Source organism: Bufo gargarizans, chromosome 3, assembly GCF_014858855.1.
Source record: "Bufo gargarizans isolate SCDJY-AF-19 chromosome 3, ASM1485885v1, whole genome shotgun sequence".
NCBI lineage: Eukaryota > Metazoa > Chordata > Amphibia > Anura > Bufonidae > Bufo > Bufo gargarizans.
Genome location: NC_058082.1, coordinates 466,498,685 through 466,570,773, shown reverse-complemented (window position 1 = coordinate 466,570,773; position 72,089 = coordinate 466,498,685). Strand labels below are relative to the sequence as shown.

Below are 72,089 nucleotides of genomic sequence, written 5' to 3'. Positions count from 1 at the left end.
TCCAGTCTATCCAGATCCCTCTGTAGTAGTTTACTGTCCTCTTCAGTGTTAATTACTTTACACAGTTTAGTGTCATCTGCGAAAATTGATATTTTACTATGCAAACCTTCTACAAGATCATTAATAAATATATTGAAGAGAATAGGGCCCAATACTGACCCCTGAGGTACTCCACTAGTGATAGTGACCCAATCTGAGTGTGTACCACTAATAACCAACCTCTGTTTTCTATCCCTCAGCCAGTTACTTACCCACATACAGACGTTTTCTCCCAGTCCGAGCATTCTCATTTTATATACTAACCTTTTATGTGGTACAGTGACAAATGCTTTGGGGAAGTCCAGATATACGACATCCATTGATTCGCCGCTGTCAAGTCTAGAACTTACCTCCTCATAGAAACTGATTAAATTAGTTTGGCATGGCCGATCCCTCATGAAGCCATGCTGATATGGTGTTATTTGCTTATTTCCGTTGAGATGCTCTAAGATAGCATCTCTCAGAAAACCTTCAAACAGTTTACCCACAACAGATGTTAAACTTACCGGCCTATAGTTTCCAGGCTCTGTTTTTGGACCCTTTTGGAATATTGGCACCACATTTGCTATGCCCCAATCCTGTGGGACATTCCCTGTCAGTATAGAGTCTGCAAATATCAGAAATAAGGGTCTGGCTATGACATTACTTAATTCCCTTAGGATACGGGGGTGTATGCCATCCGGTCCTGGCAATTTGTCTATTTTAATCTTTTTAAGTCGCTGTTGTACTTCTTCCTGGATCAGACAGGACACTTTTAATGGGGAAATTACTTTTCCATTCTCAAAAACACAAATGCAATGGCACTCTGCAACCAGCACTCTGCCCTGCCTCTATGCTGGATGTTGAATGAGGCATTAGTGTAGATTTTGGCCAAAGCGCAATAAGCCACTCACCACATCAAGGTCGCCTCTGAGTGGTCCCTAACACAAAAAAAAAAAAAGGTGAGCGGCTTATTACGCTTATGTGTATTTCGCCATAGCAATGTGCACCTGCATACAGGGTTGTGCTGACTGAACCCCCTACATTTTTTTCTTTGTAGTATATATTGGAGGCATGGCGATCTCCATGCAGTCATGCACACCTGACCAATTAGTCTACCCTGGAGGCTGGTTTTAAAGTCAGTATAAAACTGAGTCTGCTTTTCTAGCGCCTACCAGTAGCCATTTGGCTCCAGGAGAAGTATATAGTGGGCTCAGCATGCATGTTGGCACTTGCATCCCTGGATCCTATGGAAGCTGTTATGGCACCTGACGGGGTTAAAAGCAGAGTGTGCCTGCGCTCCCTGGACTTTGTGTGGCTGTCATGGCCCATAACAGGTAGGAACTAGTGTTAGGGACCACTCATAGAGGCGACCTTGACGTGGTCAGTGGCTTATTACGCTTTGGCCAAAATGTATACTAATGCCTCATTCTACATCCAGCATAGAGGCAGGGCAGAGTGCGGGTTGCAGAGTGCCATTGCATTTGTATGTGTATTTTGCCACATAGTGGGCTCAGCATGCATGTTGGCACTTGCATCCCTGGATCCGATGGAAGCGGTTATGGCACCGGACAGGGTTAAAAGCAGTGTGCCTGGCATGCATGCTGTGCCTGCGCTCCCTGGACTTTGTGTGGCTGTTATGGCCCATAACAGGTACGAACCACTCATAGAGGCTACCTTGACGTGGTGAGTGGCTAATTATGCTTTGGCCAAATTTTTCACTAATGCCTCATTTAGCATCCAGCATAAAGGCAGGGCAGAGTGCTGGTTGCAGAGTGCCATTGCATTTGTGTTTTTGCGTTTGTATGTGTATTTCGCCATAGCAATGTGCACCTGCATACAGGGTTGTGCTGACTGAACCCCCCACATAGTTTATTTTCCTCAGTGAATACATTGAAGAAAAAAAAATATTTAACAGCTTTGCTTTCTCCTCGTCGCTCTCTGCGACTCCCCCCTCATTACTCTTTAAAGGGCCGACACCTTCAGATTTATACTTTTTAACATTTATATAATTGAAGAACATTTTAGGGTTAGTTTTACTCTCTTTGGATATTGATCTCTCATCTAGTCTCTAGTTTGGCCGCTTTTATTTGTTTTTTTACATGTTCTATTTTTTTCCTTATAGTTTTTCAGTGCTTCCGTGCAACCCTCCTGGTTTAGTGATTTATATGCTTTCTTTTTGTAATTTATTGCTTTCTTTACAGTTCTGTTTATCCACATTGGTTTCTTTTTGTTACTTAACCTTTTATTCCCATACGGTATGTACCTCTCACAATAAGATTTTAGGATGCTTTCAAAGATATCCCATTTTGTGGGACCGCAAAACAAAAACGTTCGTGTGCATGAGCCCTAAAGGTTTTGATGGGGGGCGGTCTGAATGCTGAGACCCCCTACCAATCGCTAGAATAAAGGACAAAGAGTGCTCAGAGTACGATCTGTGGAAGTCTCAGCCCACACACTGAGAACGATCAAAACTTTGATATGTCGCTTAAACTTTAGTGAAAGCTCAGTGACCCTTTAATCTTCTTTCGTTACTGGTAATTTCCAACTCAAAACCTAATTCCAGTGGTAACCTGGGGCTTCGGGTTTACGATTCAATCCACCGAAAGCAAGCTATGTACAAACCGGATTCCAAAAAAGTTGGGACACTATACAAATCGTGAATAAAAACTGAATGCAATGATGTGGAGGTGCCAACTTCTAATATTTTATTCAGAATAGAACATAAATCACGGAACAAAAGTTTAAACTGAGAAAATGTACCATTTTAAAAGGGAAAAATATGTTGAATCAGAATTTCATGGTGTCAACAAATCCCCAAAAAGTTGGGACAAGGCCATTTTCACCACTGTGTGGCATCTCCCCTTCTTCTTACAACACTCAACAGACGTCTGGGGACCGAGGAGACCAGTTTCTCAAGTTTAGAAATAGGAATGCTATCCCATTCTTGTCTTATACAGGCCTCTAACTGTTCAATCGTCTTGGGCCTTCTTTGCTGCACCTTCCTCTTTATGATGCGCCAAATGTTCTCTATAGGTGAAAGATCTGGACTGCAGACTGGCCATTTCAGTACCCGGATCCTTCTCCTACGCAGCCATGATGTTGTGATTGATGCAGAATGTGGTCTGGCATTATCTTGTTGAAAAATGCAGGGTCTTCCCTGAAAGAGATGACGTCTGGATGGGAGCATATGTTGTTCTAGAACCTGAATATATTTTTCTGCATTGATGGTGCCTTTCCAGACATGCAAGCTGCCCATGCCACACGCACTCATGCAACCCCCATACCATCAGAGATGCAGGCTTCTGAACTGAGCGTTGATAACAACTTGGGTTGTCCTTGTCCTCTTTGGTCCGGATGACATGGCGTCCCAGATTTCCAAAAAGAACTTTGAATCGTGACTCGTCTGACCATAGAACAGTCTTCCATTTTGCCACACTCCATTTTAAATGATCCCTGGCCCAGTGAAAACGCCTGAGCTTGTGGATCTTGCTTAGAAATGGCTTCTTCTTTGCACTGTAGAGTTTCAGCTGGCAACGGCGGATGGCACGGTGGATTGTGTTCACTGACAATGGTTTCTGGAAGTATTCCTGAGCCCATTCTGTGATTTCCTTTACAGTAGCATTCCTGTTTGTGGTGCAGTGTCGTTTAAGGGCCAGGAGATCACGGGCATCCAGTATGGTTTCACGGCCTTGACCCTTACGCACAGAGATTGTTCCAGATTCTCTGAATCTTCGGATGAGGTTATGCACAGTTGATGATGATAGATGCAAAGTCTTTGCAATTTTTCGCTGGGTAACACCTTTCTGATATTGCTTCACTATCTTTCTGCGCAACATTGTGGGAATTGGTGATCCTCTACCCATCTTGGCTTCTGAGAGACACTGCCACTCTGAGAAGCTCTTTTTATACCCAATCATGTTGCCAATTGACCTAATTAGTGTTAATTGGTCTTCCAGCTCTTCGTTATGCTCAAATTAACTTTTTCCAGCCTCTTATTGCTACTTGTCCCAACTTTTTTGGGATTTGTTGACACCGTTAAAATTTGAATCAACGTATTTTTCCTTTAAAATGATACATTTACTCGGATTAAACGTTTGATCTGTCATCTACGTTCTATTACAAATAAAATATTGACATTTGTCATCTCCACATCATTGCATTCAGTTTTTATTCACAATTTGTTTAGTGTCCCAACTTTTTTGGAATCCGGTTTGTAGTATAATCCGGCAATTTAAAAAAATAATAACAGGGAAAAATAAATCCCCAGAGTCATTTTATACTGCAACAATATGGAAAAGATGTTGGTTTAACTGCAGAGAAATGTTTTATTAACAAGTTATTGAATTAGAACATAATACTGGACAGGATGTACAGACAGTGATGTATATACCTCATGTTACAAACTGAAAGAAAATGCAAAAATTTAAAAAAGTGATATCGCGGCAGCCGAGTGATCCGCGATCAGGGTCGTGAAACGGCACAAACAATAAAACATTTCCTGCATTAAAAGGCCGAGTAACAACATAATAGTGAACGTTCCTGGTCATCAAATCAAACAGAATCATGATTTTTTTTTTTGGCAACTTAAGACTCGTCAGAAGCAATCGGCTACCCAAATGTGTCTCCCTGATTGGATAAACCTAGGAAAAGTAAAAAAAAAAACAAAAAAAAAAAAAAAAACACCACCACACAAAAATTAAAACAAATGTTTTACAGATATGAACTGCTTTTCAATGACTACAACAACTCTGTGTTACTGGCCTTTCAAAAGACTACTAGGGCCTAGTTCACACTCCAGTAATTTCCATCAGTAAGGCTACATGCACACGACCGTATGTGTTTTGCAGTCCACAAAAAAAAAAAAAAAAAAACTGATGACGTTCCGTATGGCATCCTTTTTTTTGCGGATCCATTGTAATGATGCCCATCCTTGTCCGCAAACTAGAAAAATAAAATAGGACATGCACTATATTTTTTGTGGAGCAACGAAACGGACATACTCATGCGGACAGCACACAGTGTGGTGTCCGCGTTTTTTGCGGACCCATTGAAATGAATTGGTCCGCATCCTATCGGCGAAAAAAAACAAAAAACAGAACGGACGCTGAAACAAAATACGTTCGTGTGCATGAGGCCTAATTGTGAGCCAAAACCAGGAGCAGGTCAGAAACACAGAACAGGTGCAGATCTTTCCATGACATCTCTGTGGACTCCTGGTTTCGGCTCACAATCACTGACGTAATTGCTGATCAAATCACCGAAGTGTGAACTAGGCCTAAAGCCAAATCACATGCCGCCATGTAAAAGCACTGGACTCCACTCACAGCAAAATTATGCTGCATACTGTAATTTTATTTTTTGCAGTAATTTTTTCTCCAGACACCAGAGATGCCATGTGTGAAAATGAACACCTGCAATGAATGAGAAACTTTATATTACAGGATCATATCTAACCCATTGAAGAGAATGGAAGTTTTAAAGGGAATGTCTGCCTTTTAAAAACATGTTTAGTGAGGTTCAACATTTTATGCATTGAGTCCTTAATATATTTTAATAATGGTCGGAACGCCAAATCTCCACCATAAAGGGTTAAATGATAAAATTGTGTGTGCCTGAAGCCATCACCAAAAAGCTTACTGTATACGGTTTTATTATTGAACTCAATGGGGCGCATAAAGACTAAAGACTGGCGGTTTCATATACCAGTCTTCAGAAGAAGTCACAGTTGTGTTGGGAATCTGCCAGGCTAATAGCCTGTTCCGGCATAAATGTCGGCTGGACAATTTATGCGGGAACAGATCCCTTTATAATCAATGCGGATCTGGTGGTACACGGTTGCCTGATCCCCTGTCAGATGAGGCTATTGGATTACCAACACACCAGTTTTATGGGCTGCCTTAAATTTCACTTATTAACTCCAGTTTTCTGATGTAGTGTGTCAAGCTGAGATGACCCTGCCAACTAGCCAAGTCCCATCCTTTTTTTGTAAAAGTGCCATGAGCTGCAGATCACTATAAAAAAAAAAAGTTGCAAAATGCAGACTGCAGAAAAATGTCTGGCCTCTGCATGCCAGAATCGGGGCCAAGAGTGTTGACACAGTTGCCCCATGAGATAAGCTCCCTCTAGTGGTGACTGGTGATAATAATGCATTGGCAAAAATTACGTTTTAGGCTACTTTCACACTCGCGTTTGGTGCGGATCAGTCATGGATTTGCACAGATGGATCCGCACCGATAATACATGCATCTTTTCAGAACGGATCCATTTGTATTATCTTTAACATTGCCAAAACGGATCAGTTTTGAACACCATTTAAAGTCAATGGGGGACGGATCAGTTTTCTATTGTGCCATATTGTGTCATTGAAAACAGATCTGTCCCCGTTGACATACATTGTTTGCCTCCGCATCGTCAGGCGGACACCGAAACGCTGCAAGCAGTATTTTGGTGTCCGCCTCCAGAGCGGAATGGAGGCGGAACTGATGCATTCTGAGCGGATCCTTATCTATTCAGAATGCATTAGGGCAAAACTGATCCGTTTTGGACCGCTTGTGAGAGCCCTGAACGGATCTCGCAAACGAAAACCAAAACGCCAGTGTAAAAGTAGCCTTAACCGCTACGACGACATTAACAAACTGATTCTCAAGAGTGGACTTTAGAATTAAAAGAGACCCATATTTTTCCCTCTTTTGACATGGAGTAAATTGACAACATAAAACGTTGCTGGTCTGCGAACCAGCTCATCTCTATAACTCACTGTGCAATATGGCTGCATTTTAGCATCAAGTTATGACCACAAGGACCTGCAGTGCACCTGACCCAAACTTTGCGTTGATCAAAGTTTGGTTCAATAGAACAGTAAGGCTAGGGCTACACAGCGACAATAAGTCACGCTACAAAAAAAGGGTACAACTACACTGCAACATGTGTCGCGTGAAATGTCGCTCAAAATTATTTGTAATGATAGTCACACTGCTAAGCGACAGTCACACAAAAATCCATCCAGGCTGTTGCGTCGCAGTGCAACACCATTGATTATCATTTTTAAAAATGTTGCGCAACATTTCTGCGACGTAGCCCTAGCCTAAGGCCTCTTTTACACAAGCGATATGGATTGTGCCAGGAAAGAAAAAAGTGATGGTTTTTCAAACAGATCTTTCTGCGTTCGGTGTGTACGTCGTTCCCCCCCAAATCTGGATTGCATGCGTTGTTCACGTACTTTAAGAAAAACTGAATAACAATCTACATCCCCTAGCAACAATCGCTGAAAAACACATTACAGCCGGATTCCTTCAGTTTTTCACACAAGTCCCGTTCATTTCTATGGAACCAGAGCTGCGTGAAAAATACACAATATGGAACATGCTGCGATCTTTCCGGAACGCAAAGATGTTGCGTGAAAACCTATGCTCATGTGCACAGACCCATTGAAATGAATGGGTCAGGATTCAGTCTGGCTGCTCAGTGGTCGCACATCGCATCCGGATGGAAAACTTGCTTGTGTGAAAGAGCCCTAAAGGGATACAGGGCGGTGGTGTAATTCAGATGCTATACCATGGTGGGGTGCAGTTTTCAGTCTAAAATAATGGATCTCAGACAAAAATGGCTAAAACATAAATAACCTACATAACAAATGCCTAAAATCCAGGATCCGTTTTTTTCTCTGCTCTTCTGATGGATCAGAAAAATGAAGCAGTAATGTGAACCCTGCCTTAGTCGGTTTTATCATATAGAGCTGCATGAACGAATCTGCTGGTTGATGCTGGAGTGGGTCAACTAGTCTGAGGAGTGACAAACCCCTAACAGTGCAGAGTAAAGACGCCATACTCCACAGCATCCCATACAGGTGTACTCAATAGGGAGAGGGGAATAAGCCACTACTGGCCATAACCGCCACTGATCTGTGTATAGGGACCTCACGACTCTCCTCCAATAGCAAATGGGGAGAAAAGGATGGAACAATTGGATTGTTCAACTGGAGAGGAATAGTTGTCGACCGAACAAGCATTCAGCTGCTATCCGATGTGTATGGCCAATTTCACACAAGAGTATTCGGTCAGTGAAATACGCACTGTGCGGCAGCAGTATTTCCCGAACTGAAATCATGGCCTTAAGCCTCATTCACACGTCCGTGTTCAATTCCGTGAGGTGGTCTGTGATGCCTCCGTGAAGGATCTGTGTTGGGTCCGTGTGTCCATTTTTTTGCTCTCCGTGTGCCATCTGCGTTTTTAAAGCATCTTTTCCTAATGATCTGTGAAACACTGATGGCATCCGTGGCTTTCACGGACCCATAGACTATAATGGGTGTGATGGATCTGTGAACACGGACAAAACAGAACATGCTTCCATGCAAAAGAAAACGGACCCACGGACTATGGCAAAAAAAACAATGTCTGAACACACACATTAAAAAGAACTATGTGAATGAGGCTTTAGAATGATTCACAATGCTGTGTTCCTGCCCCACAGCGGCTGTACTGAACTGTACCCACATAATACACTCAGTACGATTCAGTATAGCCAAGGTCGGGCAGGAACATTCAGCATTATAAATTATTATAATGCTGCGAGTTCGGGTCACACTGAGCGTATTTCATGGACTGTATACACTCGTGTGAAATTGGCCTTGGTATTTCTCAGACATTGGACCAGCACCAAAGACTGCAAAATAAAAAATGCATCTCCGGACTACACACCGACATGGGCGAGCTCAGGCATACCGTATATCTCATATCTACAGCCAGCTTTACTCAGCACAAGATAATGTGTTTCGCTAAAGAAATAATTCTAGTACCACTTCCTAAAAGTATGGGGGATTGAATAAGCCTGCTACACAACAAAAGTGCCACCAAAATGTCACAAATCATGGCACAGACCATATATTTGTGACTTATTGTACTGGCAGAGACTCCCAAAGGAAATTCCAACCTTGATAATTTTCCCCCTATGTTTTTAATACATGATCCAGAATATTCGTCAGTACCCGACACAACTGATAAAAAAAATAAATGTATCTACACATATACGGTAATGTATAAAATTAATACATTGCGAGAATCTTGCAATGAGCAGAATCAATGTGGAGACTCTTGAAGAGATGAACAGCAAATATCTTATATGTCACTGTATTTCTTCCATCTTCCATATGGAAGGCTAAACCCTGAACCCCTAATTATAGCCACCATAGTCTTCTATGTGTTATATTGTTTTAAAGAGGTTGTCCAGCCCTTTTATATTAACCATGTATTCTCAGGATAGGCCCCCAATATATGACAAGCAGTGGTCTGATAACTACACCCTCGCCAATCAGCTGTTCTGTGGTAGTTCCATCCATTGTATTGTGGATGGAGTCTTTTACTGCAGCACTGCTCCCATTCTCATCAATGGGAGCAGTGCTGCAGTAAGCAGGTCCGTCCACTACACAATGGATAGCGCGGTGTAGTACCAGTGCAAGAACTACTGCAGAACTGCTGATCGTGGGAGTGCGGGACGTAAGGCTACTTTACACTTGCGTTTAGTGCGGTTCCGTCATAGATCTGCAAAAACACATCTGTTCAGATAATACAACCGCATGCATCCGTTCAGAACGGATCAGTTTGTATTATTTTTAACATAGCCAAAATGGATCAGTCTTGAACACCATTGAAAGTCAATGGGGGGGCGGATCCGTTTTCTATTGTGCCATATTGTGTCAGTGAAAACGGATCCGTCCCCATTGACTTACATTGTGTGCCAGGACGGATCTGTTTGGCTCAGTTTCATCAGATGGACACCAAAACTCTGCAAGCAGCGTTTGGGTGTCTGCCTCCGAAGCGGAATGGAGGCGGAACGGAGCCAAACTGATGCATTCTGAGCGGATCCTTATCCATTCAGAATGCATTAAGGGCAAAACTGAACAGATCTCACAACCAGAAAACAAAACGCCAGTGTGAAAGTAGACCAAGAACCAGACCAAGCCTACAGTCAGAGAATATAAAAACCTGTGAACATGCTTTCCAGCTGTGAGATGAGGACTGTCCCAAAAACAGTAATAGTACAATTCAAAAAAGAACAAAACTACACTGTGCGATTGGGTTTCTAAAAACAACATTTTTCAAAAAGACACATCATGTGTTTTAGGTTCAGTGACTGTCAATTAAAATTAACCCAAATCTGAACTCGAACGCCCATCTATGAAAAAGTATTAGGGGGTATTCTAGTTGTAAGTATTTATAACTATTAGATCGAGGGGGTCCGCTCAACTGGGATCCAAAAATGAATGGAACAGCTGGTCCAGCATGCACACTGCCGCTCCTTTCATCCCTATGGAACTGCAGGAAATAGTTGAGCGACTGTAACGTGTTACAACTGGAATAGCCTTTTAATGTAAGGCTGGTCACACAAAAACAATCTCTCCTGCGCCCAACATACAAAACTGCACGGTTCAGAATGTACATGTCCTCAACAACGAGAGTCAAGTAAAATTTTGCCAGATAACACTGGCAGCACATTATCTCCAAAGAACAAAACGATTGGGCATATTTAAGCACAACATACCCGATCCTCCTCTTTCACCATATCTGGGAGAGTCAGGAGGCCCCATACACATTAGGTGGTCGGCCTGAAATCTGCAGAATACGAAGAATAATCCAATGTACATGGCCAGCAAGATTGGGCTACAGTTGTCGAAATCAAAAGTTAACAACCTATTCTAAAAAGGGGTGAACAAAGAAAAATTTCCATTGCAGACTGAACTTTTAGATCTGGGTGGAATTTCCCCATCAGGTTGGCCTTCATGTGCGCAGGTATGTTGCAACATTCTTGTCTATATTTTCTGACTTCAATGGGGAAAAAAATCTGCAGCATAGACAACCTCACGTACTAACAATTTACAGGTTATAGGGCAATTTGATTTTGGATCCAGGAAATTCTTTAAAAAATAAATTAAAAAAATTTGCACAAAACTATAGTAAAGCCACATGGACACAGCTCATTGCTCTACAGATACACGTGAACGTACCCCTATCTTGTTCACAGAACAGCGGTGACGGGCTGAGGCCTGAATGCCCTGCATCAAGAGTTGCACATGAAGACAGACAAAACCCAGGCCAGGTTTACACATTACGTTTCATAAGTTTTAAAATAATATATATATATATATATTTATTAACTTTTTGAGAACCGGGTCAAATTTTCCTTTCTGCTTTGTGGGGTGAAAGTGGAAAAAGAAAATGCAATTACATCAAGGTCTTTTAGACTTTTTTTACAATTAAGTTCACAGTATGCTAAAAATGACATGACAACCGTAATCTGTGGGTCAGTACGATTACAGCGATACCAAATTTATATAGTTTTTATTAAGTTTTACTATTTTTAAAAAATATATAAACCCTTAAATTCTGTGCAATTTTTATTATATTTCTGTATACAGAGCTGTGTAACAGCTTGTTTTTTGCAGAACAAGCTGCAGTTTTTATTGATACAATTTTTTGGGTTTATTCAAATCACTTTTTAACTTTTTTTTTTGTTCTCACACCCCAAAAAAAGTAAGGCAAATCAGCCTTTTTTTTTTTTTACAGTGTTCACAAGTGAAATATTTCTATATTTTATTAATTTGGACATATTCAGATGCGGTGATACCAATCGTATATTTTTACTAGTAATTTTCATGTGTAAATTTGGGGAAAGGGTGTATAAAATTTTATATATTTTTGGTAGTTTTAAAAACTTTTTACTGTCATTTTTCTGTCCCATCAGGGGACTTGAATATAAAAACTTTTGCTCACTTTTCCCACAGATTGCAATAGACTACTATTACAGTCTATGGGGTTTTGACAGGCTTCCTATTAAGCCTTGCTGTAGGCAGGTCTTAATAGGCAGATTGCTATGGCAGGCTACGGTGTCTTCACAAGGTCCAGGCACGGGAAAGGGTTCATTTCAAACTAACATAGAAGATCGCAAAGAGGAGGGGAATAGAGTTTCCACAAAAAAAAAAAGTCTCAAAAGGAGTAAAAATTAAAAAAAATAAGCCATACTCACCCTCACTGATCCCTGCTTCTGGCATTTTGATGCAGGTCCAGTCCCTGCTGCTGGTCCCTTTTCTGACATTTCTGGTGTGTCAAGCCAAGACCAGGAAGTGAAGAGCAGCATGGACTGCACCTGCAGCTGGGGAATCAGTAAGGACAAATATGCTTTTTTTTTTTTTTTTTAAAGGGGCCACAAAGGGTTAAAAAAAAATAAGAAAAATAAAGCATTTTCCCAATATACCCTTTCAAATGGGTGCCCCCAATAACATAAAAGACTTGCAGCGGGATCCTACTGCTATAAAAAATAAAATAAACTTAAACTATCTTAAAATCACCTCCCCGATGCCCCGCCACCGCTATTTTAACAGAGCGGTGGGTCCCCACTGTGCTCCACTTTCTGCTCCTGTCCCAACACAGCGGGAAATGGCTGAGAATGCTGCTCAGTCAATCATTGGATAAAGAGATGACCCACCTCATCGAGCGATAGGCTAAGCGGTATTCCTGTGAGCAGGAAGTGGAGCGCGGCGGGGACCTGGGCACCGTAGGGACTCTGCCCACTTCTGTTTTTGTAACCAAATACACACAAGTGAATATATGCAATGTGTAAACCTAGTCTTCACATTGTATTCATATTCTATCATAGCGTGAGACAAATACACAGAGCGCACAGCCAATAGGACACAACCGGTGATGCCTTTTATATGACAGTACTAGCGTTTGTATGTTGCTGAATGAAGACATTAAGGCTAGGGCCACACAAAGACTTTTTGTAGCGCTACTCACTGATTTTAATCAGGTGACGGCGGCGGGCCACAAGACTGCATTTAACACCACGAATTGCTTTGAACAGCAGCTGTAGCACTACTGAAAAAAAAATCTCCATGTAGCCATTAACAGTGCATATACCTTGCCACTAAAGACAGTCCTATACATGACATACCTTATGGTCAAACACTCATTTGACCAACAGCTCTCTCCCCACAACCCTTCGCTACACACGCATGCACGGATCATGTATTGTGAATTGGAGAGGTGAGAAAGCCACCAGCCAGTAGAGTCTGTCAGGGGCTAAGGGTGGGTTCACATCACGTTTTATGCCTCCGTTTGACGTATATGTTCCAGTAAAAGAAAAGGATACAAAAACGCAGCACACCACGTTGCTGTATCCTTTTTTTAAAATTTACAATGGAACTCTATGGTGAACGAATGCCACTGTATGACACCAGTCTGAAGCATCCGTTTAACGTATACGTTAAAAAGGATGGGAAAAATGTGATGCGAACCCACCCTAATTTACGCAAGAACAAAAGGATCAGGCATGTAATGGGCATCTGTCAGCAGGTTTGTACCTATGACACTGGCTGACCTGTTACATGTGCCCTTGGCAGCTGAAGGAATCTGTGTTGGTCCCATGTTCATATGTGCCCGCATTGCTGTAAACGTCATCACACAAAGAGCAGAGGGCGAGGCAGTTGCAGAGAGAGCAGAGCCTCTAGGTGTAATTGTAACCCGATGCTCCTAGAGGCCAAATTGTATATATTACCCCCAATTTTCATTTTTGATTTTCATCTCCCCACGTTCCAATAGCCATAGCTTTTTAAATTTTCTGTTCACATAGCCATATGAGGGCTTATTTTTTGTGGGACAAGATGTGTTTTTTTAATGCCAGCATTTAAAGGGGTTGTCCAGGTTCAGAGCTGAACCCGGACATACCCATAATTTCACCCAGGCAGCCCACCTGATGTTAGCATTGGAGCATCTCATGCTCCGATGTGCTCCCTTGCCCTGCGCTAGATCGGGCAGGGCAAGGGCTCTTTTGTTTACAATAACACTGCCTAGCGGACGTCACCGGCTCTGATGGGTGTGCTTTAGCACTGTCCTAGCCATTTTACTGGCTAGGGCAGCGTTAAAGCCCGCCCATCAGGAAAGAAAATTCTTTGTGGGGTAAAATTGAAAAAAAAAAAAAATTCGGTAAAGTGGGTTTTGACATTACGGCATACACTGTGCCATTTTCTGACATATTTTGTGTACAAACCTGTACCAGGGCTTGTGTTTTGCGAAACAAACTAGTTTTTGTTGGTACAATTTTTGCGGCATGTACAACTATTTGATCAGTTATTAAATTTTTAGGGGCAAACAAGATGACAAAAAAAAAGACAAATCGCGCTTTTCATTTTTTCCCCCCCATTATGGTGCTCACCACACAGGAATTTATTTTTAAATATTTTAATAGTTCAGCCATTTTTGGATGCTGCGATACAGAATGTTTTTTTTTTATTGTTTATATATTTTATATGTAAAATTGGGAAAAAAAGGGGTGATGTAAACTTAATATTTTGTTGTTTTTTATTTTTAAACTTATACTTTTTATTTAATAACTATTAGAACCTGGGATCTTTTGATCCCTTCTCCTAGTCACTCTAAGGCCTCTTTCACATGGGCGAGATTTCCGCACGGGTGCAATGCGTGAGGTAAACGCATTGTACCCGCACTGAATACGGAAACATTCATTTCTATGGGGCTGTGCACGAGTGGCCATTTTCATGCATCACTTGTGAGTTGCGTGAAAATCGCAGCATGCTCTATATTGTGCATTTTTCAAGCAACGCAGGCCCTATAGAAGTGAATGGGGCTGCGTGAAAATCGCAAGCAAGTGCGGATGCGGTTTGATTTTAACGCATGGTTGCTAGGAGACGATCGGGATGCGGACCCGATCATTATTATTTTACCTTACAACATGGTTATAATGGAAAATACTACATGGTCCGTCATATGATCCAGATGGACCATGTGATGAGCGCAGTGACGTCAACACAGGTCCTTTTCCTCCTGGGCATCAAAGAAGAAGACAGAAGAGAAGCCGAGCTGCGTGAACAAGTGGATGAGGCGAGTTAAAAAAAAATTTAACCCCTCCATCCCTATTTTTACTAAGCATTCTGTATTAAGAATGCTAATATTTTCCCTTATAACCATGTTATAAAGGGAAAATAATAAAATCTACACAACACCTAACCCAAACCTGAACTTCTGTGTAGTAGTCCAGGTTCGTGTTTGGGTACCAAACATGCCGATTTTTCTCATGCGCGTGCAAAACGCATTAAAATGCTTTGCACTCATGTGGAAAAATCGTGCATTTTCCCTCGACGCACCCGCTTCCTATCTGGCCCTCACACGCGCCGCCCGTGTGAAAGAGGCCTAAGAGATCTATTAGGGTGAATAGGATGCCGACACTGTCCCTGCTGAGCTGTGCCTCATGCACAGTACAGCACAGAGCTTACCATGGAAGGCTTCAGAAGCGTTCACTGCGTGGGCTCCAATCGGAAGGCAGAAGAAACTGCATCCCTCTATCTTACCTCACTGATGCCACAATCAGTGTTGAATGCGGCATCTGAGGGGGTTAAATGACGAGGTTCCCCTGTCATTGAGACACATACGGAGCAGGCTCAACTCAGCAGTCGACTCCATACACAGGCGGGCACATAATAGTGTACATGTATGGCATTATGTTAAGGGGTTAAAACTAAATTTTTTCAGCAATGGGGGCACATATTAACATGGGACCAACACAGATGCCTTCAGCTGCAAAGCGCACATGTCAGGCTACTTTCACACTAGCGTTCGATCGGATCCGTTCTGAACGGATCCGCTCATATTAATGCAGACGGTGGCTCCGTTCAGAACGGATCCGTTTGCATTACCATGAACAAAAAAAAAAAAAAAAAAAAAAAAAAAAAAAATTTTTTTTTTTTGTTGTTGTTCATGATAGTGCAAACGGATCCGTTTTGACTTTACATTGAAAGTCAATGGGGGACGGATCCGTTTGAAAATTGAGCCATACTGTGTCAACTTCAAACGGATCCGTCCCCATTGACTTACATTGTAAGTCTGGACGGATCCGTTTGCCTCCGCACAGCCAGGCGGACACCCGAACGGTGCCAGACTGATGCATTCTGAGCGGATCCGTATCCACTCAGAATGCATTAGGGCTGGACGGATCCGTTCGGTGCCGCTTGTGAGAGCCTTCAAACGGAACTCACAAGCGGAGCCCCGAACGCAAGTGTGAAAGTAGCCTCACAGGTCAGCCAGTGTCATAGGGACAAATTTTGCTAACAGATGCCCTTTAAACCCAACACGCCTGGCCCTTCTCTTCCCCAGGACATCTGCTGATGGTCAGCGAGTTGGGATGACATACATCCAATGTGTATGGCCAGCTTAATATAAAGTCTCACTTCACATCTAAATGACATTTTAGGGAACCTAAACTGTTGGCTCTTGGTTTTCTGGTAATGCATCCACAGAAGAAATAACCATACAGCATAAAAAACAAAAAAAACACAACACTGTGGAGGAATCCACATTAACAAACCATATGGTTATCAACTATGTAGCATTTTGTGCATATTTCCTGCAGTAAAATAAATAATTCCAAGCGATAATGAGTTGATATGTACTATTCAAACTCATCTACAAAAATAATAATAATCTGCCGACAAGACATTATCCAAGCAGTCTTTCTACTGAAATGTTTTTGATCATATACATAAGCTCAGTCTGCTCGTTGACCTTGACAGCAACAAATGGTTAAATGAGGTCTAGACCTGGGATGAGATGGAGGGGACGTCTAGCAACTTAGAGATTAACCCCTCCAAACAATGGAGGGGCCCGCAACATAAAAACAAGATAAAACAGGATATTCTAAATATATATATGTATAGCACCATTTGAGTCTGAATAGCATTTGCTTTGTGGCAGAGGCACTCTCAGCTACAGCCTGAAGCCCAACGGGGTGTGCTCTGCATGAGTGATATAAGGGAGAAAGCAAACGAGCATGGAGGACATTGCTTGAAGACAAAGCGACAGTGAGCAACTGAGGAGTGGCACTCCCAACATGTGCATATTGTGCAACATATCCCCCCACTAGCACCCAATGCATTGCAGGCCACTCGCTTAAATAGAAAGGGTCAATACCTTTATTGCTAAAGTCCTGCTTCCAGTAATGTCCTTCATACAGAAAAGGGCACACAAAATAAAAAAAATAAAAAATATATATGTAATCAGACCCAGTCAGAGTCATGGAGGTTTTCAGCATGATGTTCATGTGCGATTGGGTTGATACTCCATTCAACACAAGTAGGGGAAAAGCAGAGAACCAAAAAAAGGACAGCTATTAGCGACACACAGGGAGATGATGCAGCCAGGGTCTCGAACAGCCTTGCGCATCTTGCTCCCCTTTCATACAATGACATCAAACAGGGAACAGATTTGCCTCTTTCTATATAGATATTTTTTAAATATATTAAATGCCTAAATAGATTAATTTCTTTTGCGTTTTACTATTTTTTTTTATAGTTTTTCTTTTTGTCCTTTGTTCTTTCATTAATAGTCTCTAAATGGGACGCATACTCCAATGGTCAAAATTAAGAAACCTGTTTGTCCGAATTTTTCCAGAATTGAAAAAAGTGCATCTGTCTCCAGTTCCAAAAAAAAAGTGAAATATTAAGACAGCCTGCGTTATTTTTTTTGTTTTTTTCTGTGTGTGTGTGTGTCTTTCCTTTGTAAGTCCCAAAAGAAAACAGAAAAAAAGCCATAATAATAATAATAATAATAAAAAAAAAAAAAGTATAAACTGTTATTTCTTAAAAATGTGTTCATTGTTTCAGCCGGGATGAGTGTTGTATGCAGAAGCCATGTGAAACACTAAAAATACAAGGGAGAGGGGGTAAGACTGGGACGGGCTGGGCAATCCCAAAAATAATACAATGTGCTCTCTCGTGGTTGGCAATGTAAGTACACAAGCACGTCTCTTCGTCACGTAGCAGGGTCGTGCCTCCGAGGATTCTGTACTCAATTTACTCAAGCACTTTAGTCTTATGTAATGATGACAAAAGGAGGGGGGGAAAAAATTGGGAATTTAAACAAAAAAATTAAAATAAAAAAGTACCAGTAATTAAACTTTCTTTTCCTGGGAAAGGTTAGGTCCTGACTGGATCAACATGGTTTCCATAATATTTTCATTTTTAAATTTGTTTAAATAACTATATATTTGTATATATTTATAGATAGAATTTTCTATACATAGTTATCTAAACAAAATATATATATATATACGTATATGTATATTTATATAATTATATATCAGAGGATTTGATTCTGTTATGTTCTTGTTTTCTCCTCCGTTTCTTGCACGGTTTTCTATTTTTTTTCTTCTTTTTTCAAAGGCGCATGACAGCCAGACAATGTCTCTCATGCACTGATGAAATGACTTCGGAAAGGAAAAAGCCAGCAGTCCTCTGGCAGCAATCTCAGAGATCAGGGCGGTCCATGGCTTCATTGTAAGAGATTATCCTACTGGGATCTGAAAAACAAAGTACAAGGCAAAAAGTTTTAAAAAGGTGAAGTTATAGTTCTGATGTCAATGGGGAAAAAAAAGTTACTAAAGGGGTGGTCTCACTCCAGAAATTGGCATTTATTATGTAGATAAAGTTACTACACAGCACTTACTAATGCACTGCGATTGTCCATATTGCCTCCTTTGCTGGCTCGATATTTTTCCATCACATTATACACTGCTTGTATCCAGGGGTTACGACCACCCTCCAATCCAGCAGCGGTGGTCGTGCTTGCACAATAAGAAAAAGCGCCGGCCTCTCTGGTGTCCAGGTCCGTGGAAGTGCGCACAGGTACCAACGCACTGCAGCGGCGGCCATAACCCCTGGATACAGTGTATAATGTGATGGAAGCTTTGTATTAGCCACATGATAAATGCCCTTTGCTGAAGTGAGACAACCCCTTTAATAGAATGACTATGTGAAGGCACACGGGCCATTGTACCAGTGATAGCAGGACGTTCTGCAGCGCAGTAGGACAGTCTAGTTGTCCCATCCACAATACATGGATCCAGGGCAGCAACTACTGATGAACACATTGCGACTAGGTGCACCGAAATGAAAATTCTGGTCCGAAACCGAAAATTCAGGATGCCCTTGACCGAAACTGCCTTTTTGCCCAAATACTTTTTTTTAATGATATTTATAACAGTGCCATCCAATGACCCCCACCCACCCCATAACAGTGCCATCCACAGACCCCCACCCACCCCCCACATTGCCGCTCCAGTACAGACTAGTTATAAAATGTGTACAATTAATAAGGATTCTATTCATGAGGCCCCCTCTGCAGTAGAACATTCAATATAGCCACATCCTACTCACAGGGCTGTTATCTTAATGCTGGCCGGCCGGGCAGACGAGCGGCAGCGTCACGACTGACGTCATGTGCCCGGCCTACTTTCTGAATGAAGGAGGCGGCGCAGGCATGTGACGTCAGTCGTGACGCTGCCGCTCGTCTGCCCGGCCGGCCAGCATTAAGATAACAGCCCTGTGAGTAGGATGTGGCTATATTGAATGTTCTACTGCAGAGGGGGCCTCATGAATAGAATCCTTATTAATTGTACACATTTTATAACTACTGGAGCTGGGGGCCGGAGCACAGTGAACGCACCGGCCCCCAGCTCCTCCTCCCAGTCCCTCCCCGCTGATACATCGCAGCCTGCGATGCTGGAGCATGGCAGGCTGCGATGTCAAAAGGTGGCGGAACGCCGTTCCGGTGCGTTCCGCCAGAAAAAAAGCCCTGTATATAACCAACCATATTTTCTGCCGATATGTACCAATATCGGCCGAAATGGATTAGGCCCATTTTCGGCCGCCGGAATTTCGGTGCACCCCTAATTGCGACCAGTCACCCACTTGGATATGTCATACAAGTCTGACCTACATAAGACAAATGCAGGCAGATACATTGATCTTTAAACTCGTACTTCAGCCTCCATTGCCATTTACGTAACAGATGCATAAAGTGAACTGGGGTTGAGGTGAATTTTCGGTGACTGGGTCATCTCTAGCACTGATGCAGCAATGTTAAGAAACGGGCACATTGCATAATGGCACCAGACAATGCCATGCAATGATAACTAATGATTGTGATATATTGTCCTGCGGAGAAGTAGAAGCTCAATACACTGTGTAGTTGCTGCCGCCCTGAAGCTCCTATTCATTTGAATGGGATCTTAGATGCATAACCATGGCACAGGCAGTACATAGTGTAGGGAGCAGTCTACTTCCAGCACCGTACACTAGACAGTTTTTGGTGCCACAGTTGCCCAAAACAGCTGCCAGGTGTCAAACCAGAAGATAGATCATCAATACCTGTAGCCTGGAGAATCCCTTCAAAATCCACACTGAATGTTAAAATAACCGGGTGGATTTCTTCAAATTCACATTGCTGGTACTACCCGCCACATTTATGTCTGGACCACATGCAGCAGCCGGCAGGCTGGGAAGATGTGGACGTGACCCAAAATCATGCATACATGCAAGCAGCAGCTGTTTTCTATAGAATGCAAAAAAATGATGGGCAATTGTTTGCTGACTGTTTATATTGATGACCAATCATCAGGATAAGTCATGTAGGCGGGGGTCCGACTCCCGGCACCCCCACCGATCAGCTGTTGGAAGAGGCTGCAGTGTTCATACGAGTGCTCGCTTTCATAACGGCAGCGATGAGTAGTGTAATTACAACCATGGCGCCCCCATTCACTTCAATGGGACGGCTCCTTTCTATCCACTTAAACAGGAAGGAGCCGTCCCATCCTCTGGCTCCCCACTCCTTCTCTTCCTTTGCTGGGCCTTGTTGCTGTAAACACCCAGTATGACGTTGCCTGCAGACAATCACCGGCTGCGGCAATGACCGGATCCCCTTGTGTCATGTGACCATCTGTCATGACCTAGGGGGAGCCAGTCAACAGCGCGGCCAGCGATTGTCTGCAAGCAGCGAGGGAGCCCAGGAGAGTATCTGGGGCTGGGGGAAGGAGGAGGAGAGGGGAGCCAAAGTAGGGATGCAGGTTCCCTTAAAGGGGTTGCCTCACTTTAGAGGAAGTTAATACAAGACATGCCACTTACTAATGTTCTGTAATCACCCATATTGCTTCCTTTGCTGGCTGGATTCATTTTTCCATCACATTATACAATGCTCGGTATCCACGATTCCACAACCCCTTTTAAATATGCTTGTGCGCTACCCAACCAGACATTGGTGCTCCCTCCCAAAACCAGTGCAGATATGAAACGGAGGTGGTGACCATAAGAACTACTTTCTATGGCTGCTTATACTATAAAAAGTAGTTCCAGTCTATTTAACCATAACGGAAAGCTAACAACTCTGAACAGCAGGGGGCGCCGTGTGGCCCTCCAAACAACGGCCGTCTTTTAGAAACTAGTTCTGCGAGAAGGCTACGACCAAGTTAATAATTACAAGAACATAAAAACACACAGATAAGGCATTCTGTTTAACCAGGGTAAGCAAATGTAAGCCCTTCACCTTTATGGCCAAACTTACCTTGTTTTTGCAAGTTCAAAATAGATTCCATTTCTGTTAATAAAGAGGAAAGAGAGAAGACGTTAAGATCATGGAGAATAAAGAGGGTAAAAAAAATTTAATTGTCTGACCACGCAGAAAACTCTCATACAGTACTGTGTCCCAGAGAAGCTTGCTGGTGGGAGGTTCACGTGTGGATACCGTGGGTGAAAAGGTCTGACATGTATATCTTGCATACATTACAGTTGAAGGAGTCATGCATCTTTCTCTCTGCTCACCAAGGACAGCGCCGTACATTGTATAGTGGCTGTGCTTGGTATTGCTTTCGGTACCCTATCTATGCTGACGACACCCAACTATACACTTCATCCCCCCGACATCAGCCCTGCTTTACTCCAAAACACCAGTTTTTCTCTGTTCCTCATATTCAATCCCTTACACGCTCTTGTCGTCTGCACCTCAAGAATATCGCCAGAATCTGCCCTTATCTTACAGTGGAAACGGCAAAAACTCTTGTTGTTGCGTTGATTCATTCTCGTCTTGACTACTGCAACGCACTACTAATCGGTCTCCCCTCACTAAACTCTCCCCCCTTCAGTCTGTTCTAAATGCTGCAGCCAGGCTCATCTATCCATCCACCCGCTACACTGATGCTACTAGTCTGTGCCGTCACTTCACTGGTTGCCCATCCACCACAGAATACAGTTCAAACTTCTCGCCCTCACCCACAAAGCTCTCCACAGTGCTGCACCTCCATACATCTCCATCTACCACCCTACTCGTGCTCTCCGTTCTGTTAGCGACCTAAGACTAATAACCTCCATAATTCGTACCTCTCACTCCCATCTTCAAGACTTTTCTCGAGCTGCACCTACTCTCTGGAATACTCTGCCCCGGAATACTAGGTCAATCTACAACTTCTCCACCTTCAAACATGCTTAAAAAAAAACACATCTTTTCAGGCTTAGGCTGATCAAGCTACCTAAAATAACTTCTCCCCGACTGAACCTTTCCCCCACCAACTCCTCTGGCCTAAACTCGATCCTCTAGCAGTCCTAAACACGAAGCCGATCGGCTGGCACCACTCCCGTCAGTTCAATAATGGCTCAAATCCTACTTATCACAATCAACTACCTTATGTGTCACCCCCAATTCCTCATAGATTGTAAGCTCTGGGGAGCAGGGCCCTGACTCCTAGCGTTTCAGTTGCATATTAGCCAGTTACTTTTGTTTCGTACATGAACCCTATGAATTTGTAAAGCGCTGCAGAATATGGTGGCGCTATATAAATTTAATGATATATTATTATTCAATGGGGTTGAGCTGCGCCTAGGCTACGTGACTGATGAATGTAGGGTTGTTGCGGGTATCGAAATTTCGATACTTTTGTCCCGGTATCGATACGATACCGGGATTTCCATTTTTTCGATACTGGGCTGCGCTTCTGTGCAGTCTAGTATCTCTGAACATGAGTGCGCTGCTGTCAGCGCGCTCATGTTCCCTTAGCAGCACAGAGGAGAAGGAAGCAGTGTCTACCCCCCCCCCCCCCCCCCCGTGCTGCCGCTGCCACCAATGAACGGGGAGAGGGGCGAAGGAGGGGCGGGCGCACTGCGCCACCAATGATACGACTTTTCCTACACAGAGCGATGCCCCAGCACTTACCATTAGTCCTAGGCGCCTCTCCGTTCGCCTGCAGTGCCCCATTACTGTCTCCTCTCCTGCTCCACATGCTGATTACTATCGGAGCGATGGGGAGGAGACATCAGCTTCACTAGTGGGCGTTCCATCTCCCTGCGCTGCGATTGGACAGCTCTACAGCCAGGGAGAAGGAACGCCCACTAGAGAAGCTGATCGGAGCCCCAGCTGCGTAATCGTGGGGCGCAGATCGGTTACCATGGCAGCCAGGACGCTACTGAAGCCCTGGCTGCCATGGTAACATCCCTGATGCTGTGTGCACAGAGCAGCAGAGACAGTGTGAAGTCCTATTCACCCACCAAAATATTAAGTATGAATCACCCCCTTGTCCCAATTTCACATATAAAATGTATAAATAATAAACATATTACATATCGCCACGTCAGAAAATTTAAAATATTATTAAAATATAAAAATAAAAATAAATCTATGCGGTGAACACCGGAACAGAAAAAATAAATAAAAACTGCGCGATTCGACATTTTTTCAAATGCGGAATGCACGTGGCTTTTTTGGTTTATTTTTTTCGCGTGGTATCGTATATCGCAATACATTTTCATGGTATCGAAACAGAATCAAAAATTTGGTACCGCAACAACTCTAGATGAACGAGAGGTCACATGGCCTAGACTAGGCTGACACACTACTGCGAGCCCCGGTACCTTCTCAAACAGCTGATCGGCAGGCGTCCCACCGATCAGAGGATAGGTCATTAGTATAAATGTCTTGGAAAAGCCCTTCAAGCAACTATTAACCTGGGCAATTTTTGGGCCAGTTCATATAAACGCTTGTGCCTGGTAAGTGGCCCCTAGAATCGTGCCACCAATCAGCTGATAAACACGCAAACACTTGTTTTTCGGCAGATTTCATTCAGAAAGACAGAGGCACGACTCTCAGGAGCACACCCATCTGTATAATCAGGAATGTCGATAATCAGAGATGGGGGAGGAACGACTCAGATGGCATACACATTGCATCGGCCTGGACAACAAACGAGTGCCGATCCATGCGTTTATCGTCTGTTCTCATCCTGCCCAAACATCAGGCCATATTCAGTCTGCAAGATACGCTTCGTGTGACAGAAGTATTTCCAGGACTCAACATTGCATAATTATGATTTAAAATCCTGTTTGTTCCTGCCTGACTGCAGCTATACTGAACTGTACTCACATAATGCTGTCAGTAAAATTCAGTACAGCCGCACTTGGGCAGGAACACGCAGCGCTATAAATCATTATAATGCCGTGAGTTGGTGTCACAAGAGCAACACACAGAGCATATTTCACTGACTGAATATACTCGTGTGTGAACCTGGGCTAGTAGGGGCCTAATAAGCAATTAAAGGTTTTAGGCTACATTCACACACAGCAGTTTAATAGCAGAAACTTTGGCAACCGAAAATCAGTTCTGTGCATCTGAATGGGGTTGTTCCTGCAGCATAAGCATGGATTTCTGCAACTTCACCCTTAGGGATTATGCATACGGCCATAAAGTGTTTTGTAGTCCGCAAAACATGGATCACGGCTGAGTTCAAGGCACATTATATTTTTTTGCTTCTGTAAAAACGTTCCATTCTTGTCTGCAAAATAGGAAAGAATAGGACATGTTCTATTTTTTTTTTTGTGGAGCCGTGGAACAGACGTGTGGATAGCACATGCTGTGATGTCCGCATCTTTTGCAGCCCCACTGAGATGAATGGGTCCGCACACCATCCGCAAAATACACAGTTTGGATCCGGACCGAAACTACGGCCGTGTGCATGAGCCCTTCAGTTTCACCCCATCTTAAAGAGTAACTACTACTCAAATAGGCATTCAAAGTCCCGGGGGCCATTGTGTCAAAATCATTACCTTAGTACAGAGCTGACTTGGGGGCCGCAGGGAATGCTGCACAGGCCGGAGCACAGCTCGCTGCCTCTGCTTCCCTCAAGCCTGGCGGCTACATTCTGGCACAGCACACCGGTACCCTGTGAAGGTGTGCTATGCCAGGATTTAGCAGAGCGGAGTCCTCCCCGAGCCTGCTCCTCAAGGCGCTCTATAGCGCATTGGTACAGGCTTAGCAATATGCTAGAGCAGGGATGCTCAACCTGCGGCCCTCCAGCTGTTGCAAAACTACAACTCCCAACATGCCTGGACAGCCTACAGATATTGGAGCATGCTGGGAGTTGTAGCTTTGCAACAGCTGGAGGGCCGCAGGTTGGGCATCCCTGTGCTATAGAGATCCTTGGGGTGAGCAGAGTGGGCGCCTACAGGTGCAGAATCCTGGCATCGCTTACCTTCACAGGGTACCCATGTGCTGTGCCAGAATTTAGCCAAAACTTGGCATACCACACCTTTACGTGTCCATCTGAACTCAGAAAATGGGCAGACTGCATTTCATGGTGGCAGGTTCTGGGTTTAGTGAAGAATGGTCTATTGCACCAATTCTGAGTTCTCCGTTATCTTCTAGTAGTCTAGTCCCAAGCTTATCAAGACATGTGCAGGAAACCCCTCTCTTCACGGGCATATCTTTGGTGCAGGTGATCAGAACTGCTGCAGGTGACAGGAGCGGTCGGCGAGAAGACAAGTCATCTCAGAATAGCGGAAAGAGAGCAATTCCTTCCTGCTTATGAGGGCAGCATGAAGTAGTGATTTTAGGGTTGGGACACCTACACTCACCTAAAGAATTATTAGGAACACCTGTTCTATTTCTCATTAATGCGATTATCTAGTCAACCAATCACATGGCAGTGGCTTCGATGCATGTAGGGTTGTGGTCCTGGTCAAGACAATCTCCTGAACTCCAAACTGAATGTCAGAATGGGAAAGAAAGGTGATTTAAGCAATTTTGAGCGTGGCATTGTTGTTGGTGCCAGACGGGCCGGTCTGAGTATTTCACAATCTGCTCAGTTACTGGGATTTTCACGCACAACCATTTCTAGGGTTTACAAAGAATGGTGTGAAAAGGGAAAAACATCCAGTATGCGGCAGTCCTGTGGGCGAAAATGCCTTGTTGATGCTAGAGGTCAGAGGAGAATGAGCCGACTGATTCAAGCTGATAGAAGAGCAACGTTGACTGAAATAACCACTCGTTACAACCGAGGTATGCAGCAAAGCATTTGTGAAGCCACAACACGCACATCCTTGAGGTGGATGGGCTACAACAGCAGAAGTCCCCACCGGGTACCACTCATCTCCACTACAAATAGGAAAAAGAGGCTACAATTAGCACAAGCTCACCAAAATTGGACTGTTGAAGACTGGAAAAATGTTGCCTGGTCTGATGAGTCTCGATTTCTGTTGAGACATTCGGTAGAGTCTGAATTTGGCGTAAACAGAATGAGAACATGTATCCATCATGCCTTGTTACCACTGCGCAGGCTGGTGGTGTAATGGTGTGGGGGATGTTTTCTGGGCACACTTTAGGCGCCTTAGAGCCAATTGGCCATCGTTTAAATGCCACGGGCTACCTGAGCATTGTTTCTGACCATGTCCATCCCTTCATGACCACCATGTACCCATCCTCTGATGGCTACTTCCAGCAGGATAATGCACCATGTCACAAAGCTCGAATCATTTCAAATTGGTTTCTTGAACATGACAATGAGTTCACTGGACTAAAATGGCCCCACAGTCACCAGATCTCAACCCAATAGAGCATCTTTGGGATGTGGTGGAACGGGAGCTTCGTGCCCTGGATGTGCATCCCTCAAATCTCCATCAACTGCAAGATGCTATCCTATCAATAGGGGCCAACATTTCTAAAGAATGCTATCAGCACCTTGTTGAATCAATGCCACTTAGAATTAAGGCAGTTCTGAAGGCAAAAGGGGGTCCAACACTGTATTAGTATGGTGTTCCTAATAATTCTTTAGGTGAGTGTATGTGTGAAGAGGTTTTGGTTTAGTAGAACTTGGTTTATTCATTAGTGTTCTGAGCTGCGGGTTCCCTCTGCCCTCCCATTGCTGACCGCTTTCTGCCGACACAATAATAGGGAAAAGGCTGTCAATCAGCAGATTCCACAGATCATGAATACATTGGACTCCTAGTTCATGGTGCTCGCTTCCTGCCACAACTGACAAGTTCTAAAAAACTAACAACTTCACAGTCTGTAAAGACTTCATTACATTAGAGGACTGGGTTATGAGAAAACCTGCAACTCTGCGGCCTGTACTCCCATGAGGCTAGGCCGCTCCGGCAGAGAATTCACCGCATCTGGCACTGCCGGATGCAGACGGGACGTCTGCCAGACCCCATTATGCTGCTGTTTGTGCCCGGCCGATTCCCGGCATTGTCTGCCGGAATTGTGAAACTAGCCTAAAGCTTCTCTTGTAGTATGACTTTCCGACATTAAGGCTACACGACGTGTCAAACTACACTGCAACATATGTCGCACGACAATTTTTTATAACGGTAGTCTATCCATCTTGGATGGATTTTTTGTTACTGTCACGTCGCAGCATGTTGCAATGCGACACCATAGACAATCATTATAAAAATTATCGCAGGACACATGTCGTCGTGTAGCCCTAGCCTAAGGCTTATTGCACACAAACGTGTGCGCTCCGTGGCCATATTACAGACCGCATCTGCGGATCCGCAATACACGGGCACCGTTCCATGTAGGGCTGCAACGATTAATCGATGTAATCGATTATATTCGATAACTGGATTCGTTGTCGACGAATCCAGTTATCGAATAATCGCCGATTCGTTGCTATGCGGGCGGGCGGTCCCTGCATCTTTATTTTACCTTTTTACAATGACGCTCCTGTAACAGCCAGGCAGAGCGGACGGCGGCGTAACGTCACTCACTCACTCACGTGACACGCCTGCTCCGCCTCCTTCATTCATGAGGTGGGCGGAGCAGGTGCGTCACGTGAGTGACGTTACGCCGCCGTCCGCTCTGCCTGGCTGTTACAGGAGCGTCATTGTAAAAAGGTAAAATAAAGATGCAGACGTGATTAGTCCGACTTATAAGCATCGGGGCCGGGGCTGTTATGGGGAGGGGGGGTCTGTGTATGGCACTGCTATGGGGAGGGGGATCTGTGCACTGTTATGAGGAAAGGGATCTGTGCACTGTTATGCCCATAACAGCGCCGCCCACAGATCCCCCTCTCCATTACAGCGCCGCCCACAGATCCCCCTCTCCATTACAGCGCCGCCCACAGATCCCCCTCTCCATTACAGCGCCGCCCACAGATCCCCCTCTCCATTACAGCGCCGCCCACAGATCCCCCTCTCCATAACAGCGCCGCCCACAGATCCCCCTCTCCATAACAGCGCCGCCCACAGATCCCCCTCTCCATAACAGCGCCGCCCACAGATCCCCCTCTCCATAACTGCGCCGCCCACAGATCCCCCTCTCCATAACTGCGCCGCCCACAGATCCCCCTCTCCATAACTGCGCCGCCCACAGATCCCCCTCTCCATAACTGCGCCGCCCACAGATCCCCCTCTCCATAACTGCGCCGCCCACAGATCCCCCTCTCCATAACTGCGCCGCCCACAGATCCCCCTCTCCATAACTGCGCCGCCCACAGATCCCCCTCTCCATAACTGCGCCGCCCACAGATCCCCCTCTCCATAACTGCGCCGCCCACAGATCCCCCTCTCCATAACTGCGCCGCCCACAGATCCCCCTCTCCATAACTGCGCCGCCCACAGATCCCCCTCTCCATAACTGCGCCGCCCACAGATCCCCCTCTCCATAACTGCGCCGCCCACAGATCCCCCTCTCCATAACTGCGCCGCCCACAGATCCCCCTCTCCATAACTGCGCCGCCCACAGATCCCCCTCTCCATAACTGCGCCGCCCACAGATCCCCCTCTCCATAACTGCGCCGCCCACAGATCCCCCTCTCCATAACTGCGCCGCCCACAGATCCCCCTCTCCATAACTGCGCCGCCCACAGATCCCCCTCTCCATAACTGCGCCGCCCACAGATCCCCTCTCCATAACTGCGCCGCCCACAGATCCCCCTCTCCATAACTGCGCCGCCCACAGATCCCCCTCTCCATAACTGCGCCGCCCACAGATCCCCCTCTCCATAACTGCGCCGCCCACAGATCCCCCTCTCCATAACTGCGCCGCCCACAGATCCCCCTCTCCATAACTGCGCCGCCCACAGATCCCCCTCTCCATAACTGCGCCGCCCACAGATCCCCCTCTCCATAACTGCGCCGCCCACAGATCCCCCTCTCCATAACTGCGCCGCCCACAGATCCCCCTCTCCATAACTGCGCCGCCCACAGATCCCCCTCTCCATAACTGCGCCGCCCACAGATCCCCCTCTCCATAACTGCGCCGCCCACAGATCCCCCTCTCCATAACTGCGCCGCCCACAGATCCCCCTCTCCATAACTGCGCCGCCCACAGATCCCCCTCTCCATAACTGCGCCGCCCACAGATCCCCCTCTCCATAACTGCGCCGCCCACAGATCCCCCTCTCCATAACTGCGCCGCCCACAGATCCCCTCTCCATAACTGCGCCGCCCACAGATCCCCCTCTCCATAACTGCGCCGCCCACAGATCCCCCTCTCCATAACTGCGCCGCCCACAGATCCCCCTCTCCATAACTGCGCCGCCCACAGATCCCCCTCTCCATAACTGCGCCGCCCACAGATCCCCCTCTCCATAACTGCGCAGTCCACAGATCCCCCATAATAGTGTCGTCCACAGATCCCCCATAATAGTGTCGTCCACAGATCCCCCATAATAGTGTCGTCCACAGATCCCCCATAATAGTGTCGTCCACAGATCCCCCATAACAGTCTCGTCCACAGATCCCCCATAATAGTGTCGTCCACAATTTGTTTTAATATGGCCTTTGAACATATTTTTTCAAGTAAGATCATATAAACCTCTGTTTTGTAATTTTGTCGTTTTTGCCGATTAATCGTAGAAATTAATCGGCAACTAATCGATTATTCAAATAATCGTTAGCTGCAGCCCTAGTTCCATGTGCATTCCGCATCACAGACGCGGACCCATTTACTTCAATGGGTTCGCAAATACAGAGATGCGGAATGGTGCTGAACGGAAGCACAGAACAAGTTCTATCTTTTTGCGGAACAGGCGGATCGCGGACCCACTAAAGTGAATGGGTCCGCGATCCGCTGCGGCTGCCCCACGGTGGGTGTTCGTGCATTGCGGCCCGCAGCATGGCCATGGGGCGCACACGTTCGTGTGCAAGAGGCCTAAAAGACAGGGTCACCCGGCAAGTCACTGATAAACCAGGAAGGATGTCTTGTAGGACGAGCTCAGCTGAATGTAATGATACCATTCACTTACTCATCTGTTGCTTCAGTCTGGAGAAAGAGTCATTTTAATCCATATGCAAATGAGCAGCAGTTAAGTGCACTGAGGGCGGAGCCACTCTAAGCTTTCTTGATACCAATCAGAACAGGTGAAGTTACTTAAAATGGGTTGTCCGGGATGAACCAGAATTAGGGCAGAGGTCGAAAGTGCCATAAATCAAAAGGAAAATCACTCACCTATTAGATCCCCTGACGCAGGACTGACATCAAGGTACTTATGTAATTGGCTGCAGCAGTCACATGTGAAGTCACTCCTGCAGCACAGCAGGGGGCGCTAGAGTGGCAGGGGATCCGTTAGGTAAGTAATGTTGCTTATATTAGTGTATGGCGTTTCCCACCATACCATTTGGATTGCTCCCAGAGAACCATCTGCCTTCAACTATATTAGTGTAGGACCACTCCTCGTAAACTATTCTAACAGACATACAAATATTTGTATTTTAACAAGGTTTTCTTCAATCGCTTTCTTCCGTCTTACGGCCTATAAAAAGCATCTTGCTAGTAAACAAGTTCCTGTGCTCCAGCAAAGTGAAAAGACATCTGTCAGCAGATTTTACCTATGACACTGGCTGACCTGTTACTTGAGCGCTTGGCAGCTGAAGACATCTGTGTTGGTCCCATGTTCATATGTGCCCCCACTGCTGAGAAAGATGTTTTAATATATGCAAATGAGCCTCTAGGGGCAACAGGGGCATTGCCGTTACACCTAGAGGCTCTGCTCTCTCTGCAACTGCCGCACCCTCTGCTTATAATCATCATCACACCTGGCCATGTCAATCAAAGTGCAGAGGTCGCGGCAGTTGGCAAAAGAACCTCTAGGTGTAACGCAACACCCCCGTTGCTCTTAGAGGCTCATTTAAAAAAATCAATTTGGGCACATATCAACATGGCACCAACACAGATGTCTCCAGCTGCCAAGCGCTCATTTAACAGGGCAGCCAGGTACAAATCTGCAGACAGATGCCCTTTAACTCAGGTTGAGGATCGTAAAGTCAAAGGGGTGTCCCACTACCACAACGTATCCCCTATACTGCGAATAGAGGATAAATGTTTGGCAGGAGTCCAGATGCTGGAGCACTCACCGATCACGTGAATGGTGGGTCTGCGCTCCCCATTGGAATGGAGCAGCAGATGTGCATGCATGTCCGCTTTTCCGTTCAACTCTATGGGACTGTAGGAGCAAGCCAAATTCAAGCGCTTGGCTATCTCCTACAGCACCACAAAGAAGAATGGAGTAGCAGTGCGCATGTGTGACCACCGACCCATTCAAACAGGGAAAAAACGGCCACCATACGCATGACTGGTGGACACCCCTGCCGACCAGACACTTGTCCTCTTACCCTGTGGATAGAGCATATGTTGTCTCAATGGGACAACCCCTTTAATGGGGCATACCAACCTTAGACACTCATGGTATAGCTACAGGATATCTATCTTCCCATATAGGTGGGAGCCAGGACCAGCCAGGTGGCCTCTGCAGGGAAAATGTAGTACAACATGGCAGCCATACAGATAGATGGAATCCACGTACTACAAGGACAGCTTGCGTCCACCAGAAGAGGAGCTGGTGCTACAGTTCTGGCTCATAGGTGGGGGGCTGGCAGCAGACCTCCGGCTCAGAGTTCCATATACACTAATAAAATATATGGAATGAGGGTGTCTTCAAGAGACAACTTATTTAAAAGGTCACTGAGTTCTCACAAAATGTTTGATATGTCAGACATATGATCAGTGGGCTAGAACGAGGAGAGTGAAGCACTCGCATATTGCGCTCTCTGATCTCACCGCAGGAGCGGAAGCGAGTCAGACCCCACAGAAGGTCTATGGGCCCATTTGGCTTCCATCTCCTGCGACTGCTTCTCTCTTCTTGTTCAATCCCCCCCCAATGAAAACTTTTGACAAGTCTCTGACAGATCAAAAGCTTTATGACCCCTTTCAAGAGACGCCCTCTATCCATATATTGTATTACTCTCCTTGTTGTAGGTATCAGTGAGGGTTTCATCAATCACACCCCCACTGATCAAAACCTTCAATGTCTCTGCGACAGTAAGTTTTATGAAAACTCAGTGACCATTTAAGACTGGAATCCACACCCTTCTTTAGCTCAACAGACACAAAACCTGCATGTGCGATTCCAGTCTAAGGGTGCTCATAGACAGCAGACCAATGTTCATGGGGTATCCCAATGCAGGGCAGACTTCATATGATTGGGAAATGAACAGTCTGGTATGCTGGATTTCCCATTAAAAGCACAAGTCAGCTCAGCCAAGTATGAGGGCGGGATACCTGTCGGCAGTGTGGAAGGGTAGCTCATGAATCACTCAAGGCAGTGTTCCTCAACTCCGGTCCTCATGGCCCACCTGCCGGTCATGTTTTCCTTAGCATTAAGCAGATGATATACCGGTAATTAGTGTCAGTGTATCAGGACTTATCACAGGTATAAATTATGACCGGTAGAGGTGGGCCCTGAGGCCTGGAGTTGGGGGAACGCTGACCTAAGCCCTACTAAATACTCGAGCAAGACATCCGTTTCCAAACTGCACAGTACGTCACTATTGACAGGTTGAGTACATCATATACCTTGATAACAAAATTTAAGCAGACCCATACCCATCTTGCTCTGGAGAAGTTAGACTGGCTATAAGTACATTACATCAACTGAAAATGCCAGTCTGCCACCCTTGTATGTGCCCGCTGCAGACTACAGAACTTTTTCTCACAAATGGCACAAGCCCGGCACAATCTTTACCTTTAGTGTGATAGAGTATAGCAGCGCTCATTTCAAAAGAACCCCAGCTATCTTTGCAACCAAGATCTCCGTGGTACCTCTTATCTTTGGCGGAGGCCTGTAAAGTGTTTTTCAGAGAGGTCTGAGGAATTTCTTCGTTTTCACAGACCTTGGCCTGAAACACTAATAAACCCTGGCTAGCAGCTTCCGGCTTTTGCAGCTCCCCTCTCAGCAGAGTCTCTAAGGATGATGCAACCCCATCTCCCCCAGAACCAAGAGCTGCTTTTAGTGTGGCACCGTCTGGAACTTGAGGGCTAGTCCGTTTCTCGAGCTCATAGGCCTTGGGAAAAACAGGGCGCTCATTTCCTGAGGGTACAGTTTCAATACCCTGTGAAACAGGGGAGGTTGGGTGCTCCCAGATCACCTGCCCAATGTCTGGCTTATCTGCTCCAGCCTCAGGGCCAGCACTTGGTTCATTTATAAAAGACAAGCCCCATTGGTTCTGAAAAATTTCTCCCAAGCTTTGCTGACTTGACTGTCCAGACTGGTCTCCCTGCAAAGCGTCCGGCAGGGCATGTTGCATATTAGAAGGGTAAGTAAAAAGGCCAGGTTTCTTTTGATCAGAGGGGTTTGAAGGGGTATAAGAGGGTTCTGTGGGCAAAGGCTCTGCTCCCCCAGGCAGTGCGTGTGAAACAGTACTAGCAGCAGTGGCCATAAAACCCCCGTCAGCTCCAATTAGAAGGGGTCCATTGGCAAAATTAATTGTAGACACAGACTTCATGGCAGACATGGGGACCTGGGACACACAGTTTGATGATGTAGCCTCCCCTGGTGGAGCGGAGAAGGAAAGGGAAGAGGGAGAAGTTGCGTTGTTCTGGGTTGCTTTATTGAGGTTCTCTTTGACTTTACTTGCATAACTAATTTTGGGAACTATTTTAGCACTACTGTTGTCAACTGGGAAAACAGGAGGAGGTTTAAACAAAGTCCACGAGTCCTCCTTAGTGGAGCTAACTGGAGAAGCTTTCCCCTTCGGCCGGTCATCAAACTTCTTTCCTACAGGTTTGGCATCAGAGTTTTTCCTCTGAATGTCACCAGGGTTTGCTCTCACTCGAATGGTGCCTGAAGGGTCACTTTTCCAAGTTGCTTTACCATTATCTGCCCGGGTTGCTCCTTTCTGATCTGCAAACAAATCTGGCTTCAAGTTTTCAGAATCCAGCTTTGTTTCAGAGTCTGACATTTTGTCAATCAAAAAGCTGGCGCTCTCAGCAGGCTTGGCATTGGTGAACTTGGCTTTCCGTTTGTTGGCCGAGGCATATCCACTCTCTGAACCGCTGCCATCGTTCTCTGCACCCTTGCTTACGTAGCCGTTAGTCATAAAACCAGAGCTGTTCGACAGCAAACCATTCTGAACGGGTCCACTCTCCCCCTTGTCTGTGCACTTGATATCTTTAGGTTTGCCTTCATAAGATTTATCATTCCTTTTGTCCATACTGTTTTTATGAAGCAAAGTTTTGGGTTTGTTGTTCGCCTTTCCAAAGTTAATAGTCTTGGCTAGGTGCTTAGAAGTGGCGTTGATGTCGGCAGGGGCTTGCTGGCTACCGTTGGCAATTCTGGAGGCAGTCTGGCTTGCAGATTTTTCAGAGCCCAGGGTCTTGCGGTCTCCTGTGGTACCATTTAGCTCTCCATGTACTATGAGGGGAAAAGAAAACAAGAAAAATAATATTACAGAAAGCATGAAACCTCAAAACTCCTGCGATATCTCATGACAAAGTTGATTGTTAAACCGTATCTGCCCATCACAGTAAGGGCTCATGCACACGACCGTATGTATTTTGCGGTCTGCATTAAAAAAAAAATTATGAAATCAGTGTTGCATTTGTTTTTTGAACAATGCCCGCTTTGTCCGCAAATGGACAAGAATAGGACATATTCATTTTTTGCGGAATGGACACGCGGGCATGGAATGCCTGCTCCTCAGAGGAAGTGAAGAGCTGCCTCCACTGTACGAGGACGAGTGGTCTCTACTGCTGTTGCCCATCCTCACACAAATTCACTGTTTCTGGGCAGCAGAGTGCTGTTCACACACGACGATCAGCCAGATGATTTAGGTGTCTGCTTAAGCAATAAAGTCATCCGATGAACGACCGTTTTACACGTTCGAGAGATCGGTGGCACATTTACATAGGAAGATTATCGAGAACGTCCACTAATCGACCCATGTAAATGCATCTTAAGTGATGTCATCACTAGGATATACCAGATACCATCCTCTACTAACTGGTGAGGGTCCCACAGTAATGTCTGAAACGAAAGCACCTTAACCCTTTCAGCTTTTCCTGCAAAGCTCCTCTATTGAGCAACACTGTGCAAGAAAAGTGCTCCATTTGGGTGAGGAGTGGGGCCCCCGCTGACTAGTAAAGCTAGCCATATACAGAAGACAGTCGGGCAGATAGGACTTCACTCCACTGTTCCGTGACAGCAGCTGGCAGGAGAAAGAAGGATCAGACATGCTGGATTTCAACTTGCCTGAACCCTTGCTCCTGTGGGAGATCAGCCCTCTAGGACCAACATTTAACGCCAAAATGGGGTCCCCCAAGCAGTCATGCCCTCTGAGGAGGCCACAACTTCTAGTTGGAGAATAAATGGAGAGATGGCTGAGCTGGAGTGCAGCTCTCTTCATTGAGGAAGCCGTGAAGACCAGCTGAGCACGCTTGCTTGGCTAACTCGTATAGAAGGGAGTGGAGAGGGGGTCCCACCTCTTGAATCATATCCCGCATGGACGCAGTGGCCACCTCGGTAACTGGAAGGGCGGTCTGAGAATCCTGTTCTGGAGATAGGTGCAAGTCCTAGAGGTGGGACTGGCAGCTATCAGACATTTATGACATATCCTGTGGCAATGCCATAAATTGTCTAAAACCCCTTAAAGGGACACTGACAGGCCCAAAAAGCATATTTAGGGGGTATATATGACAGTATAGGTCTTATAAAGGGTATTAGAATCATCTAAGTATCCCCCCTGTCCGCCTCATAAATACAGTAAAAATAAGTTTTATAACCTGCTTTTGCTGGCGTTCAATCTGCCCAAGGGGCGGTGCTTCATATCAACTTGCGCCCAGCCAGCCTCGCCACAACTGCCGTTTGAAGCGCCGCCCAGCTCATCAATATTCACTGAGCTGGGCGGCTACTCTGAAGCGCTGGACTAGTGTCCCCGGCCATCTTCAGCGCATGCGCCCAGCACCCTCACTGGCCGGGATCGCATAAAGCAGACGCACGATGCGATCCCGGCCAGTGAGGGTGCCGGGCGCATGCGCTGAAGATGGCCGGGGACACTAGTCCAGCGCTTCAGAGTAGCCGCCCAGCTCAGTGAATATTGATGAGCTGGGCGGCGCTTCAAACGGCAGTTGTGGCGAGGCTGGCTGGGCGCAAGTTGATATGAAGCACCGCCCCTTGGGCAGATTGAACGCCAGCAAAAGCAGGTTATAAAACTTATTTTTACTGTATTTATGAGGCAGACAGGGGGGATACTTAGATGATTCTAATACCCTTTATAAGACCTATACTGTCATATATACCCCCTAAATATGCTTTTTGGGCCTGTCACTGTCCCTTTAAAGTGATGGCATATCAGGAGACCTATAATAAAACGTAAGTGGCAAATTGAGTATTTTCACCCCTAACATGAAAATCAACTTGAAACATAAGACCTTTAAAGGCTTTGGCCCATCTCACACGTTGGTGGCATATCTTTAGGATATGCCAACAATTTCAGATAGGCATCTCTCTAGTGAGATATGCATGGCTTGCTCTCCATTCCCTTCTACGGGAGTTCAGGAAAGAGGCAAGCGAGCACGCTCGGCTCTTTCCAGAACTCCCATAGAAGTGACTGAGGGCGCAAGCGCAAACACCTCTCCATTCGCCAAGCTAGTGCTCAGCTATTTTCAGCACTGCCATAGAAGTAAATAGGAGGCCTGCTGTGCTTGCGCCTTCATTCACATTGAGAGGCCCTTTCTGGAGATAGGTGCAGGTCGCAAAGGTGGGACCTGCACCTATCAGACATTGGGGGCATATCTTAGCGATATGCCACCAATGTGTGAGATGGGCCAACCCCTTTAAAGGGAACCTGTCACCTGGATTTTGTGCATAGAGCTGAGGACACGGGCTGCTAGATGGCAGCTAGCACATCAGCAATACCCAGTCCCCATAGCTCTGTGTGCTTTTATTGTGTAAAAAAAAACCCGATTTGATACATATGCAATCTAACATAAAAGAGTCATATCTTAGGCTACTTTCACACTAGCGTTCGATCGGATCCGTTCTGAACGGATCCGATCATAATAATGCAGACGGAGGCTCCGTTCAGTACGGATCCGTCTGCATTATTTTAGCATATAACAGCTAAGTGTGAAAATAGCCTCGTACGGATCCGTCCAGACTTTCAATGTAAAGTCAATGGGGGACGGATCCGCCTGAAGATTGAGCCATATTGTGGCATCTTCAAACGGATCCGTCCCCATTGACTTACATTGTAAGTCTGGACGGATCCGCACGGATCCACACGCCTCCGCACGGCCAGGCGGACACCCGAACGCTGCAAGCAGCGTTCAGCTGTCCGCCTGTCCGTGCGGAGGCTGAACGCCGCCAGACTGATGCAGTCTGAGCGGATCCGCTCCATTCAGACTGCATCAGGGCTGGACGGCTGCGTTCGGGTCCGCTCGTGAGCCCCTTCAAACGGAGCTCACGAGCGGACAGCCGAACGCTAGTGTGAAAGTAGCCTTACTTGTGTGACCAGAGAAGAGTCGTATTTTCAAGCTCTGACTCATCTCAGGTTAATTTGTATATGTATCAAATCGGGTTTTTTTACACAATAAAAGCACACAGAGCTATGGGGACTGGGTATTGCGGATGTGCTAGCGGCCGTCTAGCAACCCATGTCCTTAGCTCGATACCCAAAATCCTGGTGACAGGTTCCCTTTAAGTTCTCTACTGTCGGTTCATTACCGGGGGCCGTCACATTACAACTTATCCTCTATCTATAGGATAGGGGGATAGGTATCTGGGTCTGAGAACAGGGGCCCGTGTTCCCACATTTGAACGGCGCATTAGGCAGGCGTGCGTGCTGCTTTTTCATTCAGCTATATGGAACTGCCGCAGACGGCCAAGCACTCGGCTATCTCTGGGAACTCTACAGAGCGGCAGAGTGCATGTGTCCACTGCTGCATTCAAATGAGGGGATAAGGGCCCGCAATGTCACAGTCAGCAGGGGCCCCAGCGGATCCTGGCCAATCAGAGACTTTACCCTTATCCTATGGATAAGGGACACGTTGTTGTAATGTGACAACCCTTTTAAAAATGGAGCCACATGTTTGTAATATAATGCTACATCGTTGTAAGCCAGCTATCCTAAAAAGCATAGGACGGTTTTCATAGGAGGCGTCCGTCCACATTTCCTATAGCCCTGCACAGCTATGCGGGAACACTCATGACCCTGCATCACATGCACTGATCAGGAGTCTAGGAAAGCAGAGTGAGGACCTGTCATAGCGGTCGGCACCAGCTTCCCCGATAATTTACACGGATATCTGAATTCATAGAAGTTAGAGAGAAATAAACTTTTATAAACACCAATGGAGGGAACCGAAACCCCCCGCACTGCTGTTCAGTGTGAATATGAACTACACGGCCAGGGGCACTCCAAACTTGGACAATTAGGGTGCCTTCAAATGCCGCGGGTTTTGTTGCAGAATTTTCTGCGACTGAAAAATCGGCTCCATTCATTTGGATGGGGAGGCGAGCCCATGGAGTTCTGTCTCATTCAGGTGAATGGAACAGATTTTCAGTTGAGGAAAATTCTGGAACAAAATCCTCAACATGTGAAGGGGCCACTATAGGATATCCACAGGACAGGAGTCACACCCCATGTGGAGGACGGGGTTCCCCTGCCTGGTGAGGAGGCCGTCAGCGAACACATGCAGAGCCACCTCTCCGCGTATAGGTAGTGGGTCGGGGACCCCCATGTATCAGAGATCTGCGGTATATCTGATAGAGATGATGTTCATGTCTCAGTTGTGAATACCACTAACTCCTCACTACTTCATAGCTACTGGTTGTCCCCTAATTGATGGCTTCTCCTCAGCATAGGTCATCAGTATCGGTGGGGTCGGAGTCCCGGCTCTGGTGGGCGCCACAGCTAACCAAGCACAGCGCCACCCATCGTATAGCGGCTGCGCTTGGATTGTTCACGTGAATGGGACTGAGGCCGCGGTGACATCGCAGGTCTAGGAGGCGGACGCAGCGCTAGAGCCTCTTCATACAGCGGACTGGCGGGAGTCACTGCCCCACCAATCAGATATTGATGACCTAGCAAAATCCCAGAGAGCCCTTTAAAGGAGTATCTCCGTTACTGGAAAAACTATCCCTCATCCACATAATAGGGGCTGTTATTTCCTGGGGTCTTACTGCTAGGACCCCCACCAAATCACAAAAATGGGGGTCCTGTATCCCCATGATTGGGGCTGCAGGTGAAGCATGTGCTGCTCAGTCCGTTCTCTGCGGGCCGCTGTACTGTATGGACACACCATGGAGTACCTGTCTATAGCAGGACACACCGGATCACTACCTTATCCCGGCGGCACCAGCCATCGGTCACCTTGACTGCACGGTCCCGAGTCCGAGCTGCAGAAGGGCGGGTGGCAGTGGTTGTCGCACATCCAGCACACTCATGGCGTGCGGCACATGTGAGGACGCGGGCAGGGGGCGCTTCACCACCCCTCCCCTCCGGGCAGCTGTTCACACCGTCCCGGCTTCTGGTCTCTGTCTCACCATTCAGCACGGTGCCAGAGCCGGGGGAAGTCTCGCTTCGTAACAACTTGTAGTTCACGCGAGACTTTGCAAACGAGGACCGCGCATGCCCAGATTACGCGCAAGCCAACGCGAGAACGTAGGGAGAGAGCGGATAAGATGAACGCATGCGCGGCGCCGCCCCCTGCTTGCTTGCCTTGTGTCCACCAATCAGAGCCGGAGACGTGACACCGTCCACCCGGCGCAGTGACAAGTGACAACGTGTGGCGTAACTTCTAGCGTGACTGTGAATTGTACGCGAAAACGGGAGTCAGCAAAAGCGGGGGCACGCGTAATGACTAGTGCCGCCACCTGCGTGAGCCAGGCTATGTCTGCACTTCAGAGGCGACGCCATCTACACCGGGCGTAGTCCTAGGGGTCAGACACTATAGGGGAAATGTAGGAAAAAAACTATTTCAACAAAATAGTGGCGTGGTTGCCCTTAGCAACCAGTGAGACTAATGCTTGCATTTTCATGAAAAAAAAAAAAAGCCATTGGATCTGAGTGGTTGCCATGGGCAACACCTCCACTTTTCAAGCACTAGATTTGATACGTCTCTGCTCCTGGCGGTAAAGTCGACCACACAGATAATTTACCTGTTGGCCGAAAGGCATCTCACCAGACAGTGGGGGAGGGGAGGTACGCCGCTGCCAGACCCCTCTAGCGATGGATCGGGCAGCCCAATCCTTATCCAGCATCTGCCGTAATGGGTACGGCCATCGTCAAGGGGTTGTCCACTACTTTACTAATGATGGCTGACCCCAGGACTGGGTCCAATAACCCACTGCAGCACAGCTCCATCCTTTCAATTCAATGCTGCCACAAAGATATAACAGAAATGACTCTGTGTGCATTGCGTGGCCGTTCCACACCAAAAATTTTTATATATATTATTGTCTGCATTACGGACAAAGATGGGACTGTTCTATTAGGGGCCAGCTGTTCCACAAAATGCGGAATGTACACAGCTGGTATCCATGTGCCCATGAGCCCTAAGGCTGGATTCCCACTTGAGCGTATTTGATATGCGGGTTTAACGCACGTTTTTGTCCATAGTCAACGCGCGTATTACTGTGATTGACAGCAGTGTTGTCCAATGAAAATACAGCCCTGTCTATATGAAAGGTGTCTAATGAGAGAGAAATGCAGGTGGGAAATTTCATGTGTGTTGGGAGAGTGGACTGTTTGCAGTTATGGAATTCTCCAGAAGGCGACCAATTGCGGCAATTGTTGCATCTTGGTCAGGCTAGACATTTGCCTCTCACCAGGGTGTGGTCTTTTATTGCCTGTTGCTATGTGCCAAACGCGCGTTCGTACGCAGTGCTTTGCGGATCTGCAATTTGCGTACCGCACATGACCGCAACCATAATAGAAAATGCCTATTCTTGTCCGCAATCGGACATGTTCTATCCTTTCTGCGGAGCCGCGGTACGGAATAACAGATGCGGACAGCACACGGTGTGCTGTCCGCATCTGTTGAGGGCCCATAGAAATAAATGGATCTGCAAACCTTCCGGAAAATTGCAGAACGGGTGCGGTTCCGTTCATACGGCCGTGTGAATGAGCCCTTAGTGAAATCATGTGCTGCCATCCTTAGCCCAGATCCAATCTCAAGTAGCTCATTTCGTGGAACACATATCAGAACGAGACCCTAGAGGGCATATGTCGGGTACATGTCACCGGTGTAGGGGTACCACAGGGTGTCACCAGACCATGCTCCTGTTGCAGCCTGGCACCTGAAAAGATATCCTATGTACACAGCTTACAACATTTATGTCACTCTTTCCCTATCTCCAGAAGAAATGTATGTGTGACGTGAACGCATAGCACCCGCACTGAATCCTGACCCATTCATTTCAATGGGTCTGTGTACATGTGTTTCACGCATCAGTTCTGCGTCGCTTGAAAAATGCAGCATGTTCTATAGTCTGCGTTTTTCACGCAGCCCTGGCCCCATAGAATGGAATGGGGATTCAGTGAAAAACGCATTGCGTCTGCAAGAAAGTGCGGATGCAAGGTGTTTTTCACTGATGGATGCTAAGAGATGTTTGTAAACCTTCAGTTTTTCTAATCACAAATGTGAAAAACGCATCAAAACACATTGCACCCGCGCAGAAAAAAACTGAACGCAATCGCAGACAAAACTGACTGAACTTGCTTGCAAAATGGTGCGAGTTTCACTGAACGCATCCGGAGCCAATCCGTCACGCCTGTGTGAAAGAGGCCTTAATTAAACCATGCTCCCACGTCCTCACCTCTACCATAAATCTGGGCAACTCCATCAGTTACATATAGAAGTCACAGCAGTTAGGGCTCATGCACACGACAGTATTTTGCGTTCAGTATACTGCCCGTTTTTTTAGTTGAGTATGCGGTACATATACTGAACCATTCATTTCAATGGTTCAGCAAAAAAAAAAAAACTGAAGTGTCTCAGTGTGCATTCCGTTTCAGTATTTCCTTACCTTGAAAAGATAGAACATGTCCTATTCTTGTCCGCAAATCACGGTGCTTGGCTCCATTCAAGTCAATGGGTACGCAAAAAAAAAACATTACACATACGGAAATGCATCCGTATCAGTTCTGTTTTTGCGGAATAATCTATTGAAAATGTTATGCCCAGACCAATTTTTGCTATGTAATTACTGTATAATGTATATGGCGAACGGAAAGGAAACAACGGAAACATAAAACGGACCGCAAAACACTGAAAAAGTCATACGGTCGTGTGCATGAGCCCTTACAGTGAGGAACAGAAATATTTGAACACCCTGCGATTTTACAAGTTCTCCCACTTAAAATCATGGAGGGGTCTGACATTAACATTGCAGGTGTATTCCCATTTAGAGACAGAATAAAAAACTAAAAAAAATAATAAAAATACAGGAAATCACATTGTATGATTTTTAAAGAATTTATGTCTTGCACTGCTGAACATAAGTATTTGAACACCTGAAAAACAGCAAGAATTCTGTCTCTCAAAGACCTGTTACTGTGCCTTTAAAGAATCCACCTCTACTCCACTCATTAATCTAACTTAGTAGCACCTGTCTGAGCTCTTTAAAGACCCCTGTCCACCCCACAGTCAGTCAGACGCCAGCTACTACCATGGGCAAGACCAAAGAGCTGTCAAAAGACACCAGAGACAAAATTGTGTACCTTTAAGGCTGGAAAGGGCTACGGGGCAATTGCCAAGCAGCTTGGTGAAAATAGATCAACTGTTGGAGCAATTGTTAAAAAAAAAATAAATGGAAGAGGCTAAAGACGACTGTCCGTGTCCCTTGGACTGGGGCATCTGATGATAAGAAAGGTGAGGAATCAGCCCAGAACTACAAGGGAGGAGCTGGTCAATGACATGAACAGAGCTGGGACCACAGTTTCAAAGGTCACTGTCGGTAGAACACTACACCGTCATGGTTTCCAATCATGCATTGCACAGAAGGTTCCCCTGCTCAAGTCATCACATGTCCAGGCCTGTCTGAAGTTTGCCAATGACCATCTGGATGATCCAGAGGAGGCATAGGAGAAAGTCATGTGGTCAGATGTAGAACTTTTTGGTCTAAACTTCACTTGTGTTTGGAGGAAAAAGAAGGAAGGATGAGTTGCATCCCAAGAACACCATCCCTACTGTGAAGCATGGGGGTGGTAACATCATGCTTTGGGGGTGCTTCTCTGTGAAGGGGACAACTGCACTGTACTAGGCCTCTTGCACACGAACGTGCGCGCCCCGTGGTCGTGCTGCAGCCTGCAATGCATGAGCACAGTCCGTGGGGCAGTAGATTGCGGACCTATTCACTTTAGTTGGTCCGCGATTCGGCCGTTCCGCAAAAAGATAGGACATGTTCTATCTTTTTGCGGAATGGAAGTACGGGACGAAACCCCACGGAAGGACTCCGTAGTGCTTCCGTTGCGAATCTCCGGATTTGCGGACCCATTAAAGTTAATGGGTCCCCATCCGTGATGTGGAATGTCCACCGAACGGCACAAGTGTATTGCGGATCAACAAATCCGGTCCGCAATACGGCAACGGGGCGCACACGTTTGTGTGCAAGAGGCCTTAAGGAGAGGATGAATGGGGCCATTTATTGTGAGATTTTGAGCAACAACCTCCTTCCCTCAGTCAGAGCATTGAAGATGGGTCGTGGCTGGGTCTTCCAACATGACAACGACCCGAAGCACACAGCCAGGATAACCCAGGAGTGTCTCCGTAAGAAGCATATGAAAGGTTCTGGAGTGGCCTAGCCAGTCTCCAGACCTAAATCCAATAGAACATCTTTGGCGGGAGCTGAAACTCCGTATTGCTCAGCGACAGCCCCGAAACCTGACAGATCTAGAGGAGATCTGTGTGGAGGAGTTGGCCAAAATCCCTGTTGCAGTGTGTGCAAACCTGGTCAAGAACTACAGGGAACGTTTCACCTCTGTAATTGCAAACAAAGGCTTCTGTACCAAATATTAACACCGATTTTCTCAGGTGTTCAAATACTTATGTTCAGCAGTACAAGACAAAAAAAATTCAAAATCATACAATGTGATTTCCTGAATATTTCAGGGCTCCAGATGGCGACCAAAACGGTCGCCAATGCGCCTTAAAATTTGCAGATGGCGACAAGACTTTTTAGTCTTGTCGCCATTTGCGACTGTACCGCCGCGATCCTGCGCAGCCTATGTTCTCTTCAGTAGCACAGCACAGTCAGTGGAGAAGGAAGGAGTCCCTCCCTCTCCACTGTGACGTGGCCGCCACTACCACCAATGGGCAGATAGCAGGGAGGAGCTGTCGCCACTGCGCCACCAATGAATGTAAAACATAAGTATAGGCAGCGGTATCACAGACCCGGCACCCGGCCTCAATAACAGGGCATGTGATCTGCGGTAATTAACCCCTCAGGTGCCACAGATCGCATGCCCTGTTATTGAGGCCGGGTGCCGGGTCTGTTATACCGCTGCCGATAGGAGTTAAAGAGGACCTTTCATGGGTACAAAGAATATAAACTTATTAGTAGTAGGCTACATAGAGCGGCGCCCAGGGATCTAAGTGCACTTACTATTAGTCCTGGGCGCCGCTCAGTTCACCCGCTGTGGCCCCCGGTAATTTCAACATTCAGAGCAAGGAGGAGGAGACGCCAGTGTCTGTCCTTCCCCCTGACAGCAGCGCTGTCCAATCACAGCGCAGAGAGAGGGAGACAAAAACAACTCCCTCTCTCTGCGCTGTGATTGGTCAGCGCTGCTGTCAGGGGGAAGGACAGACACTGGCGTCTCCTCCTCCTTGCTCTGAATGTTGAAATTACCGGGGGCCACAGCGGGCGAACGGAGCGGCGCCCAGGACTAATAGTAAGTGCACGTAGATCCCTGGCCGCCGCTCTATGCAGCCTACTACTAATAAGTTAATATTCTTTGGACCCACGAAAGGTCCTCTTTAATTACATTCATTGGTGATGCAGTGCGCCCCCCCAAAGCCTGACCCCCCCCCCCCCATTATCACTGGCCACAAGTCCGCCCGCCCCCCCCCCCCCATTATCACTGGCCACAAGCCCCCCCCCATTATCACTGGCCACTGGCCACAAGCCCGTCCCCCCCCCCCATTATCACTGGCCACAAGCCCGTCCCCCCCCCCATTATCACTGGCCACAAGCCCCCCCCCCCCCATTATCACTGGCCACAAGCCCCCCCCATTATCACTGGCCACAAGCCCGTCCCCCCCCCCATTATCACTGGCCACAAGCCCATCCCCCCCCCCATTATCACTGGCCACAAGCCCCCCCCCCCCCCATTATCACTGGCCACAAGCCCGTCCCCGTCCCCATTATCACTGGCCACAAGCCCGTCCCCCCCCCCCATTATCACTGGCCACAAGCCCGTCCCCCCCCCCCCCCCCATTATCACTGGCCACAAGCGCCCCCCCCCCCCCCCCCCATTATCACTGGCCACAAGCGCCCCCCCATTGTTATATGGTGGCCACAGGGTCCCATCCCCTCCATTGGTGGCAGTGGCAGATTACACTGCTGGGGCTCAGATCGTTACCATGGCAGCCAGGACGCTACTGGAGCCCTGGCTGCCATGTTCAGCTCCCTGCTGCTGTGTGCACAGAGCACAGGGCAGCAGGGAGATGTGTGAGATCCCATTCACCCTGATAGAGCTGTATCAGGGTGAATAGCACAAGGGATGAAAAGATCCAGGTTCTGGTCCTAAGGGAAGAAATGGTTATTAAATAAAAAGTTAAACAAAAAAAACACCAAAATACTAAAAGTTTAAATGGCCCCCTACTCAGTTTTACATATAAAATTTACAAACAATAAAGAATTAACATATTACATATCGCCACGTCCCAAAAAGTGTGAGCTATTAAAATATAAAAAAATATTTCCGCTCGGTGAAGGCCGTAACAGAAAAAAAAAAAAACTCTAAACCACGCAATTCGCCATTTTTAGTCACCTTGTCCCCCAGAAGATGTCCCTGGATGTGAGAGGTATGTGGTGCTGTTTTCTCCTATATGTAGTGCTGGCTCACTACTGTGACCTGCGTCTCATCTTCTCAAAGTCCTTTTTTTTTTTTATTATATGCATTTTAAATTTGGCGACTAAAAAATGTAATTTGGCTCCTAAATTTTTTAGTTTAGGAGCCAATGGCTCCTGGTAATTTTTTTTTGTCTGGAGCACTGTATTTTTTTTTTATTCTGTCAGAGTGGGACTGCACCTACAATGTGAGTTTTAGACCCCTCCATGATTTCTAAGTGGGAGAACTTGCAAAATCGCAGGGTGTTCAAATTACTTCTGTTCCTCACTGTACAGGTCCTTCTCAAAAAATTAGCATATTGTGGTAAAGTTCATTATTTTCTGTAATGTACTGATAAACATTAGACTTTCATATATTTTAGATTCATTACACACCAACTGAAGTAGTTCAAGCCTTTTATTGTTTTAATATTGATGATTTTGGCATACAGCTCATGAAAACCCAAAATTCCTATCTAAAAGAATTTGCATATCATGAAAAGGTTCTCTAAACGAGCTATTAATCTAATCATCTGAATCAACTAATTAACTCTAAACACCTGCAAAAGATTCCTGAGGCTTTTAAAAACTCCCAGCCTGGTTCATTACTCAAAACCGCAATCATGGGTAAGACTGCCGCCCTGACTGCTGTCCAGAAGACCATCATTGACACCCTCAAGCAAGAGGGTAAGACACAGAAAGAAATTTCTGAACGAATAGGCTGTTCCCAGAGTGCTGTATCATGGCACCTCAGTGGGAAGTCTGTGGGAAGGAAAAAGTGTGGCAGAAAACGCTGCACAACGAGAAGAGGTGACCGGACCCTGAGGAAGATTGTGGAGAAGGACCGATTCCAGACCTTGGGGGACCTGCGGAAGCAGTGGACTGAGTCTGGAGTAGAAACATCCAGAGCCACCGTGTACAGGCGTGTGCAGGAAATGGGCTACAGGTGCCGCATTCCCCAGGTCAAGCCACTTTTGAACCAGAAACAGCGGCAGAAGCGCCTGACCTGGGCTACAGAGAAGCAGCACTGGACTGTTGCTCAGTGGTCCAAAGTACTTTTTTCGGATGAAAGCAAATTTTGCATGTCATTCGGAAATCAAGGTGCCAGAGTCTGGAGGAAGACTGGGGAGAGGGAAATGCCAAAATGCCTGAAGTCCAGTGTCAAGTACCCACAGTCAGTGATGGTCTGGGGTGCCATGTCAGCTGCTGGTGTTGGTCCACTGTGTTTTATCAAGGGCAGGGTCAATGCAGCTAGCTATCAGGAGATTTTGGAGAACTTCATGCTTCCATCTGCTGAAAAGCTTTATGGAGATGAAGATTTCATTTTTCAGCACGACCTGGCACCTGCTCACAGTGCCAAAACCACTGGTATTACTGTGCTCAATTGGCCTGCCAACTCTCCTGACCTGAACCCCATAGAGAATCTGTGGGATATTGGGAAGAGAAAGTTGAGAGACGCAAGACCCAACACTCTGGATGAGCTTAAGGCCGCTATCGAAGCATCCTGGGCCTCCATAACACCTCAGCAGTGCCACAGGCTGATTGCCTCCATGCCACGCCGCATTGAAGCAGTCATTTCTGCAAAAGGATTCCCGGACAAGTATTGAGTGCAGAACTGAACATAATTATTTGAAGGTTGACTTTTTTTGTATTAAAAACACTTTTCTTTTATTGGTCGGATGAAATATGCTAATTTTTTGAGATAGGAAATTTGGGTTTTCATGAGCTGTATGCCAAAATAATCAATATTAAAACAATAAAAGGCTTGAACTACTTCAGTTGTGTGTAATGAATCTAAAATATATGAAAGTCTAATGTTTATCAGTACATTACAGAAAATAATGAACTTTATCACAATATGCTAATTTTTTGAGAAGGACCTGTATATATTTCCTTCCACGTGTTGGGCCCCTGTATGATGCCTTAAAGGGGTTTGTGGCACAATCCGGTGTGTGATGTTGTGGTGTGCTGAAATGCACAAGTAGTGGTTACTCAATGAGTCCTTCTACTGTCTGATTTCATATAGAAACTGAATAGATAAAATAAATGACCCCATTTCTTTGTCATACAGGGTCGCACACAGGCACATGGAGTGGTCAAACGCCCCTGTGAAGCCTATAAATGGGTCACACAAGTGGGTAAAGTTTCAGAGGCTTACAGAACACCATTCTTTGAATATTTGAAATCGAGTGCCGTGGTTTTCTCCTATTTCATATTGACCTCTTCCACTGAGCACCGACAACCACATATCAGGAGTGCCATCCACTATATCTGTGATATAAGCTGAAGGTGGTTGACCCTTTAACGTACACTGTAGGTCCTTTAACGGTTATTAGTTTGGATCCGATAGCTGTGACCCTCAACGATCAGTAGAGCAGAGTACAAGCCACCCCTTTCAGATGCATTAGAATGGAGTGGTGGTTCCGCATGCGCATCGATGCTGCAATCTCTACTGGACTGATGGGAGGAACAGAGAACTATACTCATCTTGTATGCACGACCAGGACGCCATTCAAATGCTTCTGGAACGACGGGGTGCATGGGAATGCCTATTCACATTGGATGGAGTTCTCCTACTACTTTTTACGTCCCATGTGTGCGTACCCACAACTGGCATCCAGGCCAATGCAGGAGCTAGTTGCTTTTGCTGTACATCTAGAAATGGGTTAAACAAAGCAACATTTTCTTTTTCTGATGAAATTAGGACTGCATAAGCCGTGTGTGATGTAGTATCTCTTACAAGGGTCTGCAGTATATCAAGCATCCTTAAACAAGAAAGACATCAGCGGAAAGCAGTCTCGCTGCGTGCACACCCATAAGGCATTTACTACATGGACCGTCAAATGCAGACAGCCTTTATACAGCAGTTATATAACCCCTGCCCGGGGCTTTAAAGGAACACCTATTTAATGGCTCATGCACACGCAAAAAACGGATCCGCCAAAAATACGGATGACGTCGGTGGGCATTCCGTATTTTTCAGAACAGCTGGCCACTAATAGAGCAGTACTATCCTTGTCTGTAATGTGGACAATAATAGGACATGTTCTATTTTTTCCGGAATGGAAATATGGACATACGGAAACGGAATGCACACGGAGTAACGTCTGTTTTTTTGGGGAGGGACCCATTGAAATGAATGGTTCTTTATATGGTCCACAAAATGGGCCCACATTCCAAAGAGCACCTTTCGGATTTCACAGGCCATTTTTTACAGATTTTGATTTCAAACTAATTCGCACGCATTTGGGCCCCTAAAATGCCAGGGCAGTATAACTACCCCACAAGTGACCCCATTTTTGAAAGAAGACACCCCAAGGTATTTCGTGATGGGCATAGTGAGTTCATGGAAGTTTTATTTTTTGTCACAAGTTAGTGGAATATGAGACTTTGTAAGAAAAAAAAAATAAAATCATCATTTTCCGCTAACTTGTGACAAAAAATAAAAAAATTCTAGGAACTCGCCATGCCCCTCACGGAATACCTTGGGGTGTCTTCTTAAGAAAATGTGGTCACTTGTGGGGTAGTTATACTTCCCTGGCATTTTAGGGGCCCTAATGCGTGAGAAGTAGTTTGAAATGAAAATCTGTAAAAAATGGCCCGTGAAATCCGAAAGGTGCTCTTTGGAATGTGGGCCCCTTTGCCCACCTAGGCTGCAAAAAAGTGTCACATGTGGTATCGCCGTACTCAGGAGAAGTTGGGGAATGTGTTTTGTGGTGTCATTTTACAAATACCCATGCTGGGTGAGAGAAATATCTCGGCAAAAGACAACTTTTCCCATTTTTTTATACAAAGTGATCAACGTGGCATAAAACACTAAAAAGTGCTGCAGTGACCATACTCATCATGGTCGATCATCACATAGTGGTGCGCTGGAAAAACATACCAGTCTGTGTGTTACATACAGTCTAGGGATGGGCGAATCGACTTCGCATGAACCATCTGAAGTCGATTCGCATAAAACTTTGTTTCAATACTGTATCCGAACAGCATTAGAATGTAAGGGCCCACCAGAGCGTATAGCTTGGGGGACACATGGGGGCAATGACCCCATATTTAGTGACAAGTTTTATTAGGCAATCAGTGTTCTCTACCCCCCTTTGTCCCCCCTTTTCTTTCCCTTCCCGCTTTATTTTTCAGGTCAAATTTTACCTCAGGATGCTGAATCCAGTTGGAGCTGGTGCTGTTTAAGTTAAAGATTCTGGATGGCAACTGGAGCGGATCTGCTGATTGGTTGCTGCCCTGTTGCTGGGAGAGATTTCCAGCTATCTGATTTGTTCCTGGCTACATGGCGGGAAAGTTATCCCCTTTATATTGTCAGGTTCGCCGCTACCTCAGGGCAGTCGTCGCGGATCTGGGCAGCGCCCGCCCTCCCACCCCCTTACTTTAATCTTGTGCTATCTGTCGCTGTGCTTTATTAGAGGGGCTGTATCGCTCAGCTGATGCTGAGTGGATCTTGGTCTATATGGATGGTTTGAAAGTGGTATTTATTGTTATGGTTTATGGTTTTAATTATTAATTAATTTATTAAATTATTTATTGGTTTTAATTTTGGTTACCCTTAATAAAGCACTTCGGCCATTTCTATTCCACTAAGAAATTGTGTCATGGTTTTTATTTATCTAAATCACACATGGTTGAAGGGGAGTGGTGTCATTTGCCTCCATGTATTGGCTCTGATAAACCGAAGTTATTACTAAGCGAAATCTCGCGAGACTTTGCGTAATAACTTTCTAAATTGATTTCTACTGTTAAAAAAAAACAAAAAAAAACATCTCCCGATGTTTCATCCAAAGTCGATTCGCTCATCCCTAATACAGACCACTTTGGATAGGTCACACTTGGTGGTAGCCACACCTGTCCACATCAGCCCTACTCACTTCTATAGAGCTCAGCTGCAATTCCAGGCACAACCCATGGCCTTAGGCCTCATGCACACAAACGTATTTGGTTTCTGTTTCAGTTCAGTTTTTTTTGCCGATAGGATTTGGACCCATTAATTTCAATGGGTCTGCAAAAATGCAGACAGTACACCATGTGCTATCCGCATCCGTATGTCCGTTCCGTAGTCCCGCAAAAAATAAATAAAAATAATAACATGTCTTATTATTGTCAGTTTTGCGGACAAGGATAGGCATGGTTAGAATGGACCCGCAATGGACTCCGTTTTTGGTGGATCCGTAATTTGCGGACCGCAAAACACATACGGTCGTGTGCATGTAGCCTTACTTAGCCATCTCTGGAACTCCCATAGAAATGAATGGAGTGGACTCGCGACTGCTCTTGGATTGGCCTCCACCACTTGTCAGCAACACAGGCCAATCCGAGGGCAGCAGGAAATATCTCGGCAAAATACTCAGTGTGCATCAGGTAGTCTGAGAAGCAGTGCAGCCACCTTAATAGGTCTACACGACGACATTTGTCGCACCAATGTCGCGCGACAATTTTTATAATAGCAGTCTATGGTGTCGCACTGCAACATGCTGCGACAAAACAGTTGCAGAAAATCTACTGCTATTATAAAAATTGTTGCGCGACAAATGTCTTTGTGTAAATGGCAGAATAGGAGCTCGGGAAGTAGAGGAGCTACAGCTGAAAAGTAGGTCACCAGGTAAGTGTTCTGTTCATTCCCCAATTAGGCCTCTTTCACATGTCCATGATGAGATCCAGGACAAGTCCATGTGTCCATTTTTTGCCCTCCACGTGTCATCTGTATTCTACATGCACTGCTAGGCTAAAAAGGTTTTTCCAGTGCATCTCCTACCAATGGTCTGTGAAAACCACTGACAAAACACGGGTGGCATCCGTGTTATGTCCATGGTTCTCACTGAACCATAGATTATAATGTGTGTGAGGGATTTGTAATCATGGACAAAATAGAGCATGCTTCCATGGTGTCACCACTGACCCAAGGTCTGTGAAGAACCACATTGAAGTCAATGGGTATATGAGCGGCCTGTGGAATGCCGATTGAATCGAGTAATTCGACACCAAAAAATCCTCAATGCAAACTTTTTGCAGAGGATTAGTTTGTGTCATGTGACCACGGAGCGGGAGTGAAGCTCTTGCTATTACTTACCGCTCCGTGGACACCCGCCAGCCCGTACCGCGCTGCACTGGATCCTGACGCATAGTCAGGTCATAGTGCACGTAAGCGCGCACTATAACCCGACGATGTGTGACGTCAGGATCCAGTGCAGCGCACGGATAAGAGGAAGGAGCTGTGGAGCGGCCCACCTACAGGAAAGGTAATTATTTTATTTCACTGGCGCTGGGGACATGGCACTGAAGGGGGACATCCAGCAATGGATGACATGGAGGGGCTGATCTGATGGCACTAGGGGAGTAGGGGACATAGCAATGGAGGGGCTGATGGCACTGGGGGAGTGGAGCTGATGGCCCGGGGGGGAGAGCTGAAGGCCCTGGGGGAACAGATGCACTTGGGCTGATCGCACTGGGGGGAAACGAAGGGTGTTGAGGACTGATGGCAGGGGGTCTGATGAGTTTTTATAAAAAGGAAAACAGTCTTAATTCATAATTTTTCTTATTAGATTACTCGATTAATCATAAAAAATAAATCAATAGAATACTCAATTACTGAAATAATCGTTTACTGCAGCCCTACAACCGGTGCCCATCTTTTGTGGGCACAGCCTTATAGCAATTATCCAGGCTTAAGATATTGATGACCTATCTCTAGATAGCTTGAGCTGCAGTATGCCAACATAGCCACTACTCAATGGGCAGAACGTCTGGTTCTGTTCATGGTGTTATTTTCTGTGCCGGTGGAGACCAGTTGATCGGCGGTGGTGATGGACCCCCACTGAGCTGATCTTGATAGCAGCCTGGCTATTTGTTGGCTGGGCTGCATCATGTACAGACACCCCTAAAAATGGAGAGGGGGGGGGGGGGGTTTACTACTCACATTATGTATTTTGGGCCACACTAAACAAGGGGGCATGGCTTAGTGGATACGGGCATTGTGTTAGAATTGTGCCGCAAAGTAACCTGACGAATAGTTGGCATGAAGCTAGACATCCAGGAGTATGCACCAAATTGTCAAAAAATTATTATTTTGGCACACCATCAGACTAATGTTCATACTGTCTAAATATTAGCCAGGAACAGTAAACCTCCCCCAGAGTTTTGTCTTATAGACCTGAAGGCCGTGGACGTCAGGTCAGCCCGAGGGCCTGTTTTATAACACTCTTTAGTGATTCAGACATTTATCATGAGATGTGCAGCAATGTAAGCGGCTTAGTCATTAAATAAAAAAGTCACGTTGTAATATAAACCCGATTGCCATTTTCCGTTGTTTCCCACTTCTCTGGATACAGCCAGCAGAACGTTTGCTTTCTGGTTGCTACGTCCAGGCCATGTATAGAACGTGACCGAAAGTTCACATCTCTTCTCCCTACATCCTGGGTATATATTAGGAAACGCTTCCAACAAATACTCGGAATGTGGCCTTCGGGTATAATGGGTGCGTATATACAAGACTGTGGACATAATCATGGCAGCCAAGACAGGATCTATTACTGACATTGAGGACTGGGAAATGATTAGGAAAGAGAAGGATTATATTGTAAAGAGACTTAACCCTTTTAAGACAGTATTTTAATTTTTTCATTTAAGTTCTTTCCTCCACCTCCTTCTGAGAACAATATATTTTTTTTTTTGCTTTTCTGTTCACATAGCGACATAAGGGATTCTTTTTGGGGGCCAAGTTATATTTTATAATGGCACAACTTCATTTACCATATTTTGTATTGGAAAACAGGAAAAATATATATTTTGTGGGGTGAAATTAAAAAGAAACGAAATAAAACAATTCCAACATGGTATTTTGTTTTTACTGCATTCATCGTTTGCTAAAAATTACAATCTTATTGTGTGGCTCAAAACAGTTACAGCAGTACCATTGTGTTTCTAAAAAAAAATAAAAAATAAATAAAATAAAAAAAATACATGTCTTTGCATCGCAGACCCATTACTTATTTCTACAGTATTTTTATCTGCAGAGTTCTTGCTTGTTTTTTCCAGGACAAGTTGGAATTTTAATTATCACCTTAAGTTTTATTAGGGTACATATGACTTTTTGCGGATCCGCAAAAAAACAGAAGCCGCCCCTGTACCTTACGCAATTTGCGGAAAGGAACAGGCGGCCCATTATAGAAATGCCTATTCTTGTCCGCAAAACAGAGAATAGGACAGGTTATATATTTTTTTGCGGGGCTACGGAACGGAGCAACAGATGCGGACAGCACACGGAGTGCTGTCCACATCTTTTGCGGCCCCATTGAAGTGAGTGCGGACCAAAACAGCGTGTGCATGAGGCCTTAGTGTAAAACCACTGATGTGTGGACAAACATTAAATTCGATAGGAACGTGCAGTGTCTGCACACAAATAGCACACGTCCGTGATTCACTCAGTTGTGAATGAGGCCTTACAGTGGCAGCATGCTGTCGGTGTGACATTTTTGACCACATTCACCACGTATACAGTGGCACACTTAAATGTATTTAACATGGCAACGGTGCGCGTTCTCTGCACTCCATGTGAACAAAGATCTAAAAGGCCGATTTACACGTTGCTGACGTCTCAATTTTTGCAGAATTTTTCACAAAATCACAACAGAACTGCCCCGATAGCAGCGTTTTTTTTATCAAACTAAAAATATAAGTTTTCTGTGGTCCCAGCAGTTGTAGCCAAGTGCAGCTGTTTAGAGGAACCTGGGCTTTATCCATAGGGCCCCATTCACCTGATGGAGGCCATTCATATCCCTTCTCCACTGCCAGGAAAGTTCAGCGCACTGTGATGAAACGCTCAAAGGCAGTCTGCACAGCGCCTTACAGGTGCATTCCCAGCAGTGGTTGACTGGGCACAGAGGCAATGCCCACACGATCACCTTAAAGGGGTTTTTCATACCTCATGTACATCTTCCCCATGCTATTTTTTATTCTCAGTTTAGGTTCTGGTGACCAGTTTGCACCCTGCAAACCAATCACTCTGGTTTCTCTACATCCTGTATCCAACCAAACCCATGATGCACTTCTCCTTTCTCTGCCACACCTCCAGCACCGCCCCTAACCATGCCTAGCTAGGTTACATGGACACTCCCCTATCACTGCCCCGCCCATGGACATAAGATCACAGGAAATGAGAGCTGCATGGACATGGTCATGTGACCACAGCCCGGAACGGGAGACAAGCGCAATAAAAGTAGGAGATATTACAAAATTAGAGCAACCTTCATAAAGGATTATTGTAAAGGATGCTGATGCAAACTGGAAAACCCCTTTAATGTTATAGTGTGCCAAGGCTCCTAAACTTCCTCAGGGCCCTCACATGCCATCAATGGAAAGGGCTTCCAAAACACAGCCTTCAGTCTTAGCCTTCATGCAAAAGAGATCTGCACGGTACGAATCTGTAATAAGGCCCCTTTCACACTTCATTTCTTGCTTCTGTTGAAGGCGTGTGTCGGGATTCTTCCCCAACATATACAGGACACCCCATTTATCTGGTGTAATTTGTGGAAAATTGTCTTCCAATACGTGCAAGTATTCATTGGGAGGGAGACTGCATTATCTGGTGGTGGAAACGTTTTTGGACTCCATTTTGAGAGCGGGAGGACGGCGGTCAGGTCATATCAATCTTGACTAAAATTTACTCAAACAAACTGAAAGTGGCAGTTTTAACCTAGTTTTGGCTACTTCCACACTAGCGTTTTTACTGGATCCGGCAGGGCTCAGCAAAAACGCTTCCGTTACTGATAATACAACCATCTGCATCAGTTATGAACGGATCCGCTTGTATCATCTTTAACGTAGCCAAGACGGATACGTCCTGACAAACAATGCAAGTCAATGGGGACAGATCCGTTTTCTCTGACAGATCTGTCCCCCATTGACTTTCAGTGGAGTTCATGACGGATCCGTCTTGGCTATGTTACAGATAATACAACCGGATCCGTTCATAACAGATGCCTGTGGTTGTATTATCAGAACGGAAGCGTTTTTGCTGATCCATGACGGATCCAGCAAAAACGCTGGTGTGAAAGTAGCCTAGAAGATCCATCCGCATCAGTTATGAACGGATCCGGTTATTATCTTTAACGCAGCCAAGAGAGATCTGTCATGACCTCCACTGAGTCAACGGGGGACGGATCCGTTTTCTATTGTGGCAGATTGTGTCGGAGTTAAACGGATCCGTCACCATTGACTTGCATTGGGGGTCAGACCGGATCCATTTTGCTCCGCATCCCATGACGGAAAGAAAACCGCAGTATGCTGCAGTTTGCTCTCCGTTATGAGAACGGAACACGGGCATGGTGGCACCACAGTCTCATGAATATGGCTCTAAGGCTCATGCACGTGGGCATTTTTTGCGGTCCACAAAGTTCAGATCTGCAAAATGTATGTACCACATTACGCCGAACGGCACGTGCTGCCCTCTATAGAGCTGTCCTATCCTTGTCCGTAAAATGGACATTTTTTTTTTTTGTGGGACCGCAGAAACAGACATAAGAATGCAGACCGCACGCGGTGTGCTGTCCACATGTCACATTGGGGAGTGGGGGAAACACCCCACCATACAACGTAAAGCAGACGGACAAGCAACTAGGCCAGAGGCTGGGATAAGGGAGCTGGTCCCCTTCTATTGCATCCCTAATCCACGCCCTAACTCCTCACCGTATGAGTGGACCTGGATGGTAGGACGGCTCATACCTAGGACCCTGAGTCGCCCCTCAAATAGAGAAAGGGGATGAGACAACATGTTCACCCCAGACACGGATAAACAGGAGTCTCACTGCACTGCTACTGGATCGGCAGTTAAGAGCCCCGAACAACATGCACTTACCTGCCTCTGCAACCACGACGACTGGACCCCATGCAGATGTACTGGAACCTGTTCACCTCACAGGACACAGCACAAAACACAAACATGGAATCCAGCAAACCAGAAACTGCCTGGACCCCCATGCGGATAGAATGCATGGCGGCCCCAGCAGAGCTGCACATTGACTACTGGCTCCCCCTCCGGGGAACCCCGAGACCCTCTTCCGGAGGCACAGACAAACAAGGGGATGTCTAGCAGCCATGCCGGGCAATACACCAAACTAGATATAACAACAAATCCCCAAACATAACAGGTAAGGTAGGGAACAAGGAGGAGAACATAGGGAGACATCGCTAAAGACCTTGATGTTCCACAAGGAAGCCTTCACAGACAGGAGCAAAGCTCCTTCTCCTACAGTGGCAGACAAACTGACCTAAAGCTCACAACTCCAACATAAGAAGAGCCATGAGGCCACACCCAGCTCCACCTGGCACACACCTTAACCCCGAACACACCAAAATGGGAAGGAACACCAGACTTAAAGGGGAAGTGTCCAGACATGCTAAAACAACACGTTACCACCGGCAACAAGCATGCAGGGCACAAGTGTCACAGTCCACTACCACCAGACCACATCTTTTGTGGCCCATTGAAGTGAATGGGTCCGCATCCAAAGTGCAAATAATGCGGACAAAACCCACGGTCATGTGCATGAGCCCTTACACTGGGGTTTTTTCTTACAGTTTCTGTGACAATCTGAGACATATTGTTATCATTGCTTTGCTAAAAACATGGGGGGGGGTCATTCACTAAGGGTTCATTCACACGGCCGCTATCTCCAATGCACGGGCACCATCCGTGTGGCTGCTGCGACTAATCCAGACCCATTCAACTTGAATGGGTCCATGAGCCGTCCACACCGCAAAAAAAAAAAAAAAAAAAATAGTTCAAACATGTTCAATTTGTTTGCGGTGCGGAGGCACGGAGAGAAACCCCATGGAAGCACTCTGTAGTTCTTCCGTGGGGTTGTGTGCCTCCGTTCTGCACTGACCTTCCGGATTGCGGACCGCATCTGTGATGTGGGGGTGCACACGGCCGCGTGCATGAGCCCTAACTGCGCTACGCCAGTCTTTGGGGTATAAAAAGTCTCAAGACCTTGTTTTGCGACTTTTTAAACACTCATGTGACACTATATGGGAAAGTATGTCTGGACAAGCCCTTTAAAGGGGTTGACAAGTTATTAACAGGATAGGAGATCTGATCGTCATACGTCCGATCGCTGGGGCCCGTGTTCCCTGTTTGAAGGGAGCTGCAGACGTGAATGTGTCCGCCGATCCATTCAGCTTTATGGGACTTTATGTACGCTAAGAGCACAATAGGGTGTGCGGTACACTAAAATGCCATAAAGGAGAACTGCGTGGCGGTACACCAGTATTAGTAGATATGCAGGAATGTACAGAAATATCAGAGCGTGGCCAAAGGGCACCCAGGGCATCAGGGTTATACAAGGACCCGCTGTCCTACTCAATGGCGAGGACACCAAGGAAACCCCCTTTAACTGGCGATTCACAATTGAATTGTAAAGCGCTATATAAATAAAGATTATAATGTACAGGCACTGAATGTGTTAAATGACAAACCTAGTCCCTAAGCCTCCATTCATACTGGTAGAAAGCCGCCCATTATATAACGGAGACACCAGGCCCATGTGCCACATCTTCTAGAATATTCAGCAGAGAGAACCTGAGACCAGGACAGGGGTGTCAGGAGCACACCGCCCCACATCGTCCACACAGGGCAGAGGCGGTTCAGGCGACTCCCCGGCTCGGGCTGCTGACACCAGGCCGCATCAAGCAGCTGACTGGAAGGGGAGGGGAAAGCGGCAGCCGGCCGGGGAGAATTCAGGTTAACCCCCTGCGGCAAGCAGCCGGGCCTGAGCGGCTTTACGTAACTACACCCCAAAGTGGTGAATAACCCCATCAAGCAACCCCTGTACCCCTCCCCTCCGGCATATAGATATACAGAGGCAAGGATTTATATGACACAATGGAAAAACGCAAATGGTTAAAAGTCAATCGCTTTGTAGATGTAAAGTACGCCATGGACATGGCCTGGTAACAATGTATCAGAGCCTGAGAGTATGTGGCACAGAGGTGTCTCACGTCAGCAAACGGCTCTTATCCTGCAGGCAAAGTGAACAGAAGCCACTGACCCAAATGGCCTGATCATCGCCATCATCCCACTAAAAGCTTCACCTCCACATGGCAGCTGAGAAGCCCTAGCCCAACATGCCCGTGTGTGGCACTGCCAGGCCAGCACACCCCGATGCCCACCTGTGACCCCCCCATCACCCTGCGGTAAGCGCCCCCCGGTGCCGACCTGTTTTCTTCTGGTGCGTTTCCTGGTGCGGTAGGGCGTGTTTCTGGTCATGTTTTATCGGCTTTGGCTGGTGTTTGGCGCTGCCCTCTGCTCCATGCTGCAGGCTGCCCGGGTGGTGGTGGTAGCTGTGGTGCTGCGGGCCAGCCTGCTCCTCCATTGAAGTGTCTGGGCTCCCCCTGTGCTGGCGGCAGAGCACGGAGCCCTCTCTGAGGTGGCTGCAGCCGGGACTCCTCCGCTCAGGGACTTTCTAGAAACGATTGACTGTCTCTCTCCAGCAATCAGACCTCTCCGAGTGCCGTCCTCTCCTCCTCCGGCCCCGGCCTCCCCCAGGTCTCCCCTCCCTGCACAACTTCGCTTCTGCAACCTCACAGGGCTGGGCTTCAACGTCAGCACTATGGCTCCCACCAGCCTCTACACCGTGCAGCGTCCTCACCCGAGTGTGCCAACACTATACTGCCATAGACACAGCACAAGACCATCATATACACTATACTGCCATAGACACAGCACAAGACCATCATATACACTATACTGCCATAGACACAGCACAAGACCATCATATACACTATACTGCCATAGACACAGCACAAGACCATCATATACACTATACTGCCATAGACACAGCACAAGACCATCATATACACTATACTGCCATAGACACAGCATCAACAATACTGCCATATACCCTATACTGCCATAGACACAGCATCAGCAATACTGCCATAGACGCAGCACAAGACCATCATATACACTATACTGCCATAGACACAGCAGCAACAATACTGCCATAGACACAGCACAAGACCATCATATACACTATACTGTCATAGACACAGCATCAGCAATACTGCCATATACACTATACTGCCATAGACACAGCATCAGCAATACTGCCATAGACACTATACTGCCATATACACTATACTGCCATAGACAGCATCAACAATACTGCCATAGACACTATACTGCCATAGACACAGCACAAGACCATCATATACACTATACTGCCATAGACACAGCATCAACAATACTGCCATATACACTATACTGCCATAGACACAGCACAAGACCATCATATACACTATACTGCCATAGACACAGCATCAACAATACTGCCATATACCCTATACTGCCATAGACACAGCATCAACAATACTGCCCTATACCCTATACTGCCATAGACACAGCATCAGCAATACTGCCATAGACGCAGCACAAGACCATCATATACACTATACTGTCATAGACACTATACTGCCATAGACACAGCATCAACAATACTGCCATAGACACAGCACAAGACCATCATATACACTATACTGCCATATACACAGCATCAACAATACTGCCATATACAGACACTATACTGCCATAGACACAGCATCAACAATACTGCCATAGACACTATACTGCCATAGACACAGCACAAGACCATCATATACACTATACTGCCATAGACACAGCATCAACAATACTGCCATATACACTATACTGCTATAGACACAGCATCAACAATACTGCCATAGACACTATAATGCCATAGATACAGCACAAGACCATCATATACACTATACTGCCATAGACACAGCATCAACAATACTGCCATAGACACAGCATCAACAATACTGCCATATACACAGCACAAGACTACCATATACACTATACTGTCATATACACAGCATCAACAATACTGCCATATACACAGCATCAACAATACTGCCATTTACACAGCACAAGACCACCATGTACACTATACTGTCACATACACAGCATCAACAATAGTGTCATATACACTTCACTGCCATATACACAGCATTAACAATACTGCCATATACACTATACTGCCATAGACACATCATCACCAATACTGTCATAGACACAGCACAAGACCATCATGTACACTATACTGCCATAGACACAGCATCAACAATACTGCCATATACACTATACTGCCATAGACACAGCATCAACAATACTGTCATAGACACAGCAAAAGACCATCATATACACTATACTGTCATATACACAGCATCAACAATACTGTCATATACACAGCACAAGACCATCATGCACACTATGCTGTCATATACACAGCATCAACAATACCGCCATAGACACAGCACAAGACCATCATGTACACTATACTGTCATATACACTACATCAACAATACTGTCATATACACAAGACCATCATGTACACTATACTGTCATATACACAGCATCAACAATACTGCCATATACACAGCACAAGACCATCATGTACACTATACTGTCATATACACTACATCAACAATACTGTCATATACACAAGACCATCATGTACACTATACTGTCATATACACTACATCAACAATACTGCCATATACACAAAACCATCATGTACACTATACTGTCATATACACTACACAATACTGTCATATACACAGCACAAGACCATCAAGTACACTATACTGTCATATACACAGCATCAACAATACTGCCATATACACAGCACAAGACCATCATGTACACTATACTGTCATATACACAACACAAACATCACAACTACATAATACCATCACATAAGCATCAACAACACAACAATATTCGGCTACTTTCACTCTTGCAGCAGAGGATTCCGGCAAGCAGTTCCATCGCCGGAAATGCCTGCCGGATCCGGCAATCCGGATGCAAACTGATGGCATTTGTCAGGCGGATCCGTCTGACAAATGCATTGCAATACCGGATCCATCTCTCCGGTGTCGTCCGGAAAACCAGGATACGGTATTATTATTATTATATTTTTTTTGCATTTTAGCGTATCGCTAATCAGCATTTGTACTTTTATAGTATCTGTAAGTGATCAGAACTGATCACAGTCAGATCTATAATAGTATTAGTGTCACCTTAGCTCGCCCTCCACCCAAAACGCAGTGTTTGCCCGATCAGACCTGATCGGTCGCCCACACGTGCGTTCACCCACGCCCGCCCCGCCGCAGTGACAATTTATTTATTTATTTTTTATCACTGCACATTCACTTTACACGCTGCTGCGGCGATAAAAAAAATCAGTTTTGATATTTTTTATCAACCGCAGCGGCCTCCGGTACTTTGCTAGCCTCCCATTTGTGAGACAGGCTTGCTTTTTTTCTTGGGTAGTCTCAGGGAATACCCCTAAATTTTGTTGACCAAATGGGAAACAAGGGGTATTCTTCTGAAGAGGCCTACAGGCTTCTGACCCAGTCGGATGAGGAATGGGAACTCTCATCTGACGAATCTAGCGGGTCAGAATATGAACCTGTAGAAAGCAGTGGCAGTCTGACCCAAAGTTCGGACGAGGAGGTTGAGGTCCCTGATAGCACCAGGCGTACCCGGCCCCGTGTTGCTAGACCACAGGTTGCGCAGGGGGGCTGGCGCTGTCGGATTACGCGGTGAGGCATACACCAGCAGCGCAGCCCTCCCTGGACCTAGTACCAGCACTGCCGTACAACATGGTGAAGTGGCGAGCACCAGAAGGGCAGTTGAAGCTGGTACGGTGGCACGTGCAATAGTTACCCCGTCGCAGCCACCGCACAGACAGGCCCGTAGACCCCCTAGAGTCCCTGAGGTGCTGGCAAACCCTGATTGGCAGTCCCCAACTTCAGCCGCACCATTAGTTCTCCCTGTCACCGCCCAGTCTGGAGTTCGGGTTGAGACAGCTCAGATTGGTTCGGCCCTGGGATTTTTTGAGCTGTTCTTGACTGCGGAGCTCTTGGACTTAGTTGTGGCAGAAACAAACCGATATGCCACTGAATTTATAGCCGCCAACCCGGGAAGCTATTATGCCCAGTCTTTCCGGTGGAAACCAGTCCAAGTTTCCGAATTTAAAATTTTTCTGGGCCTTCTCCTCAACATGGGTCTAACCAAAAAGCATAAATTGCGGTCATATTGGTCCACGAACCCAATTCATCACATGCCCATGTTCTCTGCTGCCATGTCCAGGACACGATTTGAGACCATCCTGCGTTTCCTGCACTTTAATGATAACAGCACCTCCCGTCCCAGAGGCCACCCATAGACCACTTCAACCAGAAATTTGCAGATTTGTATACCCCTGAGCAAAACATCTGCGTAGACGAGTCCCTTATACATTTTACCGGGCGCCTTGGCTTCAAACAATACATCCCAAGCAAGCGCACCCAGTATTGGGTCAAATTGTATAAGCTCTGTGAAAGGGCCACAGGCTATACCCACACATTTCGGATCTATGAGGGTAAAGATCAGACCCTGGAGCCGGTCGGTTGCCCTGACTACCTGGGGAGCAGTGGGAAGACAGTCTGGGACTTGGTATCACCCTTATTTGGCAAGTGGTACCATCTTTATGTGGACAATTTCTACACAAGTGTGTCCCTCTTCAGGCATTTGTTCCTAGAACAGATTGGCTGCTGTGGCACCGCGCGACCTAGTCGCGGGGCTTCCCCCAACGGCTCGTTACCACCCGTCTTGCAAGGGGGGAGAGGGCTGCCTTGTGTAATGAAGAACTGCTCGCCTTGAAATGGAGAGACAAGCGTGACGTTTACATGCTCTCCATTCACGCAGACACGACAATCCAAATTGAACGAGCAACCAGTGTCATTGAAAAGCCCCTCTGTGTCCACGACTATAATTCGCTCATGGGAGGGGTGGACTTCAATGACCAGATGTTGGCTCCTTATCTCCTTTCCCGCAGGACCAGACGCTGGTATAAGAAGGTGTCTGTATATTTGATTCAATTGGCTGCATATAATAGTTTTGTTCTCTACAGTAAGGCTGGGAGAACAGGATCCTTCCTCAAATTTCAGGAAGAGATCATCGAGAACCTCCTGTATCCAGGAGGTTCCATGGCCCCATCCACCAGTGTAGTGAGCCGTCTACACGAGCGACGTTCCCCAGGGTCGTTGCTGGTACCTCAACCCAACCGTCACCCCGAAAAAAATGTTGTGTCTGTAGCAGGAGTGGAATAAGGCGTGACACCCGCTATTTCTGTCCTGACTGCCCTGACCACCCTGCCCTATGCTTAGGGGAGTGTTTCCGGAAGTACCACACACAGGTACACTTAGCATAGGGATCACATCTCACCAGGACAGTCGCACAGGGCTATTAGGGCCCATTCACACACAGCTGCTGCAAACCTCTCCTTTCACCTGGGACAAAGTGCATAATGTACACTATACTGTCATATACACTACATCAACAATACTGTCATATACACAAGACCATCATGTACACTATACTGTCATATACACTACATCAACAATACTGCCATATACACAAAACCATCATGTACACTATACTGTCATATACACTACACAATACTGTCATATACACAGCACAAGACCATCAAGTACACTATACTGTCATATACACAGCATCAACAATACTGCCATATACACAGCACAAGACCATCATGTACACTATACTGTCATATACACAACACAAACATCACAACTACATAATACCATCACATAAGCATCAACAACACAACAATATTCGGCTACTTTCACTCTTGCAGCAGAGGATTCCGGCAAGCAGTTCCATCGCCGGAAATGCCTGCCGGATCCGGCAATCCGGATGCAAACTGATGGCATTTGTCAGGCGGATCCGTCTGACAAATGCATTGCAATACCGGATCCATCTCTCCGGTGTCGTCCGGAAAAACCGGATACGGTATTATTATTATTATATTTTTTTTGCATTTTAGCGTATCGCTAATCAGCATTTGTACTTTTATAGTATCTGTAAGTGATCAGAACTGATCACAGTCAGATCTATAATAGTATTAGTGTCACCTTAGCTCGCCCTCCACCCAAAACGCAGTGTTTGCCCGATCAGACCTGATCGGTCGCCCACACGTGCGTTCAACCACGCCCGCCCCGCCTCAGTGACAATTTATTTATTTATTTTTTATCACTGCACATTCACTTTACACGCGCTGCGGCGATAAAAAAAATCAGTTTTGATATTTTTTATCAACCGCAGCGGCCTCCGGTACTTTGCTAGCCTCCCATTTGTGAGACAGGCTTGCTTTTTTTCTTGGGCGATTTGCGCTTTGCACATTGTCCCATGGGGAAGGAGAGGTTTGTCCTATAAAAGGTAAAAAAAATAAAAATTCACCAGTAAGCAAAAAGGTTAACGTTCAGTTCAAAAAGTTAAATAAAGTTTATATGTTCTGTTCAAATGTTATTATAAAGTTAATAAAATTTATTGCGTTGCGGCCTGGTTTTTTCTTTTTTGTTTAGTTTTTTTTACCTTCCAGGTGGACCAACCGATCGACTAGCTGCAGCACTGATGTGCATTCTGACAGAAGCATTGCGCTGCTGTCAGATTACACAAAAGTCGATGTATGCGGCGCTGCAAGACGAGATTTCTCCTCTGCAGTAAAAGATACGTTTGCCGAGGCATATGAGCTGAGGAGGTGGCGGTGTTCATATGCTTTGGCAAACACTTTGTATATAAAAAAAATAATAATAATCCCGGCAATGATTTATTCATCGACACATCGATTGATGTGAATGGAGAAATCGGGTTTGCCAGGGCATACGAGCTAAGTGGGTATGGATGTTGGGCGGAGCTCCTATGTCCTGGCAGACGCCTTTCCCCTCCTTTTTTTTTTTTTTTTGGGCAGAGATTTTTTCATCCACATTGATCGATGCGAATGAAGAAATCTGCGCCGTTCATTTTTTCTTTCAGCCCAGAGGCTGAACGGAAAAAAAAAATCTGATTACCTGTATGCTCAATATAAGGAGAATAGCAGAAACTCCTAATGCTGGCCATACATGTAATGATTGCGGAGACCCTCAAATGCCAGGGCAATACAAACACCCCACAAATGACACCAGTTTGGAAAGAAGACACCCCAAGGTATTCCGTGAGGGGCATATTGAGTCCATGAAAGATTGAAATTTTTGTCCCAAGTTAGCGGAAAGTGAGACTTTGTGAGAAAAAAAAAAAAAATATCAATTTCCGCTAACTTGTGCCAAAAAAATAAAATAAAATTATATGAACTCGCCATGCCCCTCATTGAATACCTTGGGGTGTCTTCTTTCCAAAATGGGGTCACATGTGGGGTATTTATACTGCCCTGGCTTTTTATGGGCCCTAAAGCGTGAGAAGAAGTCTGGGATCCAAATGTCTAAAAATGCCCTCCTCAAAGGAATTTGGGCACCTTTGCGCATCTAGGCTGCAAAAAAGTGTCACGCATGTGGTATCGCCGTACTCAGGAGAAGTTGGGGAATGTGTTTTGGGGTGTCATTTTACATATACCCATGCTGGGTGAGAGAAATATCTTGGTCAAATGCCACCTTTGTATAAAAAAATGGGAAAAGTTGTCTTTTGCCGAGATATTTCTCTCACCCAGCATGGGTATATGTAAAATGACACCCCAAAACACATTCCTCAACTTCTCCTGAGTACGGCGATACCACATGTGTGACACTTTTTTGCAGCCTAGGTGGGCAAAGGGGCCCACATTCCAAAGAGCACCTTTCGGATTTCACAGGCCATTTTTTACAGATTTTGATTTTAAACTACTTTGCACGCATTTGGGCCCCTAAAATGCCAGGGCAGTATAACTACCCCACAAGTAACCCCATTTTGGAAAGAAGACACCCCAAGGTATTTCATGATGGGCATAGTGAGTTCATGGAAGTTTTTATTTTTTGTCACAAGGAAAAAAAAAAAGAAAAAAAAATTCATCATTTTCCGCTAACTTGTGACAAAAAATTCTATGAACTCACTATGCCCATCAGCGAATACCTTAGGGTGTCTACTTTCCGAAATGGGGTCATTTGTGGGTTTTTTCTACTGTCTGGGCATTGTAGAACCTCAGGAAACATGACAGGTGCTCAGAAAGTCAGAGCTGCTTCAAAAAGCGGAAATTCACATTTTTGTACCATAGTTTGTAAACGCTATAACTTTTACCCAAACCATTTTTTTTTTTTACCCAAACATTTTTTTTTAATCAAAGACATGTAGAACAATAAATTTAGCGAAAAATTTATATATGGATGTAGTTTTTTTTTTTTTAATTACAACTGAAAGTGAAAAATTAGATTTTTTTTTTTAAAATTCGTTAAATTTCGATTAAAAACAAAAAAGTAAAAATGTCAGCAGCAATGAAATACCACCAAATGAAAGCTCTATTAGTAAGAAGAAAAGGAGGTAAAATTCATTTGGGTGGTAAGCTGCATGACCGAGCAATAAACGGTGAAAGTAGTGTAGTGCAGAATTGTAAAAAGTGGTCTGGTCATTAAGTGTGTTTTAGCTAGGGGAGCTGAGGTGGTTAAAGGGGTTGTCCGATCCCCAAGTTAAAATGAATTGAGGGCCAAAATGCGTTTTACATAAAAAAAAGCACACTCGTTCACTGGTGCTCTGTTCCAGTGCTGACTTGGACTGGAAGTGTGTTGTCACTTGCACTGCTGCTCCCATTCAGTGGCCTCAGCAGTAACATGCCACATGGGAATACGTCACTGCTGAGGCCAGTGAATAGCTGTAGTTCTGCACGTGACAACATTCTGGTTGTCACACTTACACTCCACAGCGGTCAGAAGCAGCAGGGACAAGACCCTCAGTGCTGTAACGGAGTGCCACTGAACAGGTGAGTGGCTTTTTTTTTTAATGGTAAATGCATTCTGGTCCTTTTTTATTTATTTAACCCTTTCCAGACCCCCGCCGTACATGTAGTTCGGTACAGTCTTTAAAACAGCAGTTTTAAACAGCAGATACCTGGGGTTAATGTCTGTGATCAGCGATAATGTCAATCGCAGACATTTAACCCCCTCAGAGGCTGTGGTCAATTGTGACCAAGGCATCTGAAGTTGTTTTCCCCGGAAGCGAAGCGCTCCTGGGGCCTGAACTGCTCCCCTGCACGGTGATCAGGGGAGCTGTTAGTTGTATGTGAATTCCTTGGTCTCTCTGAAGAAACAAGAGCTTTCACAGTTATAATTCCTACTGCAGGTGGCAGGGCTTTATATGATTGCTTATCATAGTCTTCTAGGGTGACGTAAAAAAAAAAAAAAGTTTAATTATTATTATTTTTTAAATATGGTAAAAAAAATACATAAAAATTCATATCGCCCCTTTTCTCTGTAATGAAAAAAAACAATAAAAAATCAACACCATAGGCATTGCTGCATCCCAAAATGCCCACACTATTAAAATATAAAAATATTTATCCCATACAGCAAATAGCATAACACAGAAAACAAATATCAGAAATTGTCGCTTCGCTTCCCCCCAAACAAATTGAATAAAAAGTGACCAAAAAGTCATACACACTCTAAAATTAAAATTGCAGGGTGCTGAAGGAGTTAAGCTTGAGGCTTGGACAATCCTTTTTAACTCTTTAGCACCAATTTTGGCAGCAACATTTCTGACCACTTTCCATGAACCATATGTTTTTTTCTATTACAATTAAAGTATTTTTTTGTTGGAAGAGTTGAATATTTTCTTTCTTGGGTTTTCTCTTTTGATGTCCTATATTCAAAATAGGTCATCAATATTTTATTTGTAGGGGGACCGACTCAAGATGATCAGCTGTTTGAAGAGGTGCTTCGGTGAGTGCTTCGGCCTTCTCATAGTATACCAGTCACATTATATGGTGGCTGTGCTTGGTATTGCAGATCAGGCCTGTTCACGTCAATGGGCTGCTCAACTCTGGGACTCACTGCTCAACTCTGGGACTCGCTGCTCAACTCTGGGACCCGCTGCTCAACTCTGGGACCCGCTGCTCAACTCTGGGACCCGCTGCTCAACTCTGGGACCCGCTGCTCAGCTCTGGGACCCGCTGCTCAGCTCTGGGACCCGCTGCTCAGCTCTGGGACCCGCTGCTGAACTCTGGGACCCGCTGCTGAACTCTGGGACCCGCTGCTGAACTCTGGGACCCGCTGCTGAACTCTGGGACCCGCTGCTGAACTCTGGGACCCGCTGCTGAACTCTGGGACCCGCCTGCTCAACTCTGGGACCCGCTGCTCAACTCTGGGACCCGCTGCTCAACTCTGGGACCCGCTGCTCAACTTCGGACCCGCTGTCAACTCTGGCCCGGCTCAACTCTGGGACCCGCTGCTCAACTCTGGGACACACTGCGGACCGCAAAACACCTACGGACGTCTGACTGGACCCTTATCCTGCAAAAAAACAAAACACCTCATACAGATACATTGATAAAAAAACTAAAAACTATAGCTCATGGAATGCGATAAAAAAAAAAATTGTGTGGTCACTAAGGGGTTATCATCACTTTTCAGATGCAAGGGAGATAATAAATCTCCCCCACGATGTTGGGGATAAGATGGGTGCAGTGACTGACACGAATTTGAAGAGCATTGTTGCTATCACTGGAGGTTACTGTGACTGCCACTGGCTGGCAATGAGTTCATACTGTAGCTGGCATTGTGTAGGGCACACACTCCAGGTGATGGTTGGCCATATGTGCATGGCTCTTCTACGGAGGAATGGTCAAATGTAAGAAATGGTATTTGGTCACTGCATTCATGGCTTTAGTTTCATGCAGGGAGATTATATTCTAAAGTGTGTACAGTGACGCTTGAGAGTTTGTTAACCCTTCAGAATTTTATATATTTCTGCATAAATTTTACCTAAGACTATATCCAATATTCACACAAGGCCTAAAAGTAGATAAAGATAACTGAATCAAGCAAATGAGTCAAAAATATTAGACTTGCGGAAAATGATCCAATATCACGTCTGTGAGTGGCAAAAGTATGCGAGCCTTTGCTTTCAGTATTTGTCTTGACCCCCTTGTGCAGCAATAACTGCAACTAAACATGTCTGGTAAATAGTCCTTCACATCCGTTTGGAGGAATTTTAACCCATTCCTCCATATCATACAAAACTGCTCCAACTGTTATATTGGTGTGTTACTTCCCAGGAACTGCTCGCTTCAGGTAGTTCCACAACATTTCTATTGGATTAAGGGCAAGACTATGACTTGGCCATTCCAAACTATATTCTTCTTCAACCATTCTTTGGTAGAGTGACTTGTGTGCTGAGGGTTGCTGCATGACTTACATTCTCTTGAGATTCAGCTTGTGGACAGATGTCCTGATATTTTTCTTTATAATTTTCTAGTATAATTCGGAATTTATTGTTCCTTCAATGATGGCAAGCCATCCTGGCCCAGATGCAGCAAAACTTACCCAAACCATGATACTACCACCATTGTTTTTCACAGATGGGGTAAGGTTTTTATGCTGGAATACAGGGATTTCTTTTCTCAAAACATAATGCTTCTCATGTAAATTGAAAAGTTCTATTTTGATCTCACCTGTCCAGAAAATATTGTTCTAGTAGCTTTCTGGCTTGTCCAGGTGATCTTCAACAAACTTCAGACGTGCAGTGATCTTTTTGGAGAGCAGCAGCTTTCTCCTTACAATTCTGCCATGCGCTACATTGTTGTTCGGTGTCCTCCTGATGGTGTAGTCATGAACATTAATATTAGCTAATGTGAGAAAGGCCTTTGGTTGCTAACAAATTATCTTGGGTTCCTTTGCAACCTCATGGACTATTACACCTTGCTCTTGGTGTGATCTTTGTGGTCAACCACTCCTGGGGAGGATAATAATGGTCTCGAGTTTCCTCCATTTGTACACAATCTGTCTGACTGTGGATTGGTTGAGTCCAATCTTTTTAGAAATAGTTTAGTAACCTTATCCAACCTGGTGAGCATCAACAACTCTTCTTCTTAAGGTTCTCAGAAATCTCCTTTGTGCCATGATAGACTTCCACAAACGTGTTGTAAAGATTTACAGACTTTGATAGATTCCTGTTCATTAAAGGGGTTTTCTGAGTTTTTTTTTTTTTTTTTTTACTGATGGCCTATCCTCAGGAGCGGTACTGCCTTCTCACTGCTTTTCCTAGGCCAGTGACATCAAGTTCATCATTCACATGGCCTCGGAGCAGCTCAAGTGAATGGGGCTGAGCTGCAATACCAAGCACAGCCGCTATACAATTTACGACGCTATGCTTGGTGAGCTGTGAGAAGGCAGCAGCGCTCAAACATCTGATCCACGGGTTTCCCGGGTGTCGGACCCCCACTGATCAGATACTGAAGGCCTATCCTGAGTGAGGATAGGTCATCAGTATTAAAATGTCAGAAATTCTTTTTGAATAAAACAGGTCACCAACTCTAAATTCACCTTCAAATTATCTGCTAATCCTAAGGGTTCACATACTTTTGCCACTCACAGAGGTGTGATATTAAATCATTTTCCTCAATTTATAAATGATAATCTTTGAGTCATTTGTTTGATTTAGCTATCTGTGTATACTTTTAGGACTGATGTGAAAATCTGATTCAGTTTTAGATAAAAATCTGTGCAGAAATATATAAAATTCCTAAGGGTTCACAAACTATCAAACACCACTGTAATTACATTGGAAAAGTAATTACCTATTTTTTTGTGGATTC

General features: G+C 45.7%; 1 protein-coding gene across 1 annotated transcript; it reads right to left on the bottom strand.

The window, feature by feature from the left end:
- Positions 1 to 17,035: 17,035 nt before the first annotated feature.
- On the bottom strand, positions 17,036 to 59,962 carry LOC122932350 (nuclear fragile X mental retardation-interacting protein 2-like). The gene is made up of 4 exons (XM_044286715.1): positions 59,666 to 59,962; positions 33,142 to 34,809; positions 21,420 to 21,452; positions 17,036 to 18,381 (listed from the first exon to the last, which is right to left on the bottom strand). Exons 1-4 carry the CDS (start codon positions 59,820 to 59,822, stop codon positions 18,329 to 18,331), a joined length of 1,911 nt encoding a protein of 636 aa, XP_044142650.1. The 5' UTR covers positions 59,823 to 59,962; the 3' UTR covers positions 17,036 to 18,328.
- Between the last annotated feature and the right edge of the window lie 12,127 nt (positions 59,963 to 72,089).

Excerpts from the sequence above, each read along its gene's own strand:
- LOC122932350 (XM_044286715.1), bottom strand. The coding sequence starts at position 59,822 with ATGGAGGAGCAGGCTGGCCCGCAGCACCACAGCTACCACCACCACCCG. Across the intron at positions 34,810-59,665 it reads AACGCACCAGAAGAAAACAG|TACATGGAGAGCTAAATGGT; the intron begins GTCGGCACCGGG and ends TTCCCCTCATAG. Across the intron at positions 21,453-33,141 it reads TATACTCTATCACACTAAAG|AAATGGAATCTATTTTGAAC; the intron begins GTAAAGATTGTG and ends CTTTATTAACAG.